General features: G+C 45.2%; 1 protein-coding gene and 1 long non-coding RNA gene across 2 annotated transcripts; one reads left to right on the top strand and one right to left on the bottom strand.

The window, feature by feature from the left end:
* Positions 1–8,937: 8,937 nt before the first annotated feature.
* On the top strand, positions 8,938–25,668 carry LOC119854877. The gene is made up of 3 exons (XR_005292671.2): positions 8,938–9,015; positions 21,582–21,792; positions 24,212–25,668. It is a non-coding gene; the product is annotated as an uncharacterized LOC119854877 (long non-coding RNA).
* A 482-nt stretch (positions 25,669–26,150) lies between these two features.
* On the bottom strand, positions 26,151–56,637 carry PPM1K (protein phosphatase, Mg2+/Mn2+ dependent 1K). The gene is made up of 7 exons (XM_038398882.2): positions 56,414–56,637; positions 46,067–46,585; positions 44,992–45,092; positions 35,405–35,570; positions 34,723–34,867; positions 33,443–33,577; positions 26,151–32,817 (listed from the first exon to the last, which is right to left on the bottom strand). The coding sequence occupies exons 2-7, from the start codon at positions 46,504–46,506 to the stop codon at positions 32,686–32,688; spliced, it is 1,119 nt and encodes a 372-aa protein (XP_038254810.1). The 5' UTR covers positions 46,507–46,585; positions 56,414–56,637; the 3' UTR covers positions 26,151–32,685.
* Positions 56,638–57,176: the final 539 nt, after the last annotated feature.

Here is a 57,176-nt window from a genome sequence, read left to right on the forward strand (position 1 = left end):
CATTATTTCCCCCCCCCCACCCCCCACTGTTCCTCAGATATTCTTGTTAACTGCTGGAAATAGCCTACCTTGCTTGTCACCATGAAAGGTTTTCGTCCTCCCCCCCCCCCCCCCCGCTGCTGGTGATGGCTTATCTTAAGTGATCACTCTCCTTACAGTGTGTATGATAAAACCCATTGTTTCATGTTCTCTGTGTGTGTATATCAATCTCCCCTCTGTATTTTCCACCAAATGCATCCGATGAAGTGAGCTGTAGCTCACAAAAGCTTATGCTCTAATAAATTTGTTAGTCTCTAAGGTGCCACAAGTACTCCTTTTCTAGATGTTGTATGCACTGTTACTGCATTCACTATTCCTGAATCTTTGTCTGGTTAAAGATACAAAGAGCTCCAGTTTGTCTTTACTTATGCCCTACATTTTGGAGGTTAGTAAAAAAAAACAACCCAAAAATTGGCAGAGGGAGGAGAGTGGCTTACTCGGGTGGTGGGACTGGTAATAAGCAGAACTGGAAGTATGTTGTTGTGAGCTGTGGAAGAAGCCAGGGGGCTTGGTTCACTTACACTGATATGAATCAGGAGTAACTCCACTGAAGTCCAGGGAGTGAGTGATCAAACTGGGAAGGGGAGACTAGCCAATCAGTTCTGACCTGTGCACTTATATTGGATACACTTGTAAGGACAAAAATAAGTGGTGCTGAGTTCCCTCAACTCCCACTGATTTCAGTGGGAATGGAGGCCACAGAGTGGCTTGCAGGATTGTGCCCATAATCAGACTCTTCATCACCCACTCAGAAGCCAGATTTCCTACTGTTCATTTGGGGTGCACATTTTCCTCACCCCTCAAAATCACTCCTGCAAATAGTTGCTTAGAGCAATCAGTAGTAAAGGGGAAACATGCAGTCACAGTGGTGTTTCTAAGCCCCATTTTATACATAGCATGAAAATAACAATACACATAAAAACTGCAGCAGGAAAAGTGACCCTGAAAGTCCCATCCCTCAGTTGTGTTGTTAAAGATATTGCTTACCAAAGACTGAGGCCTCCTGTCACATGTCATTTGTAACACCCCTCTCCATGCTGCCTATCTTATCTTTACTCCCAGCTGGCTGGCTTCCCTAGAAATAAAGCCACAGAAAGGTAGCTACACCCCACTGTCCAACTAACACCGTATTCACCGGGAGACTTCACTAACGGAAAATGTGAAAGGGACAGTGCAAATTTTATTTTTAATAATTTCTATTCCGGTTGTTTTCTAACATACCTGCACATTAGGACTATGACAGATGCATTTTTTTTCCTTTGCATCTTTAAGCTGTTTTAAAGACTCTTCTCTCCCTTGTGGGTCACACATCAGGGAGTGCCTGGGGGTGGGGGGCCTAACACCAGCAGCAGCAGATTTCCATCACATTTCTGGATGTTCATCTGTTAGAAGAGAAACAGCTGCAGCTTCTTCCTAGTCCTCCTTCCCTGCAGCCCTTAGCTGCTTGCAGCCTGCTTCCCAGACTCGGTGATTCTGAATCTGAGCTTTCCTGAAATTTGGAATTGCTCAGATTGGGATTCCAGTCCATTCTCCTCGTAGATATAAGATCAAGTCATGAGGTTCACATCCGGTTCCAAATATCCCCAATATTCAGGGGGTTGGATCCAGGGGTTTGGATCCAGAGGATTCTAGTTTAGGTCCCTATATAATAGGATGTATTATAACCTCAGGCAGGTTTCAGAGTAGCAGCCGTGTTAGTCTGTATTCGCAAAAAGAAAAGGAGTACTTGTGGCACCTTAGAGACTAACAAATTTATTAGAGCATAAGCTTTCGTGAGCTACAGCTCACAGAGCCACTGATTTACATATCTTTAAAGACAGATCTGAGTGTTACACGTAAAAAAGGGTTAGTTGATATAAGACGACAGGACATCGGGGGAGAGCTGGGGAACAATTTTGGAAACGAATATATGCCAGATTTCTGTGCATATTTATATTAGCTGCATTTTTTCAGTCACCACACCTTTTAATTAGCATAGCACTGTGCTCTTTAATAAAGAAGTGTAGAGCAGGTCTGAGAGCTGCTGATAAATTAATGCTGATACTGTGGTGCTGCTAAGGGTACTTACCCTACTGTTTCTTTCCATTTTGGAGCCAGGATTCTTCTTTAATTGAATTGTGTGTCCTCTTGTGGTCAAATATAAGTATTAAGTTAACACATCTGACCATGTCTTTGTGGAGAAAATACAGACAAGCACAAACACTTCATCATGCATTTTATTAATTAAAAAGGTTTAAATTCAGAATTCATGTTTTCAGCATTATTGGTGCAATTAACAGTCATGCTTTTTCCTGTATCTATATTTATTTATAGAGATGTTAAAGAAACATAGTTAATCTGCATAGACCACAACATTGACCTGACATTAGAAAGGTAAATAGCATGCAACAGTCCTGAATAATGGATGTACCTAGGCTCAATAGATAGTGATCCCTGAGTCTGATCAGATAAAGCTTCAGCACTCTTAAGTTGAAAGCCAGCTCAAAGTTTGACATTGATACTGCAGTGACTTGGGATCAGGGAAATGAAGAGACCTAACAGATGGAGACCTTGACAGACAGTGCATGGTTGCTAAGACTGAAATTAAAGAACTGTTTCCTTCACTCTCTATGTTCCCTCCAGAGAGAGAAAAACTACCCCTTCATTCTCTGAAACTGTACTCTGTGGTGAGCCAAGTTTTGAGTGGGTATTAGGAGAGATTACTAACACCAGAGCTTTGTTAGCACAGAGGTAGGTTCATTATGGAGCTGACTCCAGCACTGATATCTTTATATTTTTTAGCCAGACCCTAACCTATTAAAGCCTTTTTAAAATCTACGTGGCCAGCCCCATCACCTTATAGGCATGGACATATCTATGACAGAAAAATGGCTATTGTACAATAAAAATGGCTCCATTCCATTTAAATGGCAAAAGTCTTTAAAAGGGAAAGTGTTGTCCAGATCTCTGAGCTCTTAGTATCTCCTAATTATGGATATAGATGTTCTATATCACTCTGGGAATTCTCTCGGGTCTGTTTCTTTAGTCCTCTGCTGGCTTTTTCTCTGCATTTTAAATACTTGTGATTTTCTCTTTTTCCAAACTTCTTTTACTCAATTTGTTCACGAATAGTCATTTACCATGTCAGAACATTGCATTATTAATTATTTATATTATCTGAATTATTGTAGTCCCTAGGAACCCCAGTCATGGACCAGGACCCCATTGTGCTGGGTGCTGTACAAACACGGAATAAAAAGACAATCCCGGCCCCAAAGAGTTTACAACCTAAGTATGAGACAAGAGATAACAAGTGGAGACAGACAGATGGGGGAGTACAAGGAAATAATGAGACAATATCGGTCCATATGTTAGGCAGTGATCTCAGCACACCACCAGCCTAGCTATTATGAAGGTTTTTTGTAGGCATTATAGCAAAGGAGAGTAGTAAGGAGGGTTTTGTAGGAGGATAATAAGTTAGTTTTGCAGATGGTTATGGGGAGCTTCTCCCAGGCATGAGGGGTAGCATGGGAGAAAGCACAAAAGTGCTACTTATCATAGAATCATTGAACTGTAGGACTGGAAGGGATCTCGAGAGGTCATCTAGTCCAGACCCCTGCACTCAAGGCGGACTAAGTATTGTATAGATCATTCCTGACAGGTCTAACCTGTCTAACCTGCTCTTAAAAATCTCCAATGACAGAGATTCCACAACCTCCCTAGGCAATTTATTCCAATGCTTAACTACCCTGGCAGTTGTGAAGTTTTTCCTAATATCCAATCTAAACCTCCCTTGCTGTAATTGTAGCTCATTGCTTCTTGTCCTATCCTCAGAGGTTAAGGAGGACATTTTTTCTTCCTCCTCCTTATAAGAAACTTTGATGTACTTGAAAACTGTTGTCATGTCCCCACCTCAGTCTTCTCTTGTCCAGACTAAACAAACCCAATTCTTTCAATCTTCCCTCACAGGTCATGTTTTCTAGACCTTTAATCATTTGTGTTGCTCTCCTCTAGACTTTCTCCAATTTGTCCACATCTTTCCTGAAATGTGGACACAATGCTCCAATTCAGGCCTAATCAGTGCGGAGTAGAGTAGAAGAATTACTTCTTGTGTCTTGCTTATAACACTTCTGCTAATACATCCCAGAATGATGTTTGCTTTTTTTGCAACAGTGTTACACTGTTAACTCATATGTAGCTTGTGATCCACTATGACCTCCAAGTCCCTTTCTGCAATACTCCTTCCTAGGCAGTCATTTCCCATTTTGTATGTGTGGAACTGATTGTTCCTTCCTAAGTGGAGTATTTTGCATTTGTCCTTATTGAATTTCATCCTATTTACTTCAGACCGTTTCTCCAGTTTGTCCAAATCATTTTGAATTTTAATCCTCCAAAACACTTGCAACCTCTCTCAGCTTGGTATCGTCCACAAACTTTATAAGTGCACTCTCTATGCCATTATCTAAATCATTGATGAAAATATTGAACAGAACCAGTCCCAGGACCAATCCCTGTGGGACCCCACTTGTTTTGCCCTTCCAGCTGGACTGTGAACCACTGATAACTACTCTCTGGGAACGCTTTTCCAACCATTTATTTCCCTAGTTTGTTTATGAGGAGGTCATGTGAGACAGCATCAAAAGCCTTACTAAAGTAAAAATATACCACATCTACTGCTTCTCCCTATCAACACAGTTTGTTACCCTGTCAAAGAAAGCGATTAGGTTGGTTTGACACAATTCGTTATTAACAAATCCATGCTGACTGTTATTTATCACCTTATTATCTTCTAGGTGTTTGCAAATTGATTGCTTAATTACATGGTAGCCCAGAGACTGGGAAGTATAGTGTAGCATGAAAAGCGGGTCTGTGCTTCTGTAGAAATTGGCAGTTTGCCTGACAAGCAAGGGATTGGAACTAGGCTGTTTCCAATTCTCTGTTTCCAGCTGTGAGCTCTACAAAGCAAAACTCCAGGTTCTCATGACAACCAGCAGATGGGGCTATTTCTTTCTTTTCATAGGTTTCAGAGTAGCAGCCCTGTTAATCTGTATCTGCAAAAAGAACAGGAGTAAAACTTACACAAAGTAAAACTATTTCCCCTTGTTTATTTTTCCCCCTTACAGTTCCTCACATGTTCTTGTCAACTGCTGGAAATGGCCCATCTTGATTATCACTACAAAAGGTTTTTTTTTTCTCTCCTGCTGGTAATAGCTCACCTTAACCGATCACGCTCGTTATAGTGTGTATGCTAACACCCATTGTTTCATGTTCTCTGTGTGTATATATATATCTTCCTACTGTATTTTCCACTGCATGCATCCGATGAAGTGGGTTTTAGCCCACGATGAAGTGAGCTGTAGCTCATGAAAGCTTATGCTCAAATAAATTTGTTAGTCTCTAAGGTGCCACAAGTCCTCCTTTTCTTTTTTCAAATACATTTGTTAGTCTTTAAGGTGCCACAAGTCCTCCTGTTCTTTTCATAGTTTCTTTTCAGGGACACGCTGCCACACTATGTTTTATCTACCATGTGTGCACTGCGCTCTACCATGTGTGTACTGAGCTCCTGCATTTTTGATTTCTTTGCCAAATGAAATGAGACACAAACTGCTTCTGTAACATAGTTTTTTTTATTTGATTTTGTCAACCAGATTCTCAATTCCCCAGTTGCAGAAGACCTGCTCCTTTCCCCACTCTCCATCTAACCAAGACTACTGATTTTCAGAGGTGCTGATCACCTACAACTCCAATTGAAGCACTCTGGGGTCTTTGTGCCTTGACAGTGGCATCGACCAGCCCAAAAACTCACAGATTCAGTCACTAGAGGATGTCCCTCATTTAGGGGAATCCATGGGTGGTAGAGCACCATTATCGTTGCCCCGCCTAGTCCCCAGCACTGAAGGTATTGCCAGGGAAAAGTGACGTTACTGGACATCCTGTGTTTAGCTGATCCAGGTTGCCAGTTCATTACCAGCCAGCACATGATTGAGCAGCCTTCAGCTGCCCCTGGCCATGACAGTGTCTGATTTTACCATGATTGGGGTACACAAAGATGTCTTAAAGGCCCCGCCCCCAGATGTGCAGCAAACATTCCCTGGCAGAGCCAGGGTACCCAGCTCTATATCCTCATTTCTTTCCCCAGAATAATTTGTTTTCTCACTGGAAATGTCTTTCTTACTTTGCAACTTCTCCCTTACTTTTAAACTCTGTGAATTCACAGCAAATATTTCCCCTCAAGCCACCTAGCAGGTAGAAGGCTGATGCTCTGATACAGGAAGGCATCAAAATGTCTTAACCTCATTGACGGTTATACAAAGCACAAAGTATTGGACAACTCGTCTTGAAAAAGTAATACAAAATTTGAATGAAAATCTGACTGAATCAAAGGAAATAATGTTATTCAGCTGCATCTTATGTCTTTTTGTTTGTCCATTTACACTTGTGGTGCAGATCGCTGTAAGTGTATTCATGCTACTGCTTTTGTCTCTGACGCTCAACTCATTATTACAGTATAACAAAATATCATCATAATTTAAAAAAAGAAATCTGGACACTATTCTTAAAATATTGTTTCCTGTGCTTTAAGAGAGAATACTCTATATCCTCTTCTCATTCAGACCTTAGTTCTGCCAGGTCCTTAAGCAAGTTCCTGGTTTTAAGCATGTGAGCAATCCCATTGACGTCAGCTGGATTATTTGTATGCTTAAACATAGGCATGTGCATAAGAGCTAGATATTATTAAGTACCCCCACTGAATTAGGATCCCTGGGCATAATTCAACTCCCACTCAAGTCAATTGCAGACTTTCCATTGACCTGAGTGGGAGTTGGATTGGATCCTCAAATTCCTTCTAACATTACACTCTCTCTGAGAATGTCCACCAAAAGAGAGTTGATAACATTTATCTAATACAAATATTATGAGCTAATTATTATTTATCGCCTCTTCTGGATTTCCAAGGGTTTCTTGTCTCCTCCGTGTCTGTCCTCCAGAAAGTCAGCTCTTTGAGGCAATCACTATCTCTATTTTTGTGTATGCCTCGGAGCAAAGCACAGTGATGATGCTAAAGAAATGTATCTTTGTGCCTCAGTTCTTCATCTGTAATTCATCATTAATACTTCCTACCGCTCAGGGGTGTTGTGAGGTTAAATGCATTAAAGATGGCAAGGCGCTCAGATAGTACATTAACGGGCATCATATAAGTACCTTTGATAGATAATCCCTTCTCCAAGCTCTTAGACATTTGATGGCCCAAAGATACGGTACCTTCAGGACCTAATTCACGACTCTAATATACCAGATCTGTACAGGTGCATCTCCAGTTGTAATGCATTGTTGAATCTGGCCTTCTGTCTCTTCATGTGATGGCAGTGTGCTTTGCTCTTTGGGGAAGGCTAGGGAAGCAGGGAAGGCATTTGCTGAGACCTAACCGGAGTTTTCTTTCATAGAGGATTGTCTTGCTGGTACCTACATCATAGAAAAATGGTAGTCAGATAAAAGGGCAGGAATAAGACCTTCCTGAGGGCACAGCCCCATGCTCCCAACTGCCCAGCACCCAGATTTCTGGCCTGACCAGTTTACCCAGGCGTGAAGTATGAGAGTAGGAGTTCATATTCTGTACAGGACTTCTATTTATTTAGTTAGTATCTTTCCGGCCCAGTGAAGGCTGGTGATGCTGGAAAATGGGGAGTGAAACTGACACAGAAATGTATCCTCAGCTCATGTACTGCAGCCAGCTAATCTAAAACAGAATAAGCAATATCTGCTGTGTCCACCCTGAGGAGCCTGCTCAGCTCTAAGAAGAGTCTTACTGTGAAGAATCACTTTATTCCATGTGCTGTGTAGGGTTTATCCATCTGCATGCACCTCTGTACATCAACTACCATGGCAAGGAGCACAGTGTAAGACCTGGAACAGGATAGAATAGAACTGATCACCCACCTTTATAAAGTGCTTTGGGGCATCCAGCTGACAAACGCTATGTAAGACTTAGGTATTATTGTTAATGCAATATAGATTTTAATGGACCCTGGCAGGACTGATGGTTCCAAGTTTGAGTCTTGCCTATAAATAAATAAACTGAGAAGAGACTCTAGCAAAACAATTTGTAATGTTAGGAAGAGCTATCTGAAGTGACAATCTGTTCCCTGCTCCTGATGAGTTACAATACTGTTAACGTCGCAGGCAATAAGCCAGCTGCCCTCATGGGCATACATTTGTCAAGAGTGTAGAGGTCTAAAGCTGTTCCCCCTCGCTGTGCTCCCTCCAGTGTGCATCCCCAAATAAATAAGGACTCCACTTTACTCTTCCATGGTACCACAGCCATAACTTATCTCCTCCCCCCCCCACCCCCTCACCCTCCCACACCCGTGGGCCTAGAATGCCACTTTGGAAGTCACTGCCATATTGTGGCAGTGGAGAAAGGGAACTGGCTCAGAGTGAGTTCACCCCACCAGGGCACTGTTTTTGCCTCACCCCAATGAAGACAATTCCCTAGATTCTAGGCCATGAGAGAAAAGAAAACCATTTGACCATCTTACAAACAGAGCTTCAGGCTGCAGCCCCTGCTGAGGTAGGAGTGCATAAAAGGCTTGCATCTATAATAGTTCCTTCGCTCCTGGAGTACGGCCACCCAGACACTACAGTGCTTGTATTTAGATCCAAGCTCCAGGTCTGCAGCCTCCCGGCCCTCCTCCATCACTGTGGCCATCTGTGATTGGGTCTATCAGGCATCCTCTGCCCCTTGCTGGAGGTATTGGCACCCTGGCGCCACTTGCGCAAAGAAAATCCACTCAGACTGGCTTACTAACAAGACAGTCCTCCAGAGGCCTAGATGGGCCAGGAAAAATACTGACCAATCAAGAGTGAGCAGGCCAGTTAAGAAGGCTTGCCTACTGCTTCTCAGGACAATGCAGAGTGAGACTGGGATCGAGGAGGAGTTGCATTGTGATAACCCAGAACCCCAGGGCCAGGTCAGGGCCTTGCCCTCAAATGTTACAGGTAGGTGTTTGCCTTGGAGTTATGTGTGTTTTTTTAAGTTTCCGACTGCCAAAGACTGAGTTTGTTACTGAGCTGGATGTAGACCAGGGGTAGGCAAACTTTTTGGCCTGAGGGCCACGTCGGGGTGCAAAACTGTATGGAGGGCTGGGTAGGGAAGGCTGTGTCTCCCCAAACAGCCTGGCCCCTGCCCCCTATCAGCCCCTTCCTATCAGCCCACTTCCTGCCTGTCCCCCTCAGAACCCCCCCCATCCAGCCCTTCCTGCTCCTTATCCCCTGACTGCCCCGCATAGAACCTCTGCCCCGTACAACTGTTTACTGACTGCCCCCCCCAGACCCCCTGCCCCTTATCCAACCCCCAGCCCCCTTACCATGCCACTCAGAGCAGCCTGTCTGGCTGCCCGGCCAGAGCCAGACACGCTGCCCTGCATGAGCACGCAGCCCTGCCGCCCAGAACGCTGCCTGTGTGGTGGTGTGGCGGTGGGGGAGGGGGAACAGCAGGGATGGGGCTGGCGGCTAACCTCCCAGGCCAGGAGCTCAGGAGCTGGATGGTCCTGTGGGCCGGATGTGGCCCCCGGGCTGTAGTTTGCACACCTCTGGTATAGACTCATGCCAAGCTTATGGACACAACCTGTGGATTGAGGCAGGGAGCTCCTGCAGTACCACATTTGGCTCCTGCAGTACCACATTTGGCTCCTGCAGTACCACATTTGGCCCTGCAGGAGGTGCTAAAGAGTAGCCCCATCTGTCACACTATCTGATACCATGGGAGGGCGTAGCCCCTCTGAATGCCTGCCTGGCATGCACAGAACGAGTCACTAGGATAAACCACAGGGACTAATGCAACACCTGCTGCCAGTTATAAAGGCACCAGCTCCCATAGCAGATTCCCATGTGCTGTTGCAATACACAGCCTAACAATGGGCAATTGTTAAACACAGCTCCCTACTCAGGCTGCCTGTTCACTGACATTCCCCCAAAACATTCTGTGTTGATGCAGCTGACTCTAGCAGTGTTTCTAATGCTCCTCCCTTTTACTTCCTCTCTCCAGTTCAGAGACGCAACCAGATACAGCACTACTGCTTATTCCTGGCTCCCTGCCCACCTAATCACCAATTCTAAATCCCTGTCTGTGCTTTCCCGGCTGAACAAGCCTCCAAATCCTGCCTAATTCCACTCCTGCCTCTCTCGGTGGCTGCCTCTGAGCTGCCCTGACAGACCCTGTGGCCATTCAAAGACTGCTTGGAGATCTTCTAACCTCCACCTCCATCCCCAGGGCTTATGCCTCATGGTGCCCATTCCCACTGACCCTTCCCTATGCAGCTCTGAACATGAGAGTTTATCGATTTCATAAAGGCACATGCCTTTCCTTCAGCCTTTGCATGCTCTGTGGATGCCTGGTCATGGCCATCCCCTTTGAAAAACTGTAGCCCTACTTGAGACTGAGTTGAGCACAACAGCTGAAAGATGAACTTGGTTGAAACCCAGATGGAGGGAGAACAAAGATGACTGTGCGCCATTACACCATCTGGATTCTGGAGTCACTTGGGGAACAGAGGCCAGGGGCTGCTCTAACTTACACTGTGCCGCAAAGGCTCCCCAGGAGCTATCCAGCAGCACAGCATAGCTGGAATTTGGTATGCTCCAGCCACACCTCTTCCCTTCCCTAAACTGCCCAAGCCACTCTGGGAGGGGTGTGTGTGTGTGTGTGTGTGTGTGTGAGAGAGAAGGACCAGTCTAGAAGGAATACTGGGGTAAGACCGTATACTGGCTTTGCAGCTCTTGTATGCCCACAGGGCCGCAGTGCACACCAGAATGCGTCCCTGTATGTGTACACCTCCTGCAGGCACCCCTGGCTCTTCTTAGAGTGCTTGCTCATATCGATTCCAATTAGGTGTGTGCACACCATGTGCACGATCGTTGGAAGATTTTTACCCCAGCAACACTAGGTGGTTCTGCTGAGGCGCCCCCTGGAGTGGCGTCTTCATGGCACCGGATATATGCCCCAGCCGACCGAGCGCCCCCTCAGTTCCTTCTTACTGCCCGTGACGGTCGTTGGAACTGTGGAGCGCAGCATAGCTGATCTCCACTCTCCCTAGCTTTCTCTCTTAGTAGTTGTTTATAGCTAGTGTAGTTAGATTAGTGTACTTAGTAGGGTGGAGCAGGGTCTTCTCCCCTCTCCCCCGTCCCAGTACCAGGGCCCATGCCGGGGTCTCTGGGCTTCAAACCCTGCTCGGCTTGCCTGAAGCCGATGCCAACGGGAGACCCCCACGACTCTTGCCTAAGGTGTCTGGGGGAATCCCACCAAGCAGACAAGTGCCGCATTTGCAAAGCCTTTTCAAGCCGAGGACCAAAAAGGAGCGGGACTTTAGACTCAAGCAGCTCCTTATGGAGGCGGCACTGAGCCTGGTCCCTTCCTCTGTGCACTGGGACTCGGCGCCGCCCTCGGTGCAGAGAGCCCCTGTGGCACGAATTGGTCCGGCACCACGTTCAGACTCTGCTAAAGACTCGTGGTGTCAGGCCCTCCTGGCACCTCCACCACCGCGGCACCGGTCCCTGTCTCCGGGCCAGAAGAAGAAGCAGCCCAAGCAGGTGCCAACTGCTTCTTCTTTGTTGGTTCGACAGACACCGACACTTCCCCCACCGCAGCCAGAGCCGCGTCCATTGCTGGAGTGCACAGGACAAATAACGGCTCCTCCACCGTCAACTCTGGCGCCGCAAGGGCTGTCGAGTCCAGTGCATGTTAGCTCCCCGGTGCACACCGCGGTCGAGCTAAGGCTGCCCTCCAGGCCGGAGACCTTCTCTACAACTCCCCTGCAGCCAGTGGCACCTCCAGTGCAGGTAGCGCCGTCAAAGGAAAAACCATCCCCAATATGACTGCTGTCGTCAAGTGAAGCAGGGCAGCACCGTTCTCGGTCCCGATCTTGTTCCCGGCACCTTTCACAGCATCGCTCGCAGTCCCGGCACCACTCCTGTTCTCGGCAACAGTCATACTCGCGACGCTGCTCCGCCTCACGAAGATCCAAATCAAACCAAGGACTCTCGGCTCTGCTCCCAGTACTGATCAGAGTGGCACTCAACCAGGAGCCGATCCCGGTGCCAGTCTTGTTGAAGGTCACCGTTGAGATCCAGATCAGGCTCCTGGTACCGATACGACCGCAGGCACCAATCAACATCTCGGTACCGTTCTACATCTCGCCATTGGTCCCCAGCACCATGGCACCGTACAGCACCAGGGGACTCTGCGCCGACACGTTTGGCACCACCTTGGCCGTCTTGCTCCGGCTCCATGTCTTCCATTCCTGTCATCACGCTCACAAGGTGGCCACCACGCCCAGGACCAGAGTGAGGACAGTGGCTGGACGAAGGCCAGAACCTGGGCCGAGGACCTCCACAGTGGTCTTTTTGGACCCCCTGGGCATACCATCAGGCCCAAGGGGCTCCTTCGGGGGCTTCCCGTTCTGCTCCTTCGGAGCCCCGAGTACCAGAGGCCACTGTGTCTTGTGCCCCCGCCACCAGAGGGGACTGCCGAAGTGCCAACACAGGTCCACTCCCCTAGTGTGGTGGACCTTGGGCAACAAGTTCCTCCACATGAGAACCTCACGCAGGATCCCTTAGTTCCAGGGGTATCTTCCTCGTCCACACCTGATGAAGCAGTGGCTGGGACTACGGTTTCGGGCCCCCCTCCTATGGACCTCCATGCCCACCAGGAGCTGCTCGGCAAGGTGGCGCGCAATATGAACCTCCAGGTAGAGGAGGTGATAAAAGTAGTGGACCCCATGGCCGACATTCTGTCCGCGGAGGCACCTTTAAGGGTGGCCCTCCCAGTCATATGGACTATACAGGCCAATACCAACACAATCTGGCAGTCGCCAGCCTCTATTCCACCTAGGGCCAAGGGGGTGGAAAGGAAGTACTTTGTCCCCTCAAAGGAGTATGAGTATCTCTACACGCACCCCCAACCATGTTCCTTGTCGTGGCTTCGGTCAACAAGAAGGAACAGCATGGTCAGCAGGCCCCGGCGCCCAAATCAAAGGATGGTAGATGCCTAGACTTGTTTGGGCACAAGGTGTACTCGGCCAGAGGCTTGCAGCTCAGGGTGGCCAACCAGCAGGCACTCCCTGAGTAGATACGGTTATAATTTATGGCATTCTATGGAGAAGTTCAAAGAGTTGGTTCCACAGGAGTCCAGAGAGGAATTTGGGGCTCTAGTGGAGGAGGGCAAGAAGGTGGCCAGAACCTCCCTGCAAGCCTCTCTCTAGATGTAGTGGACTTGACGGCCAGGACCCTGGCCTCAGGCATAGTCGTGCGCCGCATCTCGTGGCTGCAGGTCTCTGGCTTACCACCAGAGTTTCAGCAGACCCTCCAGGACTTACCCTTTGATGGCCAGGGCCTATTCTCAGACAAAACAGACTCAAGGCTGCAGAGTCTGAAGGACTCGAACTATTATGTGCTCTCTGGGAATGCATACCCAAGTAACACAGAGAAGGCCCTTCAGACCGCAGCCTCAGAGGTCCTACTCTCCCCCTCAGCCAAGACAGGACTTCTTTAGAAGACGCAGCCGAGGTAGTAGAAGAAGACAAACTGGCCACCACGCCAGCCAAGGCCAGGGCCCTCCCAAGCCATCAGCTGGGCCTAAGCAGAACTTTTGAAGGTGTGCCCGGGGACGGAGCACCAGTCTCCATTCAGGATCCTTCCCCGCCTTTCCAAGATCATCTCTCTCATTTCCTCCATGCCTGGTCTCACATAACATCAGACCATTTGGGTCCTTCGCACAGTGGAAAGGAGTTACTCCCTTCAATTTGCTTTCTCTCCCCCCTTCCCCATCCCCCCCGTCCCTCTTCAGGGACCTTTCTCACTAGCACCTCCTTCTACAGGAGGCCCAATCACTCCTCGCTGTGGGAGCGATAGAGGAGGTTCCAAGAGAGTCAAGGGGCAAGGGTTTTTACTCCCGCTACTTCCTAATCCCCAAGGCCCAGGGCGGGCTTCGGCCCATCCTGGACCTATGTGGACTCAACAAATTCATGGTAAAGTTGAAGTTCCACATGGTATCTCTAGGGACCATTATTCCTTCCTTAAATCCTGGAGACCTGTACGCCACCCTTGACATGAAGGACGAGTACTTCCACATTGCGATCTACCCAGTGCACAGCCACTTCCTTCGCTTTGTGGTCAATCAACAGCACTTTCAATTCACCATCCTTACTTTTGGCCTATCTACAGCCCCCAGGGTGTTTACCAAGTGCATGGCTGTTGTGGCTGCCTCCCTTCGACAATGGATACAAGTGTTCCCATACCTCGACGACTGGCTTATTCGGGGCTGCTCCAGGGATAAGGTGTAGTCTCATGTCCAGCTCAACATGAACATGTTCAATCGACTGGGCCTCCTGCTCAGTGTCACGAAATCTACTCTGGTACCAACCCACAGGATAGAATTCATAGGAGCAGCCTTAGACTCAGGCCTAGCTCGAGCACTTCTGCCGGAAGCACTCTTCCAATCCCTGGTGAACATCGTCCACAGCCTGCAAAACTTCCCAACCTCGACCGTGAAAACATGCCTCTGCCTCCTGCACATATGTGACCATGCATGCCAGGCTGTGGCCACGTCCACTCCAAGCCTGGCTATCAACCGTATACCGCCCAGGTCAGGACAGCCTGAGCACGGTGGTTACTGTCCTGCCAGGGATATTTGCCTTTCTAGACTGGGGCTGGACCCCAAATCAGTGTGCGAAGGGTTGCCATTTCACGCTCCACAGCCCTCCGTGTCTCTAGTCATGGATGTGTCATCCCTGGGATGGGGAGCCCACCTCGGGGTCCTCCGTACACAGGGGCTATGGTCGGCAGGAGAGTTATCCCTGCACATCAACGTACGGGAACACAGAGCTGTGCACCTGGCGTCAGGCATTCCGAGAACACATTCAAGGCTGTCGTGTTGCAGTCCTCACAGACAACACAACGGCCATGTTTTACATCAACAAGAAAGGGGGAGCCCGCTTGTCTGTCCCTGTCCCCCCCTCCCCCGTCAGGAGGCCACTCGTTTGTGGGAATTATGTATAGCCCACTCGATCCATCTGGTGGCGTCGTTTCTCCCAGGAGTCCAGAACACCTTAGTGGACCACCTCAGCAGTTCATTTCAGACTCACGAGTGGTCGGTTCACCCGGCCGTCATCCACTCTGTCTTTTTGAAGTGGGGCTTTCCCCTGATAGACCTATTCGCCTCTCGCAAGAATCGGAAATGCCAAGTGTTCTCCTCTCTACAAGGACGCTCTCAGGCTTCCCTGTCAGAAGCCTTCCTCATACAGTGGAAGGATCACCTGTGCTACACCTTCCTTCCATTCCCACTAGTCCACAGGGTCCTGCTCAAGCTGCGCAGGGACAGAGCCCGTCTGATTTTTGGTCTCCCCGGCATGGCCCAGGCAGCACTGGTATACCACTCTCCTAGAGCTGTCGGTGGACACTCCAGTTCCACTCCCACTGTGGCCAGAGCTGATCATTCAGGACCACGGACGACTCTGTCATCCCAACCTGCAATCTCTCCACATCACAGTGTGGATGCTGCATGGCTAACTCAATCTGAGCTGTGCTGCTCTCTCTCTTGGTACAGCAGGTCCTTTTTGGTAGCAGGAAGTCCTCTACCAGGTCCATGTACTTTAGCCAAGTGGAAGCATTTTTCCTGCTGGTGCACTCAGAGTCATACAGCCCCGCTACAGGTGTCAGTGCCTATCATCTTGGACTACTTCCTGTCCTTAAAACAGCAGGGTTTGGCAATATCATCCATCAGAATGCACCTGGCAGCTACTTTGGCTTTCCACCAGGGCAAAAATGGGCGTTCGGTCTTCTCCAATCCCATGATCAGCAGATTTCTCAAGGGGTTGGAGCACCTGTTCTCATGAATTCAACAATCGGTCCCTATGTGGGATCTTAACCTGGTCCTCCCCAAACTCATGGCTGCCCTGTTCGAGCTGATAGCCACCTGCTCTCTCCTGTACTTTTCCTGGAAGACAGCCTGCCTCATAGCTATCACTTCAGCCAGGCATGTGTCTGAGCTCAGGGCACTCACATCAGAACCTCCGTATACGGTGTTCCATAAGGACAAGGTACAGCTGCAACCCCCAGCCTTCCTCCCTAAGGTGGTGTCTGCCTTCCATCTCAAGCAGGACATTTTCCTCCCCGTCTTCTACCCGAAGCCACACGCCTCTAGACAGGGACAACAGCTGCACTCCCTAGACATTCGCAGGGCCCTCGCCTTCTACATGGAGTGAACGAAACCTTTCAGGAAAATATCGCAGCTGTTTGTTGCTGTGGCAGACCAGATGAAGGGCCTTCCGGTCTCCTCCCAGCGCATCTCGTCCTGGATCACATCATGCATCCGTGCGTGCTATGACTTGGCTGGTGTCTCAATTACGCACCTTATCACCCACTCCATGCGGGCTCAGGCTTCATCTTCTGTTTTCCTGGCACGTGTACCCATACAGGAGATACGTAGGGCAGTAACTTGGTCATCGGTGCATACCTTCACCGCCCACTATGCGATAGTTCAGGGGTGATGCTGCATTTGGTTCAGCGGTCCTTCACTCGCAACATCTCATTCCAACCCCACCACCTAGGTAAGGCTTGGAGTCGCCTAATTGGAATCGATATGAGCAAGCACTCAAAGGAAAGATGGTTACTCACCTTTGTAACTGTTGTTGTTCGAGATGTGTTGCTCATATCCATTCCAAACCTACCCTCCTTCCCCCTCTGTCGGAGTAGCTGGCAAGAAGGAACTGAGGGGGCACTGGGTCGGCTGGGGCATATATCTGGCACCATGAAGGTGCCACTCCAGGGGGCGCCTCAGCCAACCCACCGAGTGTTGCTGGGGTAAAAATCTTCTGAAAATCATGCATGCGGTGCGTGCGCATGCACGCGCGCACACACACACACACACACACACACACACACACACACACACACACACACACACACACACACACACACCCTAATTGGAATGGATATGAGCAACACATCTCGAAGAACAACAGTTAAAGGTGAGTAACCATCTTTTACCTATAGCCATTCTGAAAATCCAGCTCAAAATATATTTCAAAAGCCTTGTTTTTTTAAAATGTAAAATCACCCTGGGGTTTTTAAAACTCACTTTAGAGTCAAGGGTCAAACAGCTTAGCTGCAGACTAGTAAATACATCAGTGGCAAACTCCTCCTCAAAATAAAAACACACACTTCCTTGTGGATGTGCTGCTTTATGCACAGGTTCCAGAGAAGACTCAGAGTAGCTGCCACAAACACCTTGGAGAAGGCAAGGGGGTAGGGCTCGCAGCAAGTCTTTTTTGATTGGAAAGGAGCAGCCTCACCCCAAGTGGTGTTGACATTCAGATAATAATAGAGTCCCTGTGCCAAATCAGCTGTTGGCCTGTGTTAGTCTGGCACCCTTCTGGCTGTGCTGTGGAGGTGTCCGATAAAGAGGCAATTATGAAAAACAAACCGCTTAGGCTGATTTCCCCATAACATTTTTGGATGGGGAAAAAATAAGAACAGTGAGCTCCAAAATTCAACACAGCTCCTATGTCAACATCTGAGCCCACACAAGCAAACGAGCTGCTTCGCTAGAGGTCTGGGACCAGGCTTGGAATGTAACAATGCATTATTGCAAGTGCACCAGTTTTACCTCTGGTTTCAGAGTAGCAGCCGTGTTAGTCTGTATTCGCAAAAAGAAAAGGAGTACTTGTGGCACCTTAGAGACTAACAAATTTATTAGAGCATAAGCTTTCGTGAACTACAGCTCACTTCATCGGATGCATTTTACTTCTGTTTTTTCCATAGCCTGCTCCATCCCAGAAGGAGACTCCTGCAGTTTTTCTCCCAGATCAATGGCTAGATTTTTAGAAAGAGCTCAGCTTCCATTTAGCAAGCAGAATAAGTGGCCAACTCTTCAGCAAATTTCACCCTTGCATGTTGGGTGCACATTGGGTACTAATCACGCTTGAAAATTTTGAACCCTACATATGACAAGCTACATGTTAGCAGACTGCAAGTAAGTCTATACGAGCTGCAGTACAGACAGACCCTTAGTCTTTATCTCAGGAGCAGACAAATAATTAATCTCTTTGGGGCTTTTTAATTTCATTTTTCCATTTAGTATTATGATGATGATTGATTATTTGTATTCATTCAGTCCATTATTCAAGCTAAACAGATTTTCTGAATTTCCCGAGAGCGTCTTGGTAGCTGCTTTATGAGAGTGCCAGAAAACATTGTCCCTTACAAAGGTGGTCAATGTTTGGCTTTGAGTGTTCACAAGGGTGAAAATTGCAGGGTTTTTATAGGATTAAAATATTTTGCATTATATGCAAATTATTACTAACAAAGGGATGATGCATTATCCAATGTCCTTGCAGACTGCCAAGTCATTCTGGGTGCTAGTGAGTCACTGGAGCAAAAATCAGCTAGTCCCCACTTAGACCCTACACTGTGTAGGAAACATGTCTGTACTGCCACCACAGGGTGTGACTGCAGCTCGTATAGACATACCTGAGCTAGTCTGTTAGCTTGGGTCCCAGAGCAGTAAAGCTGCAGCCGTACAGACAGCAGCATGGCTCTATAAGCCCACCCAGAACCCTGGGTAATTACTTGGGTGACTAGCCTGCACTGAAGCCCTTTTTTGTGGCTTCACTACTCTGGTACCCGAGCTAACTTAAAGCTAGCTGGTGTGTATCTACATAGCTGTAGTCACCCCTTGTAGTTGCAGTATAGACAAACCCTTGGGATTTACCTCAGGAGCAGACAAATGACTGAACTGTGTGGGGTTGGTTTTTTTTTTTTTTTTTTTTTGTTTAAATTTCATTTTTCTGTTTAGCCTTGATGTTGATGATTTGTATTACTGTAGCACCTAGAAACCCCAACCGAGATCTGGGACCCATTGTGCCAGGCACTGTACAAACAGAGTATGAGACAGTTCCTGACCTAGAGAGCTTCCAATTTAAAGAGACAAGACAAAGAGTGGGAAGAAGGAAGTATTATTTACAGATGTGAATCCAAAGCACTGAGGCCCAGATCTTCAAAGGTATTTAGGCTTCTAACTTCCATTGAGATTGTTTGAGGAGCTGGGCCAGAGAGATGCAGTGATTTGCCCAGGGTCACACAGAATCTGTGGCGGAGGGAGGACCTGAAGCCAAATCTCCTGAGTCACTGTCCAGTGCCTTAGTTTTTACACAGTGTCCCAGATTTTCCTTTGACTCTCAGACTTGAGTTTGGGTTGCTGGGCTAAAGATAGCTGTTCAGGCTCGATCAGGGCTCTGATTACCTCCTACCATGACAGATTTCAGAGCCCAGGCTCTAGCCTGAGCCTGAACTTGTATAGTGCTATTTGTAGCCCAGCAGCCTGAGCCCCACAAACCAAGTCAATTGTTCTGGGCTCTGAGACTTGGTGCCCCAAGTTTTCTTTGTAATATAGACATACCCTAGGCCACAGAAATGTCCTTCACCCCAACTTGTCTTTCACCAACACCTAATTCGGGGAATTAAAAATACCAAGTGAACAGGAAAGTAGCAAAGATTTGGCTAACTGGTGTTTTTGGATACAATTGGAAAACGTCTGGTTTTTATATATACTCCTCTTCCTCTCCGCATCACTGGGCCCAATCCCGCTCTCCATGAAGTCAAGAGAGACGGGGGTTGGCCTTTATTTTGCACACTTGGTGACATTGGCAGGCAGCCCCATCAGACAACATGGGGATTTATCTGGTTTTCAACCAGTAAATTTTAGGACTCTAGAGTTGTTGTTGTTAACTGCTCATGTTGAAAACTACATGGAATGTTAAAGCAAAATGTCTGCTTTGAGCCAGGCTAATGCTCTTGGCATGAGAACTAATTTACAAACTGAGGAGCTTTGGAGTAATGCTCCTTATCTGATAAGCCGTTTGCCTTTTAATTTAGCAGAAAGAAACTCTGGCCCCTGTTGAAAAGATTAGAAGACTTGATGCTTAACTACATTGTGTAACAAAGGCAGGAGGGAGAACATCCTCCCTTTTGCAAAGCTTCAGAGAAGTAGGCAAACAACCCCAAACAAAACCCCCATCGTCCAGAGAATCCCTCTCCCCAGAGGTGGAGGCAAGTGGAAACACACAAAGTGCTGCTGGCCCACTAGACCAAGTTTTCGAGACCAAGAGCCAGTCTGGTCCTGCATTCCAGGTGGCAGCACTGCAGAAAGTGGTAGGAGCACTGTGGAATCATGAAGGCTGCTGGTCAGATGAAGGGCCATGCTCAGGTAGAAGCCATGTCCAGCTTCCTCAGCCAGCAATAGTTACTCTGAAGCAGGGCCTCTGAAAGAAGGTGGGAGAAAAGGGATTCCTGAGAGCACCTTTCCCTTCTGTGGTAAAGAGAGAATGAAACAGATGGGAGAAATAGCTTGACAAAATTAAATCGTATAAAGAGGGAGGGGCAGGGAAGGACCTAGAAATCTGCATCCACTCCAAGTAAAACTGAGGGAATGAGAGAGCTCCCCCAATCAGAAAGGCAAATAGCGGCTGCTTTGCAAGAAATAAAGGCCTCACAAGCCATTCTGACTGCAGAAACATGATTGCTACATTAAAAGCCAAATGACTTACCCAGTGCAAGCCCCATGGCATTATAGTGCAGATGCATGGAGTGTAAGTCTGGCAGAATTTTGGCCCAAAGCATATAGTAGTCGGAAGGAGGAGGACTAATAACCCTAAGTTTTAAAGCAAACCCTGTTCAAGGTGTGCAGTCTGGGCTGACCACAGCCTGGTGGGACAGTGCTGGTGGTGAGGCTCACAGGCTTGGGAGCAAAGCAGCCCAGAGAAGAGTAAGGACGTGACTCAGCACTGGCTGGTCTGACAGAACATAACACAAAAGCCATGTAATCATTGCCATGCATAGGAGACACAATAATATGGGAAAGTGAGAGGAGGAGAAAAGCAGGGCTAGTGAAGGACCCCAGCAGCTCGACTCCTACCAGGAGAACTTTCACTTAACAAGACAGACTAAGGACTTTTCAACCTGTCACACATATTTACAGGAAAAGCATTCTACTGGAAGAGGAGATTCCACTTTAACCAGTATCCCCAGCAGTGACACTCTGATAATATTGTTGTCTACGTGATCATAGAATGAGAGACTGCTCTGTTCTCTGGGGAAGGCTGCCGAAAGGTTGAGTAGCCCAGACAGGGAGAGATACTGACATGTGTTGGCATAAATGTGAGAAGAGGGGCTTGTTCCATGTGGGACATCTGTCATGGGGATGTCCTTTTACACAATCCTTTTGGAAGAGGATACAGTTCCATATAAGGAACACAACTTCACTGCAGTCAACACTAGAGCCAAGTGGCGTGCTTTTATTTTTTTTATTTTGTTTTTATTTTTTTAATTTTTGCTTGACTTCTGTCCTAAGATTCTTTTCATGAACTTTTACCCCAATTCACGCAATCGTCCAAGCCAGGCAGGGAAACACTTGGCTGGTGTTGGAACACTGCCACTCTCCTTCCCTTCAGAAAGTACAAAGAAACCAGAAGGTCAGAGGGACGCTTATTAAAGGACAAATACTCTCATTACAGAGGAGCCTGGCAGCATTTCCTGGCTACTGTGAAAGTGCAGAAGGCAAAACCAGCAAAGGCGAGTCTGATAAGTTATTCTGCTTGACATCTGGGCTAAAGACTTCACCATATAAGTAACCTAATTGATAAGAGATGAGGCAATGTAATCCTACCAGCATATGGTGCAATGAAGAAGGGCAAGATGGCTCTTGAGCCATGTAGCTGATTGAAGGTAAGATACAAATAATAAGTCTAACTTGAATTTTTGCTTAAGACAAAAGGGCAGATCCTGAGCAGCTGTAAAGTGTCATTGCTTAAAGTCTAGGGATCTATGACAATTTACACCATCTGAGGATCTGCCCTGGAGTTTTTTCTTTCATAGAATCATAGAATATCAGGGTTGGAAGGGACCCCAGAAGGTCATCTAGTCCAACCCCCTGCTCAAAGCAGGACCAAGTCCCAGTTAAATCATCCTAGCCAGGGCTTTGTCAAGCCTGACCTTAAAAACCTCTAAGGAAGGAGATTCTACCACCTCCCTAAGTAACGCATTCCAGTGTTTCACCACCCTCTTAGTGAAAAAGTTTTTCCTAATATCCAATCTAAACCTCCCCCATTGCAACTTGAGACCATTACTCCTCGTTCTGTCATCTGCTACCATTGAGAACAGTCTAGAGCCATCCTCTTTGAAACCCCCTTTCAGGTAGTTGAAAGCAGCTATCAAATCCCCCCTCATTCTTCTCTTCTGCAGACTAAACAATCCCAGCTCCCTCAGCCTCTCCTCATAAGTCATGTGCTCTAGACCCCTAATCATTTTTGTTGCCCTTCGCTGTACTCTTTCCAATTTATCCACATCCTTCTTGTAGTGTGGGGCCCAAAACTGGACACAGTACTCCAGATGAGGCCTCACCAGTGTCGAATAGAGGGGAACGATCACGTCCCTCGATCTGCTCGCTATGCCCCTACTTATACATCCCAAAATGCCATTGGCCTTCTTGGCAACAAGGGCACACTGCTGACTCATATCCAGCTTCTCGTCCACTGTCACCCCTAGGTCCTTTTCCGCAGAACTGCTGCCGAGCCATTCGGTCCCTAGTCTGTAGCGGTGCATTGGATTCTTCCATCCTAAGTGCAGGACCCTGCACTTATCCTTATTGAACCTCATTAGATTTCTTTTGGCCCAATCTTCCAATTTGACTAGGTCCTTCTGTATCCTATCCCTCCCCTCCAGCGTATCTACCACTCCTCCCAGTTTAGTATCATCCGCAAATTTGCTGAGAGTGCAATCCACACCATCCTCCAGATCATTTATGAAGATATTGAACAAAACGGGCCCCAGGACCGACCCCTGGGGCACTCCACTTGACACCGGCTGCCAACTAGACATGGAGCCATTGATCACTACCCGTTGAGCCCGACAATCTAGCCAGCTTTCTACCCACCTTATAGTGCATTCATCCAGCCCATACTTCCTTAACTTGCTGACAAGAATGCTGTGGGAGACCGTGTCAAAAGCTTTGCTAAAGTCAAGAAACAATACATCCACTGCTTTCCCTTCATCCACAGAACCAGTAATCTCATCATAAAAGGCGATTAGATTAGTCAGGCATGACCTTCCCTTGGTGAATCCATGCTGACTGTTCCTGATCACTTTCCTCTCCTCTAAGTGCTTCAGGATTGATTCTTTGAGGACCTGCTCCATGATTTTTCCAGGGACTGAGGTGAGGCTGACCGGCCTGTAGTTCCCAGGATCCTCCTTCTTCCCTTTTTTAAAGATGGGCACTACATTAGCCTTTTTCCAGTCATCCGGGACTTCCCCCGTTCGCCACGAGTTTTCAAAGATAATGGCCAAGGGCTCTGCAATCACAGCCGCCAATTCCCTCAGCACTCTCGGATGCAATTCGTCCGGCCCCATGGACTTGTGCACGTCCAGCTTTTCTAAATAGTCCCTAACCACCTCTATCTCTACAGAGGGCTGGCCATCTCTTCCCCATTTTGTGATGCCCAGCACAGCAGTCTGGGAGCTGACCTTGTTAGTGAAAACAGAGGCAAAAAAGCATTGAGTACATTAGCTTTTTCCACATCCTCTGTCACTAGCTTGCCTCCCTCATTCAGTAAGGGGCCCACACTTTCCTTGGCTTTCTTCTTGTTGCCAACATACCTGAAGAAACCCTTCTTGTTACTCTTGACATCTCTTGCTAGCTGCAGCTCCAGGTGCGATTTGGCCCTCCTGATATCTTTCCTACATGCCCGAGCAATATTTTTATACTCTTCCCTGGTCATATGTCCAACCTTCCACTTCTTGTAAGCTTCTTTTTTATGTTTAAGATCCGCTAAGATTTCACCATTAAGCCAAGCTGGTCGCCTGCCATATTTACTATTCTTTCGACTCATCGGGATGGTTCGTTTTTCCTGCGGGGTGGGGGGGAAATAAGAGAGGAATTGGGGCTGGGGGGGTTAAGTACAGGTGTACATGTCTATAGAAACGGAAATCAGTTAAGAAGGGTAATGGTAGCAGATTTAACTGTGCACAGGAATTGTATTCCTGACCTGTTACTTTGCCTTAGGGAGAGTTGGTTGGAAGTCGTGAATCCAACCAGTCATTTGAAACCAAAATATTTCCCTTTCTACTTTGCTTTTTTCCATATCTTCAGAAGCGGAAGTCAGCTCTCGCGCTGAATGCCCAGGGTTCTTCTGGCTCAGGAAGAGAATTACTTCCAACTGTACGTACTCTTTCAGGAAGAGAGAAAGAAGCTTTTAAGTTTTTTCTAATTTTTTTTAATCTTGTGTATTGAAACAAAACAAAATACAAACAAGAGAAAATAGTAAAAGAAAAAAGCGATCGAGGAATCCAAATAGAACATCCAAGAACTAACTTAAGGTCCCAATCCTGCAGTGGACTGCTGCATCCACTGACTTCTGTGAGGGGCTCTGTGTGGGCCCAGAAGTTTGTCTAGTCACTGTCAATTGTATGATCAGAGCGTAAGTCAACCAAAGCCATTTATCAAACCTGGGGCAGGGCGGTAGGAATTCCTGCGTGCAAACGTAGCTCTGTCACTGAATCTGTGTGTGTCCTTGGGAAAGTCCTGTATCGTGGGTGTTTTCTTCAATCCAGTGCATACAATGGGGATAACAACTCATACTTATGTGACGGGGGGGCTGGTCCCAAGGGAGTTAGGCACTCCATAAGCAGTTAAGGCAGGAGCAGCAGGGGAGTTTTGTAAGGGAATTTAGACAGGAATTGCATGAGGCAGCTACATCTAGCAAACCTACGTTAACGCCAATAACTCCCTTCATGAAACAAAGCATGCAAGAATAAAAATAATGCAGGCAGAAGTCCAGCAGCAGCATGGAGGCTATTCAGTGTATTGCACTGAATGCAGCATGTACAATTACCTGCCTCATGGGCATATGTGTGCACTTGGTGCAAACACCTCTGGGCCCCTAGAGACACAGTACAGGCTCTGGAAGCCAGAGTGGCTGAACTGGAGGAGCTAAGGGGAGACAGAGACTGATACAGACAAGACCTTCACGGACACAGTAGTGTGGTCCCACATCCAGTTCTGACAGCCTCTGTGCTGTTAAGGAGGATGAAAGTCTCAGGGAAGGAGAACATCAGGCTGGAGCAAAGGAAAATAATCTTATAGTTGGGACCCTCCTTCCAGATGTCACAGTGAGGATACACCTCATGGGGAGGGACCCAAGTTACTAGGAAGAGCCAGGTAATAGTAATGGGGGATTTGATTATTAGAAATATAGAACTTCATGGTAAATTGCCTGCCAGATGCAAAGGTTGCAGATCTCCCAAGACTGTGTGCTAGATGGACCATTGGTCTGACCCAGTGTGGCCAATCTTATGAGCAGCTGAGCCTAATAAAGGCTTATGAGGGCTTAATCAGGAAGCCCCATACCAGAGGAAGCTCCTGAGGACAGAGACTCCTCAGGGGCACTAGTTAGGAAGCTACTCCCATTGGTGTTTACCTGGAGAGCAGAGGCTCATGGAGACAGAGGCGAAGACAGACTGACAATGTCCTGGGCAAACCTTAATGCAATAAAGTTTCATCTTAATTCCATAAATTAAACCTTACTGAGTTAGGGTTAATACCTTTGCAGATACACTGTATTAAAAATGCAATTATTTATGTGTGATTGTGGCATTTTATGTACTTTGGAAGATGCTAACATAATTCCTCCGGTTATCGACCCTTTTGAAGCCACCTCAAGAGGTGCGCTTATACTAATTCAAACTGGATTCTCCAGGGACCACCCAACAGCGAAAGGATTTGTGGGTAAATAGCCTGAGTTTAAACTGGCTCTGGGCCACCTTTCTGATCCAGCAAACAGACAGGACTTCTGGTCCAATCCTTACCTTCCAATCCTTACCTTCCACTCAAGAGCGCAACCTCAAATATAACAATGAGATGGCAAGCCAGACTGTTTCACACTGTACATACTATCAGGTATGACAAAAGTAAAACCCATGCTTTCTTGTCACCAACACAGCTGATGGAGAGAAGTCCAGGAAAGAGGAGGGAGAATAGTAAAAATGTGAATAATACCTCCATGATCACAAAATGTTGGGAGAAGAAAAAATAGAGAGCTCTTGACGCAAAAACTTTATTAAAAGATCCTTCAAGCATTCATATTTAGCCTGTTCACATTGTACAGCTGCTTCGTTAAAAATATGTTAAAAACCAGAACATTCATTTCAAATTAAGTAGTATATGGATTTGGATTAGACCAACTATGTACATTGAACCATGGTGAATCTAAGTAGTCCCAAGGCAAACTAGGTAACAAGTTAACACAATTGCACTTTTGCATTTATAGAGTTATGACATGAAAAGTTGCCAAGCACTCAAAACACAAGGTAAAGAGGAAACCTTGTAGCTGCCTCTGTGCTGACCCATAGCAGCAAGGAACACACCTGTACAGTGGATATACAGTACATTCAGCTAGTTGGATAAATGACCTACATATTTATCTAATGAATGGTGACAAACAGTTTGTCAAAGATGAAGAACTAAGCTTATTCCGTTTTATTGATGTAAATTGTTTGCTAGTTCTGTATTAACTGGAAAAGTCAAAAGCCTTTAATTTTAGCATTTCCATCTACCAAAAGACAGAGGGTGGAATCCTGATCCTACTGAAGTGAGTGGGAGTTTTCCCATTGACTTCAGTAGGGCTAGGATTTCACCCAGACTTCATTTTCCCCAAACACATAATAAGCAGCAACCTCAGTGCTTTGTTTTCCCCATCACCATTACTTTGACCACAACTTTTACTCCATGATTAGTCACAGAATCATACATTTTAAGTCAGACGGGATAGTTACAATCAACTAGTCTGACTTGTATTTCACAGACCATGGAACTTCACCCAATTTCTTCATCAAGGTCTTAACTTCTGTATGAGCCAGAGCATTATCTTTTAGAAAGATCTCCAGACATGATTTAAACACTGGAAGTGAGGGAGAATTCACCACATCTCTATCTACGAACCAGCATTTCATTCTCCACTTAGTTGGAGGAGAAAGAACTGTAGCTGGGATTACTCTTGTGACTTCAGTACTCAGCTTCTCCAAAGATCTTGCCAAAGTCCTCCAGCAAAGAGAGAGGAGTGAGGCAAATGGAATCCTCCTAATCTTCGTAGTAAAAATAAATTGCTATGTGTATAATTTTTAAAATACTGAAACAGTCTTTCTGCATCCTAAGGGCTACATTGTTATACTCTTAGGCACAATGAGTAGCACCTTACTCCACTGAAGTTGCTTTCAGCCCTATTGAAGATGCATATGTGCATCAAAATTGGGCCCAGAAAACCAGTGAAGAGCAAAACAATCCTTTGCTTTGCAGTTCACCTGTAAGATACAGTTTAGTTTGCAATACAAAAGCAACATCCTGTCCATTGATATAATAGATGCATATGGGGTAAAAAACCAGAGATTCCATTTAATTCAGTTCACAAAACGTTCAGGTATATAGAATTAGTGCAGCACTAAAAGCCTCTTACAATAGGCAACTGCTGTCATAAAAGGCCACTGTAACTAGAGCAGCACCCATTTTCAGATCAATTTTGTTGCTACATTTTAAAAGATCCTTTCTGTTAGGCCACAGATTTTTGCTGGTCCCTTGGGGCTTAAGACCGGTTTCTCTTGTACATGTTAGGAGCTGCCAGAGACAGCAGGAGGCTGACAGACTAGAATTTATTGTTTTAAAATGATTCTTTGACGTAGAGAAACACTTGAGTCTGACTTGCATACCAGGCAGAGAGCTGGCTAAAAGCTAGCAGGAGACTGTTAATTTGATCCCTGTACACTATCAGAATGCACCTCTTCCTTCTCTCTGACAGGCTCTAAGCCACCAAATTCACCTTCAATGCCCAAACAATGATATTCAATTAATAAACATTTGCTGCGTTCAACTCATTAACTAGTTCTCAAAGTCCAAATTCTGAACGGTACATAAATAGCCACAACCCTGAAAGGCAAAGGAGTGGTTTTATTTTACTCTTTCCTCACTCAGTGTCTAACGCCAAAACGCAAACTCAAGACCCCAGCAACACCTGTAGTGCCTGACTCATTGGAGAAAAACAGGCCCTGTCACAAATGCCTTTAATTCCACTGACTGGACTGTGGCGGGGGAAAAGTGTGATTGTGGCTCTGAAGAGGGGCAAGTAACTATGATTGTGTAAGGAAGAAGAGCCCTGAGAAGCAGGATGTCTTCTACAAACAATGCAACATAATGTATTTTTCTAGCATGTGATCAATGAGGTACTGAGTACACTACCCACATTAGAACCACATGAAAGGCTACAATCCTATATGGAAATGCCACAGCTCTGGTCTTTACTATGGAGCTAGGCATTGCCATACCAGATCAGATCAATGGGACAGTCAGCCAGTATCTTGACTCCTATAGTAGCTGTACACTTCACGGGAAGAAGCAAAAAACTCCACAGTGGATAGTTATGGAGTAAGAAAAGCTTTTCCTAACTCCCCCTCCCCCCCGCCGCTCACTCACAGGAGGTGGTATATGCCCTAAATCCAGTAACCCCCATGGGCTCAATGATATCTAGTGACAAGGTGTTCCACAGATTGTACGTGGTGTTAAAAAGTATTTCCTTCTATCAGTTTTAAATGTGGTGCCTCTGAATGTCCCTTTGAGACATGGTGAGAAAGGTTAATGGGAGCCCCTCTACACCACACATTTTGTAGAGCTTTATCATGTCCCTTTCTTGGCTATCTCCTTCCTAACATGATAGGAAATTATTAATGAATTCTTTCTCTATGAGGACAGCCAGCCAATAGACTCAAAAATCTCCAATTTGCTATAAAACTAGGACAGTGATGCAGCAAAACCCTAAGGAACCTAAACTCACATTCCAGTTCAAATATTGTTATGGATCATACTTAATCCCCATCTTCAAGCCACTCTTTGAGTTACTCGGCCTATTAACTGGCACAAAGACGCTCTATGTACAGTATTATTCATTACCCACCAGCCACTCGATAGGGGGTGCAGCTCAGAAAGTAGCAAACACTACTCCAATTTGAGCACATTGAAAAAACTAACAAAAACCAGAACTAAATAAATTGGAACATGTGCTACTAAAAGCCTACGTCTCTGAGGTGCCTTCAGACTGGATACGTGGCTAATGGACTACATGAAAGGGAGGGATTAAGCACTGGAGTGAGGCAAAATGTTGATGGACCTTCTGCAAAACTGTTCCCATACAATTCTGCTAATGCACATCTATCATTTGTTGCCTACCGCCAGCTGCTCCACTCCCAGGCCTCACCTGAAAACAAACTGCTACTTGTACCAAGGCAAGGATGGTTTTGTCTTGTGGTCAAACATTCGTTAGGGATTAGGTGGAAATCATTGGATTTGTATCGTTACCAAGGCTACAGTTGTCACAGGAGAAAGACTCGTAGTACTGCACACTGCAGCACTTTGTTCTCTTCTCACCACTTTATTATTAGTGGCACGCATTCACAAAGCAGCCCTCAGAACATACACTATGAGTTGAAGCTATTGTAGTACCCATAGAAAGATGGGGCCTATCTGTGTTTTATGGATCTATGGTACGCATCAAACTACTTTAGCAGGAGTCCTGTGGTTAGTTTCTCTGTACATGCAATAGCCACTTTGAAAGTCTTGCTCTCAGGCCTACACGTTTAAAGTGATGAAATAAACCGCTGAGTCCCAGAAGTGCACAAAGAGACGCAGAGTGGAAAAATGGCCCCACTGAAGGCAATGACAAAACTCCCACTCACTTCAGCGGAGCCAGTTCATCCAAAATGCTCAAGGGAAGAAGTGTTTTGTGAACACCAAATACAGACCCAAACAAGTTTATTGGGGAACCAATTTGGTCCAGACTGAGAACCTGTTCTGACTCCCACTAATGACAACTCAGGGGAAGCAGGGCTAGGCCCAGGACTTCGGACACAAACCCTTAACCCAAAGCAAAAATATTACTCCAAATCCTCAGAAATGGGAGCTGGGGAAGGGAAGGATTATAATTGTAAAACACTAATATACACCCATTCCAGTGAGCTATGCAATAGCATTGGATATATATTTACAAATATTGTTTCACAAATTCTTTACTTATAAAAGCAATATAAATATTATTTACACCATATAATACACTGAGTAATGAGACAAGCAGGACACTTTCTGTATGCAGAGCACTTCAGTACAATATTAAGCACGGTTGCCTAAAGGATGCTCATGCATCTTTAAATATATGCAAAGAGAAACATCTGGAATGGCTGTACAAGGTGTGAGCCTGGGCACAGGAAGGGTTAAAGTAACAGAGGTTCAAGATTCACATTGTAATAAGTGTTTGACCAGGCAGCTCAGCAGAATTTTCCCTCCTGTGATTTATTTCATTTTAAAATCTTTCTTGCCAGAAGCAGGTCCAATGTGAAAAATATGATGGCAAAACTAATGAGAACTCGACTCCAATTTCTCTCTTTCTGATTTTACCTACACTGGTGTCTAACGAGTGTAACTCTGTTGATGTCAGGAGAGTTGTGCAGCTAATTTACAATGGAATAAGTGAGAACAGAATTGGGTGCTCTCAGACAGATCTTTAGCTGGCCTGAACAGGGGATGTTCACAGAAGTCAACAGAATCTGGCCCTTTGTGCCTAATTTGACACCGACTCCCATATTCCCCTTTCCACATTAAAAAAAATGGAAGAGGAAAAAAGAAAGAGATGCTGTCAACTTGAAAAAAATAAATCATATTTCTGTCTGAAAATCTGGCAGCTACTGTTGTTACAAGCAATGCCCAAAGCTACAAAAAGTTAGTTAAAAACAAAAAAAGTATATTTCTTCGTGTGGTGGGGTATCTATCCCACACCGGCATGAAAGGGGTTAACTCCAGGAGGGAGCAGTGGAGGGGAGTCCTCCGAGGACTGCAACCAATCTGAGGGGTTGCAGGGAGCAACCAATCCGGGCTCAGCAGGGCTCATGTAAAAGAAGCTGCGGGGCCCAGATTTGGGCAATCATGGCCTGGAGCTCCAGGGGTAAGGACTGGGTTCCTAATAGCTAAAAGAGGCATTAGCACTATTGACAGGGCAACTGCTGACAGGGACCGGAGTGAGGGAGCTCCTAGCTGGCTGTTGGGACTGAGAAGCAGGGGCCCTGAAGTAAAGGTGAAGAAGGTGCTGGGGCTGCGGGGAAGTGGCTCAGGGAAATGTACTGAACAGTCAGAGGGGACGCAGCATGTGGCTGCCAACTACAGAGTCCCTGGGTTGGGACCTGGAGTAGTAGACGGGCCTGGGTCCCCCACATTTGCCACTGATGGAAATGGGGGGACAAATGGCCTGTGAGGTACTGGCTCCCAGAAGGGGGAAACACAGGCAGTGACATAGCTGGAGGGCCAATTCATGAAGAGGACATGGTAGTTCCTGGAGAGACCGCCAGCAGAAGCGGGACAGAGTGACGGGGTGCAAACCGCAGACAGGGGATGTCAACCTCGAGCTAATCCCCAGGGTGACCAGGAGGAGGCATCAGTTCAGTGGTGAGTGTTGTGCCCCATGACACTCCCCTTTTTCCAGTTTACTTTGTGCACTTGATGGCATCCTGTGCACGGTCAACTAGCACTTGGCTTTTCTGGAAAGCACAAAAGCCCTTACGCATTTTTTAAATGAATTAAAACATTCCTGTTGCACTGTTTCCAGGGACCTCTACTAGAAAATGGAATAGTTAGAAATTAAATAATTAAACAATGGAATTCAAGTTCACAGTGCCTCTTAATTTGAAAAATATGCAGCTTTTTACACCCCTGTAGACCAGCTTCATGTTCCTCTCAGTGAAATTGTGCCAGGGGTCTGCACAGAGGACTGCAATGTGGCCTCCAAATAACACATTGGTCAGACATGTAGCACAGCAGAGACCTCACAGACTCCAGGCCATTGTAGAGAATCCCCTTTGCCCCCAGTGGCAGGGTATCTGCCTTGGATGCCACGCATCTTTGGCTCCTGGCCTGCACACATACTTTGACTTGCAGAGTGTGGAGGTCAAGGTATTCTGCTTAGCAGCATTAATTTACACAGGAATTTTGAGCTAAATTTACACTATTGTGTCACAGGGACTTGCTGCATAGAATAGCCTCTTCCTGAATCCTCTCTAGCCATGCCACTATTTTTCACATGCTTCTCCTGAAGCACTGAGGGACTTCTTGGTGGCTGTGACACAGTGGAAGACAAAACAGGCACCTTTCGTCTCCTCGTGATTACGTTTGCTCCCCTCCCCTGGGTGTTGTGCACAGAGGGCAGCACAGGGCTCAGTCTATCCAACGTATCAATCTTTCACAGAGGACTAGATAAATCAGTCAGAACAAAACATGTATTGAATACTGCCCTGCACCTAGTCCATCTGCACAGGACTACCCATCATCTTCCGGGATTCAAAACAAAGTCAGTAAAATGAACACCTGCCTAAAATCTGAAATCAATTAAAATGGGACATGTACGTGATGAGGGTTTGTTACCCAGAAAGCAGTAAGCTTACTATTTTCTACAATATTGGGAGAAAAATAAATGGGCAAGATGTGTTCTCCTGTAGCATGCGGCATACAGGTTATTGCACAGAAAATCTGATTCCAGCAGGTCCTCACGCCCACCTTCCGCTTGAGGCAAAGCTGCGGCTGAATGAGAAGTTGACCTCAGAGTTTTTGTATTTTCCCCATGCGCCAAATGGTACTATGACAGCAGTGCTGTTGTCTTCAGTACCATACTGTATAGCCTGAGAAGAGAAATAAATCATTAGAAGAGATAAATACTATTATGATAAAGTACTATTTATCTGTGAGATTGAAATGTTTTACAAAGGAAGGCAAGTATCCAGCCCCACAAATCCAAGAGACTCTCTGTCTCCAGCACCCATCTCCTCCCAGCTCCTGGCGGATTCATTGAAGCAATTCTGCCAGGGGCTCTCATCCTCCAGGTGCGGTGATGCCCAGAACCCCAAGTGTCACTCCCAACCTATGTATCCTCTAATTTTTGACAGGCCGTGTGTGCAAAAAATATCTTCTGTGCAAATTGTTGTGCTTCTGTGCAAGTTTTTGTGCACGTGGTGTTTTGCCGTGTGTGCGGGGTTTAGGATCTGTGCACGCGCGCACACGCACACAGTTCAGAGGGAACAGGGCCCTCAACTTTAGCCTCTGTCTGGAAAAAACAAAACCAATCCCATTTCTTGAATACTGAATCCCACTTCAGGTGGTGCCAATTTGCTGCCATAATATCATCTATGCAATGCAATAGATCTGTCAGTCTGAGCATATTCGGCATTACACAGTCTATTCCCTGCTAAACTGCATTATCTCTGCATCATCAACAGAGCACTAGTTCAGCACAAAGCCAAACATTACCTGCTCAGTCACAACATGGGCTGCTTCAGGGGGATCATGGCACTGGTTAATAAAGTCACATATCTCTTGACTGTTCACCATGAAGTTAATGCCATCTGTAGTAAGGACCAGGAAGCTATCACTTGCATGATGCAACTGTAATCAGACAGCACAATATAAATAGTCTTATAAATAAATCATTGCAGGGCAGAACAGTTCTACTTTTTTTTTCTTTGTTACAACAGACTTTTCCTGTTTTTGTTGCTGTGTGTTCCTCCATTTTCTACATGGGTGATACCAATAGCACCAAAGCTCTTAACTATTTCACCACATTGCTTTAAAGCACTGGCATACAAAAGAGTCAAGATGGCCATATTCCAAACATCACGAGTAAATCACTTGAGGGTGCTTCCAGTTTTGGTAAGAACCCTGTCCTGGGCTCAATAAATTGAGGCCCAAAGCCTGGCAGATCAGTGTATTACCCAGTTACCAATGAACAATCTCAAGTTATTACAGATTTTAAAGCAAGAAAGGACCATTATGATCATCTAGTCTGGCCTCCTGCCTAATAGGGAGGTGTGCTCTTTCCTCCCCCTGGCAACTGCCCTAAGAACACTATCTGTATTGGTCTGCCTCAAATATGACCCCCTCAGCTTCTGACTCTCTTCCCACCTGGAGGTGAGGGAGGAGATACTGAGAAGATTAAGTTTAGGTAAGGGTACAAGGGTGGGAAGTGGTGGTTGGGGAAGAGGGGGCAGAAACTGAGAAAGCCGTGTTTAATTGATTTTGAGTCGCTAACTCATTTTTCCTCATTTGCTTAACAACTGTGGAGCCCCAATAAAATGTCACTTACACATCTCCTGTATTTCCCCCTCACATTTGCTGTTCTTAAAAATTATTTAAATTCTGGACCAAGCTGTGCAAATCAACACGTCAGTCCCACTGCTGAGGTGACATTTTTCCTTTCAGCAAATAACTAGTTTCAACAAAACACAACAAACACTCATTACAGTTAACAGATGGCTGTCATGTTTTATTCCCTCTCCCCCCACTCCCCCGACACACACTAAACCATGCTATTTAAGATCGACATTTATCTATGTCAACATTTATTACTGGGGCCATATGCTGTTCAGTGTCAATCTGGAATGACCCCACTGACAACAGCATAAATGAGATCAGAACTTGGCCCACAGTCAGACTCAAGGTCCCAAAGGTATTCTGACTGCTAGACACGCACACTGTGCACACCACAGGATCCAAATGCTCAGGTTCAATGTCCCCTATTAATCCCCTCTTACCTGAACCCTTTTAGTTTCTGGATCTGCTGTCACTCCACTGTTTTTAAGATCCAAATCGCCTATACTCCGCGTCATTGCAAGTCTACCATTCACATGGGGCTGCCCCAGACTGTTCCAGGCTATAAAGCCACCACATTTCTTTATCCTGTCCAAAACACAAAACAGAAGAAGGAAAATATGAAATAAAGGGTCAGACCAACAATAAAAGGTGTAAAATTCCTGCCAGTGCCTTTATCTTGGATTATACCATGCAGAGGGATGCGGAGGGTATGGAGGCCCAACCCAGAGACATTCACAGAATCAGATTTCTATTCTAAAGGACTTCCAGGAGGGGATATGGTTTAGGAGGCTGAGTACTGGATGGGGAACATGAGCACATGGAGTTCTAATCTTGGCTCTACCTCTCTGTCCTTGGACAAGTCTAACCTTCCAGCATCAGTTCTGCACCCATCTCTAGATAGAGAGGAATATTGTGAGGATGAGTTTCAAGATGTAAAGCGCTATGGGCCAGATCACCAGACCCAGTAAATCTACTTAGTGCCACTAACCTCAAAGGAGCTCCACTGATTTACACCAGCTGGCCCTATTTATTTAGTTTGTTTCCCTTTTACTCAGAACAAAATTAACCAAGAGTTTCAACAAGACTGTCCCAAGTGATGTTTTTAGCATAACTGAGCTGTACCTTTCCTTCTCGTCCTTCCTTTCTGGAGTATGATCAATGGTGAGTTTTATGGCCTTTCCCTTTCGACACAACAGTGCACGACTGTCCCCAACACTGGCCACAACCAGTTCAATACCATCTCGCAGCAGGGCCACTGTTGCAGTGGTCCCAGCGTTCAGCAGGGTCGCTACAAACATCACATAAAGAGAGAGGATTTAAGACTGTCCAGCAGTGTTGCTGCATTTATAACAGAACAATGGTTTTAACTGTCAAAAACATGTGTGCTCTAAATTACTCAGTAACTAGATTTAAGTTTCAACTAAAGCTATGAAAAAAATGGACGTGGTGGGGGGAACATGCATGGGGGGGGGAGATAAATGTGTTCTGTGCAACAACATGGCTCCATGCAAAGAGTGCAAATGTGATTAAACAGGTGTCGGGGTGCGGGGGGGAAATGGCTGCTCTTTGGATCTGTGGCAAATATATTTTCTATTCCAGTACCTCAACTTTAGCTATGGGACGTTATCACCTAGCTACAATGTAAATGGGTAACAGTCAGGATAAATCCCACGGCAGAGCTTTCCTCCTGTAGATGCATGTGGGTAATTCAGCAATGCCAATAAGAGTTGGGTGTATGCTTTGAAAGAAGAGACATTTTATATCTCCTTCCTAGCCCCAGCTCCTTGTCAGAGTCCTTATGATCCGACCATTTCCCTCCTCCTGCCAATAGGCCAACGTTGCATCCAGTATTTTTCTAGCTGTGTAGGACAAGACTCTCTTCTGAGCTCTTCAGTGCCACTCTATTTGTTGAAAGGGCCTCTGCCAAGAGAGCAGATGTGCTCCAGACCTTATTCTGCCCTGCCTGGCACTCTGAGTAGTAATCCATACAAGCAGCTGGGAACGCTAGTAAATCACAATCCACCAATTGCCTTGGTGGTGGCATTTTACACTGATATAAATTAACTACATAAAGTTCAGTGGAGTGCAAGACAGGTCCTCCTCTGCCTTCCCCCCTTCCTCTATCCCTTGTGGGGTTGAACAGCATGCTCGGAGCTGGGTTTTTTGTTTTTATTAGAATGGATTAACTAATGAATAGTGTTAGTGATCAATGGCTCCATGTCTAGTTGGCAGCCGGTGTCAAGTGGAGTGCCCCAGGGGTCGGTCCTGGGGCCCGTTTTGTTCAATATCTTCATAAATGATCTGGAGGATGGTGTGGATTGCACTCTCAGCAAATTTGCGGATGATACTAAACTGGGAGGAGTGGTAGATACGCTGGAGGGGAGGGATAGGATACAGAAGGACCTAGACAAATTGGAGGATTGGCCAAAAGAAATCTAATGAGGTTCAATAAGGATAAGTGCAGGGTCCTGCACTTAGGATGGAAGAATCCAATGCACCGCTACAGACTAGGGACCGAATGGCTCGGCAGCAGTTCTGCGGAAAAGGACCTAGGGGGTGACAGTGGACGAGAAGCTGGATATGAGTCAGCAGTGTGCCCTTGTTGCCAAGAAGGCCAATGGCATTTTGGGATGTATAAGTAGGGGCATAGCGAGCAGATCGAGGGACGTGATCGTTCCCCTCTATTCGACACTGGTGAGGCCTCATCTGGAGTACTGTGTCCAGTTTTGGGCCCCACACTACAGGAAGGATGTGGATAAATTGGAAAGAGTACAACGAAGGGCAACGAAAATGATTAGGGGTCTAGAGCACATGACTTATGAGGAGAGGCTGAGGGAGCTGGGATTGTTTAGTCTGCAGAAGAGAAGAATGAGGGGGGATTTGATAGCTGCTTTCAACTACCTGAAAGGGGGTTTCAAAGAGGATGGCTCTAGACTGTTCTCAATGGTAGCAGATGACAGAACGAGGAGTAATGGTCTCAAGTTGCAATGGGGGAGGTTTAGATTGGATATTAGGAAAAACTTTTTCACTAAGAGGGTGGTGAAACACTGGAATGCGTTACCTAGGGAGGTGGTAGAATCTCCTTCCTTAGAGGTTTTTAAGGTCAGGCTTGACAAAGCCCTGGCTGGGATGATTTAACTGGGACTTGGTCCTGCTTTGAGAAGGGGGTTGGACTAGATGACCTTCTGGGGTCCCTTCCAACCCTGATATTCTATGATTCTATGATTCTAATGCAATTATATTTAGGGATTCTGGTTTCTAATACTCATTTGCTTTAAAATCCTTGGGGAAAAGTCATTTTGGTAGATTAATACAAATTGTGACTGCACCAATTTGAGCACAGACTAGTTGTTTCATTAGCAATGAAGTAAATCCCCAAAGCTAAAAGTTTTTTTTTTTTTAAAAGAACAGCTCCCCCTTTATTGCTAGTGCACACACTGTATGCAACTATGACAAAGGGAGAGCTGCTTAACATGCTTCTGCAATGAGCTACTGCAGAGGGAAGCATGGACAGGAAGAGGTACAGCCAAGAATTTACAGCAGACGTGAATTCAGTTGAAAACCCTGCTTGGGACATGGCCACATTCTGGGTTCTTCTTTTCAATAGTTAGTTTTTAAAACCAGATTTTTAAAATTACAGCTGGTATATTTTTGGTTTAAGCAAAAAATCAGAATCCCCATTTATATTCCTCTACTTCCGAATGAGAAAGTAGTAATAATTAAAGATCTTCCTGCAACCACTCCTTTTCCTTGAAGAATATGGACTTCAGTCTTGGCCCACCTATTCACACTCTAAGCGTGCATCTGAGGATTGACTGTGGGGCGTCACAAGGAGCTGGCATAGATCTGGCTAATCCAGTTTTGTGAGACTCAGGGATTCCACCCTGCCAGGGCAATCCCCAGTGGCCCCATTAGGGCCCAAGATCTGAACAAGGGGCCTATACCGGTTTCTTTAATTAACGCATTATGGGTCTGGTTCTGAGGGATGCTAAGCACCTACTAACTCTCACTGTGGCCAGTGAGAGCTGCAGATTTCAGCACATCCCATAGTCAGCCCGTCATATTTACAGAGCACGATTTTCAGACACATTGACCACTGGCAGCTCCAGTCAACATCCATTGGAACTGTGGGCGCTCAGCACCTCTGAAATAGTTATGCTTGAAACATGCTTGGGAGGAATTTTTCATGTGGGCAAGGTGTTTAAAGATGCAGTGAGCCATGTTGTAGAGCAAAAACAGTGTGATTTGACAAATGAAAAAATAAAACAGTCTAAATTAGACCTTCAGTACTATTAAAACAGGTATTATCACTGCACTGAAGTCTTCTGGTTCAATAAGTCTCTATCAACTATGTCTCAAACAAAGTATCAATCATTATATGTCTCAACCAACTCCACTGTAATTTGTTTCAGATCTTCAATTATTTTGGGACTCAGATACAGTAGGCAAAACCAGATTTTTCCAGGCACTAAGTTGGCTGTAGCTTTTAGTATTTTAGTGAAATGTTTGCATTTTATTTCCAATTTTAGAAGACCACACAAGAATTAGTGTGCTGCAGGCCCACTTTGAAACGTGATTAAAAATATGCCACTAAATTGAGCAGTGAAATCAGATTTTAGCAAAGCCAGTAAAATACCTGTTTTAACCAGACAGTTAAACCAAAGTGAAATGAAAAGCCTAAGTAAAACTACCTTTAATTTATGCTAAATATATTTTGTTTAGAAATTAAACTAATAAGGAGTTGCCCCTGGCCTCTGATATCATTCCTGGCTTTTGGAACTGTAATGCCAAGTATCAAATGTATTCTAGAAGGCATAAGAGAATTATTGCATAGTTATCAAATTCTCTTGCGACGCTTTAAATATTTTGGGATGTGCCTCAACTCTTTAAGGCACAGCAAACATACACATCCCAAATACTCTTGAGTATTTAAAAAAAAAAAAAATCAGATCAACCTTCAGTACCAATTCTAGGGAGATTACTGAAGAGCCGGACATATGTATGGTAAAGCTGTAATACATTCCATAGCGATAGGCACCTTACAAATACCTATAGACCAAATAAAAGCTTAACATCATAGTTTGGAAATATAAGTGCCACTCATGCTCCCTTCACTGGGCCTAATTCTGCTCTCAGCAAGACCACTCATGAAGGTAATACTCAATGTGAGTAAGGGAGGAAGAATCAGGCCCTTATTAAATTAAGGGAGGCTTCAGACTCATTTGGGTCACTAACACAGTTCCAAAATCTAGGAATTATGAATGTATCAAATTTCTAGTGCTTTACTATTGCTTTTAACTTATTTCTTAGCACTTTAAATATATGCTGTATCAGTACATACATTGGTTTTAATGTTTAAAAAAAGTAAAAAAAAAAAAAAAAGTTTTCACTTTTTCCTAATAACATCACTATAAAACTAAGATCTTTCAATAGATTCTTAACACTCACTGGACAATTTTTACTGCATGTCATCTCAACTAATGTGACAAAGAGGATGTGGGAACCTTCCAGTAGTCCAGGCTAGGAACCGCCGGACTCCTTCACCTGAGACAAAATTAAGCAGATCTCTCTTTCCACTGAAGCCCAGCATATAGTGTCCAGGGCCTCCAGTTCTAGAGCTGCTGACCAGGTACAGTCTCTGCCACAAATAACACGTACACAGAGGCAAATAGGAAATTCACCCAGGGATTTTGTTCAGACAAAACAAGCCTGCAACACTGGGGATGACAGAATAAGAGCTGCAAAGCAAGGGGAAATGTTCACTTTGGGTTTGCCTGCTCTTCTTTTCACGAGTGGCGTGACAGAATTGGTAAGTCTTATGACAATGCATAAAGTCCAATCTGACCATGGCTCAATCTTGTCTAAAGACAACATATTTGAGACCATGTATCACTTTTCTCAAGGATTTTCCCCCTTATACTTTCACTACAGCTGTGTGTCACCTCCGTTGTAGCTTCAGCCTAAACAAAAGCCACACAGAATTTCAGTAACAGTATTGAGGTGACCAAGCAAATCAATGGAAAATGCCCAGCCATCTCTCATTTGGCAAAGATAGACATTCTAAAGAGCATTTCAAGTACAGTATATGGATCAACCTGTTTGCAATCTTGATTTCTAAACAAAAAGGTTCCAAGAAACCGACTGCTAAAAATAAACAGCTTTATAGCCATTGGAGATAGATTCATGACCCATTTGAACACTGAATGTGGATAAAAACTTAAGGAAATATTTAGAGTAAGCATCTTCTAACTTGATTAGATAATAACCAAGAACCATTACCAAGACTGAACCTTTTTAGGTTGATGGCTATATTAGATATATATTTCAGCAGCTCTTTCTTTTCCTCAGTGTTGCAGGTTAACATATTAAAAGAATAGTCATGTTTTTGAATGGTAACTTTAAAAAAAAATTCAGTATTTTATTCTCTTTATAGAAAAAGACCTTCACTATTTGCTCAGCATAAGATTTCAAGAATGCCCCAAACATACACAAATACATCAACTAGCAACCAACCTTGTTCTATCAAATGGCTATTCCAGACATGAATGGCCAGCGTGATTAGGGTCTGATACAATGAGCACTGAAGTCAATGGAAAAATTCCTATTGTCTTCAATGTGTATTGGATTAGGCTTTCAATAAACTGAAGCATTAGGGGCACCTTACATGGCTGTCCTAGGCCAGGTCAGGAGAGTTGGTGGCAATGTTTTCATCAAGAAACCTGGGACGTACAGCACTAGTTCTCTATAAGGTTGAGAATGTGCAAAAATGATCCATCAGGAAGGGTCTTCCCTCACATGCTAAATCAGGGTCTCTCAGCTGGGGGCTGGGAGAGCTTCCCTTCAGGGCCAGCAGAGTAGTCCAGGTGGGAGGATGTAAGGCAGAGAGAGGAGCTGTGGGGATAGGGAAAGCTTCAGGACCCTGGATTTATCCTCAAAGCAACAAGGTCAAAAGGGGGGTGGGGGGAAGAAAAAGAAAAACCCCATCATTAGGAAGGTAACTGGTACTGCTTCAGTTCTTCAAAAAGTTTGTATTTATTCAGCTCTGGTCCACTGATATGGGGAGAAAAAATGCAGCTTTTTAACATTTTAAGAAATACACTGTCGAGATATCTAAATCAGAAATGTAACAAACTTTGAAGTTGTACATGCTTGTAGGGAACATGGTCCTTGATCCAAATTAGTGGGAGAAGGCGCATTAATTGCACCTTGCTCTGAACTGAAATTTAAAAAGGACAAAAACTTTGCAAGATTCAAAAAGGGATTGGATGTGTATATGGACAGTAAGAACCTCCAGTTATAACAGTTAATATTAGTATACATTTTTGGAAGAGATATTAAACCTTCAGGGTTTAAATCAAACTCTGTTAGGGATTAGAGGGAGATCTAAGGTGGAGGGCAGATTATCCTACATGTGCCGACTGAGGTTTCTGGTACTCTGAAAAATCTGGTACTGCCCCAGTCAGAGACAGCATATTGTACTAAATGGACCACAGTCCAGTATGACAAATCCTGTGTTTTCTAAAGAGCCCATAAAACCCATCTGTCTAGGTGCTGCACAGAAGACACAGCACTGTAGTGTTGAATGTATAGCTTTTTTTTACACTGGAAACTTGATGTAAGAGTTACTTTATAAATTTTTAAAGTATTTTAGCACTGGAAGGAGTGATTTAAAAATAAGGACCACAGTTCCTAGAAGAATGCACAAATTGTAAGACCTGTTCAATTTCTACCATAATTAAGTTGATTGTCTTTTTAAACAGCAATTTAAAAAACTCCATCTTCCCTATATCTGCTGTTTTAGTGACTGAGATTTGGCCAGTGAGGCCCTGATCCTGCAAACATTCATACATACATTTTTAAGTATGTGTAATTCCATTGACCAGTTTGCAGGTGTTAGCAGTAGCAAGGCCTCAGTCATCGTAAAAATCCACTGTACTTTAAAAAAATAATTAGAAGTACAGACCATCAGCCCAAGGAATCAGCAGATGGTGTCACCTATCAGAAACATTTAATTGAACCCTTGTTTTCCAATACCCAGGATGGGGCAGGATTTAAATACGAAGACCTGGCTTGAATGCCATCACCTATGTCTTGAGCAGCCAGTATTCCAGGTCTATCGTTTCCAAGAGACTTTGGTGACGCTCTTGCCTCTATCATATCTAGAATAGCCAAAAATAATCTGTAGCTTTGCTAATCAACTGTCCCGACAGTGCAGAGTTAAGTTTCTGATGAGGATACATGCAAAACAGTTCAACTGTATTTAACGTTGCAAACACACAGTCTCAAAAATATTTACAGTTTCCAACACCACACATGCAAAGAGTTAATTATATTAATAAACTGGTATCTGTCTACGTCTTTACATCCCATTACTCCACTCCTTTATGGCCTGATTTCAGGGACTGCTCAGCACCTGGCGCAGAGTGCTGAGGGCCTTCAGCTCCTACTAGCTTCTACAACAACTTGAGGGCAGTCAATATCTCAAAGGAGGTACTCAGCACCCTGCAGAATGAGGCCCTTTCACATCTGGATACCATTTCCTGATGACTGTCTTTACAGAGGGGTTCCATGTCCACTGAGAGTAGGACAAGAAGCAATAGATTTAATCTGCAGCAAAGGAGATTTAGGTTAGATATTAGGAAAAACCTTCTAACTATAAGGGCAGTTAAAGCTCTGGAATCAGTTTCCAAGAGAGGTTGTGGAATCCCTGTCATTGAAGGTTTTTAAGAACAGGTTGGACAAACAACCTGTCAGACGGTCTAGATTAATTTGGTTCTGCCTCGCACAGGGGGCTGGACTTGATAACCTGCTAAACCTCCAGCCCTGCATTTTAATGATTCTATGAAATTACTCATGAAAACTAACATACCTCTGGCTCAATTTTCATATTTTCTTGAGCTGTATTAGTGAAAAAGTTTTATCCAGTGTCTCAGAACTGCATTTGTTTAGCTGTTCTCAAAGTTTACCAGCATTAGCATAAGGTTCCTAATAAGTTAATGGGGGCATTTTCAGAGAAGTGCATAGTGGTCTAGCCATGTTGCTCCCATTAAAGATGGTGAAAACTGCAAGGTAAAATCCCAGACAGCATTTTGAAAGCTCACCCTTACTGCACAGCTTCTCAATTAGAGAGTCTCTTTAGCTAATTCAATAAGACCCAAGTACTAAATGATGTAACTGTCTTCAGCATAACAAAATCATATTTTAAGTACCAATATTTTCTCTCATTACACTCTTTCTCCTCATGGAGCTGCTGTGAACACAAACTTCCACTGAAATGGGTCACTCTAAACAAGCTCTTTTATGAACAGAGTTTGACAAATAAAACAAGGGGCCTTTAAGATAAGCCATTCCTACGGAAGCACTTTAGATCATTCAGGTGGGTGTGAGGCAGACTCATTCTTACTGCTGCATTTCAGACCCCCCTCAGTAAAAACTAACTTCACAATTCAAATATGCAACTTAATTCTTCATCTCACTCCCCAAAGTCAGTTTCTAATAATCAGAGGTTACTAAAAAGGTAATGCCAATTATTTTGTATTGCTTCTTCAGTCAGGTTAAAAATCACTTTTAAATAAGAATATACCACCTTAGCTTATTAACATTGTTTCTTTTAAATGGGTCTCTATTTATCCATTTATGCTGTTTACTTTTATACTTCAGTCTGAACAAAAACTGGGTCAGTCAGTATCACTTTCTAATTTTAGACAACACAGCCATGTTTGGCTTGCAAACAGCAAAGGGGAATATTTAAATCCAAACCAAAAGCGTGTGCTGGCATTTTTTTAATGCCAGAAAACATTTCTGTCAATGCTATCAGCCGTACAACATGGCTGTAAAATGGGCTTAGCCAGCCACAGGAGTAACACCCCACTATCAGAGCCCTCTGGTGATACCCACTTCTCAGGGCCAATTTCCCTGTGCTCCTGCAAGCTCCAGATGTTCTAACAGCCCCTTGGGCCGGTGGCAATCAGCATAAACATATGCTAGTGGAATAACTCACCACACAGCCAGCCCAGGATTAGGGGAATACCAAAATTGCTTAATGCCACCCTTATACACAAGTCGCCCTGAGGCAAGCAGCAGGCTCCTTGACCATAGCGGAGGATCTGGGGCTACTTTTCCCTACTATGTTCCTTTCTCTTTGTCAAGCATAGCTACATTATTTAACTTATTTATTTATATAGCAGTAGTATCTATCATATTAATCTCTCTGAGCCTAGTTTGTTACTTAAACTGCAGCAGCAGAGCCAAGAGGGAACATTTAGACACTGTTTCTTCTAAAACCTACAGAATTAACAGCATTTTTTTAAAAACTTGGTGACTGAGTGAATCTCTCTTCATAGAGTGTTTAAATATATACCAAATTTGAACCATTGTCGCATATATTACATTTGGTAAATCCTCTACTTGACAGTATCCCTTTAGAATAAAAGCTCAGTGGAATGTGTGGCAAAAGTTCAGCCTCATATCAGCTCCCCAGATAAATTTCAGAGAGGATTTTCATATTATTTCATTTTGAAGTGCTCAAGCATGACTGATGCCGGTTGTTTCATTTGCAAGTAATGCTCAAAGCAAATCCTTGTGTTAAATAAAATTGCTTTCAGTATCAAACATATTTAATTAATACAAAACACTTGTATTCTAAGAGCAGCTATTTCCAAAACCATTTCCCCCACCGCTGCAAAGTCGAATACAGTTGTTCTACCTACCATCAACAGATAAGTGAGCATGCCTCGCAAATGCTTTGTCTATTTCTAGAAAAGCTTTGGTCAACACGGTTTCCAAATTCTTCTCCTGAGAAAGGAATTCTCTGAAAACAAAATATAGACAGGTTCAACTTCTTCCACAAAGATACCACTCCATCGACAGCAGTTTCCACAGGCTTGTCTTCCCACTACAAAAGTTGAATCACGCTATATCATCCTTTTGGGGGAACAGGAAGCCATTAGCATTCTCCCCCGTCCTTCTGATGTAAGGGAATTTGACCCCCAGGATTGGTGATTTTTAATTGTTGCATAATTCTGGTTTATATAGAAAGCATGCAGCCTTCGTTTAAGCCACCTTAATTATGCAAATGGAGTGGTGCAAGTGATATGCGTTGCACCTGTATTGCAGGCATTGCAACCTGTAACTCCCACATGCTCTAGGCAGGCTCAAATCCTGGAGGATGCTGAGCACCTTCGATTCTGCAGTGAATTCAATGGGTTTGAATAGACTGGGGCTGGTGGGTAAAATCCCTCCCCCCTCCAGTGCAGAGGATCCATGTAAGGACTACGACCATTTAAGCCACGTGCTGTCCCATTGCACAGGGGAAGTTTCATCTTAGGCGAACAGAGGAGGGAAGCACTACCTACCCTCTGTTAATTGCTAGGAGTGCCCACAGAACCTGACTTTTCTATACTTTGGAAGGGTAAAAAACAAATTGCTCATCACAGCAGCATCCAGTCTCTGACACTGTTCCGGCACCAGGGAATCCTTCCCGACTCAAGAAACAAGAGGCAAACAGTGAGACAGAAGTGCCAGCAAGTTTTATATTTCAGTTATCAAAATTACCCTGTGTGATGGTGGACAACTCACTTAGTCTCTCTGTGCTGCAGTCCCCTAAGGAGTTACCTTCTCCTGCTCTGTGTCTTGTCCATTTGAACTGTAAGCTCTTCAGGGCAGGGACTGTGTCTTACTATGTGTTCGTACAGAGCCTTGGACAAGGGGGCCCCAACCTACTAGGCACTAGTAGTAATGAAAATAATAAAACAAATGCCAGGCATCAAACCCTAGCTTACGTACTGAATGTACTCTTCCATGTACTTAGCACAGAAATCAGCTGCAGCAGCTCCGCCATGCCCATCATACACTGCAAAATACAGGACATCATCTGTCAGCTGAGCATAATCAAACCGGTCCTCATTTTCCTTCCGCTTTCCAATCTGGCTTGCGCAGCCCACCTTGGCCAGACTGATTTTGGGAATCGGCTTCCCATACTTTATGCTGGGTGGGAGGAGTATGGGCTCATCAATGCGATTGTCCCAGATCCCAAAGCTGTCCCATGTGGCTGGACGCCCACTGCCGTCTGGATCAAAGCGGGAAGCCCTGCGTTCTGTGGTGGAGCTCTGGCACACGGCAGTCAAGCATTTGTCGTCTTGCAAGAGGCGGGATGTCAGCAGCGCTCTCCTTCTCACTTGATAACCTCCATTTCTAACCAAATTAATTAAAGCAGCTGTTGACATAACTTGATTCCACAGAGCTTGGCAGTGAATGAAAGATCAATATGCAGCTTCCGGAATGTCTTCAAGGACAATGAGAGAACTGGTCAGGAAACAAGAAATACAGAAAGGGGAAATTCAAGTTGTACCATCCAAGAAACATTTTCACCATCAGAGATCATTACTTGTAGGTTGTATTGCCTAAAAGCAGCTGGAAAGATACATCTGCAGGATTCACTGAGAAAAAAGTTTTACTCAGACTAGCTCATAGATGGGGTTTAAATATATAGTATTGAAATAGACCAAAACAAGACATTGGATGATACATTTCCGCTGATCATTTGGCTGCTGACCACCAACTGTAATAAAATGAACATTAGTGGCAATGACTTTATTGCTTGGTTGCTCAGAGAAAATCACAATAATTCACAAGGCAATGTAATGAGAGTGAGTGTATTATAAATTACCTTAATCATGCAACTGCTGAAAAGCTTGCATTGTTGCTCTATAGGGAAGTAAAGAATATCAAACTAAAATGACACAAAGTAAAAAAATACAAAATTCCACTTTATCTAGTTGTCAGCACATAAAAGTACATGATGCCCAGTTCTGGCAAATATCTGATCAATTTTTTCCAGAACAGATCAGTAAACTGAATCATAATTCTCCTTCTTCTTCTGGGAGCTACAGTTGTTTTGTATTAATTCATTTAAGAATCCTCTTTAAAGTGTTTCCATTAACTCTCTAAAAAGAAAAGGAGTACTTGTGGCACCTTAGAGACTAACAAATTTATTTGAGCATAAGCTTTCGTGAGCTACAGCTCACTTCATCGGATGCATCCGATGAAACTTATGCTCAAATAAACTTATTCGTCTCTAAGGTGCCACAAGTACTCCTTTTCTTTTTGCGAATACAGACTAACACAGCTGCTACTCTGAAACATGAACTCTCTTACACTCTTTTCACAGATAACTTTGCCCAAGTGCACTCTTTATAATTTGTCCCCTCTGGAGTTTTGTGCTACTTGATGTTTATATTAGATTCCTTGAATAACACAAAGTTCCCACCTGTTTTCATATATCTCTTGGTGCCCAGACAACTTGCCAAATCAAACAGGATAGTCATTATCTCAGAATAAAAAAAAAAAAAATACCCCCAATGGATGATTCTGAGAGATAATAAAATGAAAAACTGGACAGTTAAAGTATCTCAGTTACCCATAACATTTTATTTAACGTATGTGTCAGGGGTCAGCAACCTATGACACATGTGCCAAAAACTGCACATGAGCCGATTTTTAATGGCACGCTGCTGCCTGCCAGGTCCCAGCCGCCGGCCCCGCTCAGCCTGCTGCTGAACCCAGGCCGGCAGTGGGCTGAGCAGGGCTGGGGCCAGGCAGGCAGCAGTGTGCCATTAAAAATCCTGCCCGACCCGGCCTGCTCTTCTCCGCAGGGGGCAGGGTGAAGAAGCTTGGTCCTGCCGGCTGCTGCTGCAGGTCAGGCAAGTTCCCCCTCCCCTGCCTCTTCCCCCAGCGTGCTGGGTTCCTGCCCCTCTTCCTCTCCCTCCCTGCCACCATCAGCTGATGGCCCTTGCCGGGGGGGGGGGGGGGGGGAGAAGCAGAGCCACAGCTCTGAGCTGCTCAGTCCTCTGCCAGTCTGGGGTCCCAGCCGCCAGCCCCATTCAGCCCGCTGCCGGTCTGGGATTCTGGCTGCCAGTCCCTTCCCAGCCGGTGTCCCGGCCACAGGCCCCATTCAGCCTGCTACGGACCTAGGTGAACAGAACCCCAGGCTGGCAGCGGGCCGGTGGCGTAAGATCAGCATTTTAATTTAATTTAATTTAAAATGAAGCTTCTTAAACATTTTGAAAACCTTGTTTACTTTACATACGACAATAGTTTAGTTATATAATATATAGACTTAGAGAGAGAGACTTTCTAAAAAACGTTAAAATGTATTACTGGCACGCAAAACCTTAAATTAAAGTGAATAAATGAAAACTCGGCACACCACTTCTGAAAGGTTGCCGACCCCTGGTCTATGTTAACATGGAGGGATTAAAAACAGACAGGCTCAAGGTAGATGCCATTGAATAATACTGCAAGCTGCCTTGACATAATCAAGGAACAAAGAACAACAGTTACATTGGAGATACTGTATAATTGGCCTGTTGCCAACAGTGTGCTGTAATGTCACTAATTATAGGTATATTCTGATCATGCTTTTATCTGCAGCATTTGAAATACTTCTGTATAAGGAGATGTGCAAGGTTATTCTTTTTTTTTTTTTTAAAAAAAGCCTAGACAAAACTCCATGCTTGCCAAACCTACAATCATAGGAAATTCTATAAGCAGTCATTTTGCTGCAAATAGCTGTACAGTGTGCTTTCTGGTGGTGCTCGTTAAATTTGTTCAGAGCTCAGAGAAATGAAGGCTGGACAGGAAACCTCCCTTGCTGTCCTTAGCTTATCTTGAATACAATTCTTGGTTGGTGAAAGGAATGTTCACTCTTACCATTTGTATAAGTAAGTGATGAAAGTCACACATGCTGTGAAGTAATTTGTAATAAGCCAATTTAGAGTTGCATCATGGATGATTTTCATCTAAAGTGTAAAAATGGCTAAAATGGTCATTTCAACAGGTAACTAGATTAGAGATTGTAAAGAAGACAGATGTCCAAATAGCTGAAGTTTATTATTCCTTTCCATATCACTCTATATCCAAATATATATCCATATCACCCATCCCATCCTTTCAGTAATATCCTGGGTCACAGAGATGGACTATTATTTTCCAATTGTCACCTTCACTTACCTTTTCAGTAGGTTAACATCCTTTTGTACAGCATGACAAAACTGAAAAACAGGAGTTGCTTTGGGATTCACTTCCAAGTGTGGATTTGATGCAAGAGGAACACAAGCATTGGCTATGCTTAGATCTCATAATACTGCAGCATGAATAAGAGCACTATTCTAACGCTCAAGTAACCATTTAAGATTCATTTTCCGTCAAATTAATCTCTCAAAAGCTAATCCTTCTCCAGACTTGTATACAAAACTGACAACTGGGGGGATAAACAAAAGATACTGGAACTCAATCTTTATTCTGCCACAGCATATGACTGCAGTGTCACTGTTTACAAGACATATTTGTTTGTATTTAAAAATACAGCAAGGTTGTTTGGCAATACATCGCTGCTGGGGAAAAGAAGGTGGTGGGACAATAAGGTATTCTTCATGTATCTAAAGTGAAAGCTCACCTCAGATTGCTATAGATCAGAGCCACTCTTTTTAAGTGGAACTCTACATTAATCAGGTAAATTGTACACATTTGCATTTATGAAAGTAGCTACCAAAGGTAATCTTATGAACATACTATCAAATGAAAATTCCACAATAGGTCAAGCTGTCACATGATGACTTTTATTCTTGGAATAGTGGAATTTTCCAGGCTGCTACCCAAAAAAATGTGCAGGAGAGAGTGTGTGTATGTATGTGTGTATGTGTATATAGTCTGCAAAGGATTAAGACACTGCAAAAACGTATCTGTACAAACAAGATAAGTGATCTTGCTTTGAGTGTTTGCTAACAGGCACAAAAGTGATCAAAAACTAACTAGCAACCAAAAGGAAATTTTTGTATATTTAATAGTTATAAGGGGGGAAATAACATCTTGTGTGGGAAAAAATCTGCATTTTCCTAGACCAAGAAAAAAAGCATAAACTATTACCTTCTTATCCTCTTGCTTACACAATAAATAACAGGCACAGATTAATTTAAAGAGGCGTTACATTTTTACAAAGAAAGAAATGACTAACTTAAATATACGTTTCTAGCCTATTTCACACATACAAATCTCTAATTATTTTAGACAGAGTGGTTTTGAGCATTTCAATGAAGCTATTGATTACACCCGAACAACTATTTTTAAGCACTCCATACGGCCTTGATCTTCCAAGTGAGAATGCACGTGCTTAACGTTAACCAGACGAATAGTCCAATTAAAGGTTTCAGAGTAGCAGCCGTGTTAGTCTGTATTCGCAAAAAGAAAAGGAGTACTTGTGGCACCTTAGAGACTAACAAATTTATTAGAGCATAAGCTTTCGTGAGCTACAGCTCACTTCATCGGATGCATTTGGTGGAAAAAACAGAGGAGAGATTTATATACACACACACAGAGAACATGAAACAATGGGTTTATCATACACACTGTAAGGAGAGTGATCACTTAAGATAGGCCATCACCAACAGCAGGGGGGGAAGGAGGAAAACCTTTCATGGTGACAAGCAGGTAGGCTAATTCCAGCAGTTAACAAGAATATCAGAGGAACAGTGGGGGGTGGGGTGGGAGGGAGAAATACCATGGGGAAATAGTTTTACTTTGTGTAATGACTCATCCATTCCCAGTCTCTATTCAAGCCTAAGTTAATTGTATCCAGTTTGCAAATTAATTCCAATTCAGCAGTCTCTCGTTGGAGTCTGTTTTTGAAGCTTTTTTGTTGAAGTATAGCCACTCTTAGGTCTGTGATCGAGTGACCAGAGAGATTGAAGTGTTCTCCAACTGGTTTTTGAATGTTATAATTCTTGACGTCTGATTTGTGTCCATTCATTCTTTTACGTAGAGACTGTCCAGTTTGGCCAATGTACATGGCAGAGGGGCATTGCTGGCACATGATGGCATATATCACATTGGTAGATGCGCAGGTGAAGGAGCCTCTGATAGTGTGGCTGATGTGATTAGGCCCTATGATGGTATCCCCTGAATAGATATGTGGACAGAGTTGGCAACGGGCTTTGTTGCAAGGATAGGTTCCTGGGTTAGTGGTTCTGTTGTGTGGTGTGTGGTTGCTGGTGAGTATTTGCTTCAGATTGGGGGGCTGTCTGTAAGCAAGGACTGGTCTGTCTCCCAAGATCTGAGAGAGCGATGGCTCGTCCTTCAGGATAGGTTGTAGATCCTTGATGATGCGTTGGAGGGGTTTTAGTTGGGGGCTGAAGGTGATGGCTAGTGGCGTTCTGTTGTTTTCTTTGTTGGGCCTGTCCTGTAGTAGGTGACTTCTGGGTACTCTTCTGGCTCTGTCAATCTCCTTCACCTGCGCATCTACCAATGTGATATATGCCATCATGTGCCAGCAATGCCCCTCTGCCATGTACATTGGCCAAACTGGACAGTCTCTACGTAAAAGAATGAATGGACACAAATCAGACGTCAAGAATTATAACATTCAAAAACCAGTTGGAGAACACTTCAATCTCTCTGGTCACTCGATCACAGACCTAAGAGTGGCTATACTTCAACAAAAAAGCTTCAAAAACAGACTCCAACGAGAGACTGCTGAATTGGAATTAATTTGCAAACTGGATACAATTAACTTAGGCTTGAATAGAGACTGGGAATGGATGAGTCATTACACAAAGTAAAACTATTTCCCCATGGTATTTCTCCCTCCCACCCCACCCCCCACTGTTCCTCTGATATTCTTAAAAGAAAAGGAGTACTTGTGGCACCTTAGAGACTAACAAATTTATTAGAGCATAAGCTTTCGTGAGCTACAGCTCACTTCATCGGAATGCATCCGATGAAGTGAGCTGTAGCTCACGAAAGCTTATGCTCTAATAAATTTGTTAGTCTCTAAGGTGCCACAAGTACTCCTTTTCTTTTTGAGAATACAGACTAACACGGCTGCTACTCTGAAACCTCTGATATTCTTGTTAACTGCTGGAATTAGCCTACCTGCTTGTCACCATGAAAGGTTTTCCTCCTTCCCCCCCTGCTGTTGGTGATGGCCTATCTTAAGTGATCACTCTCCTTACAGTGTGTATGATAAACCCATTGTTTCATGTTCTCTGTGTGTGTGTATATAAATCTCTCCTCTGTTTTTTCCACCAAATGCATCCGATGAAGTGAGCTGTAGCTCACGAAAGCTTATGCTCTAATAAATTTGTTAGTCTCTAAGGTGCCACAAGTACTCCTTTTCTTTTAGTCCAATTAAAATCAATGGAACTACTCACATACACAAAGTTAAGCAGATGCACAGGTGTTTGCAGGGTCAGAGCCTTAGTTTTGAGAGGTATCTTCCCCATGGAACAATCAAACTGAGAACTAGGTCATGCCCTAAGGACCCTTCACATGCAGCTCTCTCTTATTCTATGGAGAAAGGGGAAGGGTAGCTGTCAGTGCAGCAGTCTTCCCCCTCTATGTCCCCACAGGTGCCGTGGAGCACTCTCTGCATTGCTAAATGGAGAGAAGATGGGGAATGCGCAGGAGTGGGAGCAGACACAACTGTGCCCCACACCACGCTGTGAACTTCCAGAGGTAATTAGTAGAGCCAGTGGGGTCCCTTACCTTTTCCACTGAGCCCCCAGAGCAGTGAGGGAACCAACCTTCCCCTCTTTAAGGAGAGCCCTGGGGGCAGCTGACATGTTCCTGACAGGAGAGAGCCATTGGAGACTCAATGTGAGTGAGGAGCGGTGGCTAGGAGGCCAGAGCTGGAGTGGAAGCATGCAGATGGCTCCAACTCCTCTGGATCATGGTCTGTTCATAGAGAGGACTGCCCATATGTCCCCAGTGAAACAAGGTAGGGGAAACTCTGCCAGGTTCTCTTCCTCCCCCTTAATCTCTCCCTCAGGTTTTACAGTGGGACGGGGTTATTTGGACCTGATTTATTCTGGCAGGGAAGGATGGCGTAGCCCAACGCTTGGGGTAGAGAGAGGAGCTCTTGCATCTCTGGTAAGGTCTAGGACAAAGGTTCCTCACAGAGCTTCTTGCTTGAGCTCCCAACATAGACTCATAGATTCCAAGGCCAATCTGCCCTCCTGAACAACACAGGCCATAGAACTTCCCCAAAATAATTCCTAGAACAAACTGTTTAGAAAAACCTCTGATCTTGATTTAAACATTGCCATGATGATGAATCCACCATGACCTCCACTAAATTTGGGAGAAGGAGGTTCTCAATGCAACACCTCTTTGGGGAACTGCAGCATGCTCCCCCTTGCGCAGCCCTGCCTTTCTTGTCTTTTGGGTATGTGGGGCTCTCCTCATCCCATAAAAGAGCAGGGTGTCAGCTGGGCCCATGGAAAGAGGAAGGGAGAAATCTAAGATCTTGTCTACACTACAGGGGAAATCTGATTTAAGCTACGCAATTTGAGTTGCGTGAACAGCATAACACAAATCAACATAGCTCAGATCTACTTTCCAAAGGGTCCATCCTACGCGATGTCTACGGAACACGCCCTCCTGTTGACTCCCCTTACTCTTCTCGGAGAGTACAGGAGTCGACAGGAGAGCAATCTGCAGTCAATTTAGCAGGTCTTCACTAGACCCGCTAAATCGACCACCAACGCATCGATTGCCGGTAAGTGTAGACAAGCCCTAAGGGACAGCAAAGAGATGGGAAGAGAAGCAAGACGGAAGGAGGGAGAGGGAATGGATGGGAAGGAACAAAAGAGATAATGCAAAACAAGAATGCTGCTATGGTCTGTAACATTAATAAGAGCCAGTCTGTGTGGTGACAATAGAAGTTAGGCTGAATAAAGAGAGAACAAAACAGAATGGATTAGGATAGAAAATAGAAGGGAGAGAATTAAAAGGAAACAAAAATGGGCAAGAAAACAATAGAGAAGAGGTCCACTATAGCATATAGGTTAGTAAGTGTTCTCTTCAGCTGTATTTCTGGGGAATTAATCTAGAGGATAAAAGGTTATTGGCAGACTGTTGCCACTGCTGAGACTGGAATCAAGTAGCTGCTTTTACTGTAGGCATTTAAAGAGGTTAACAGGGCACGTAACAAGCAGGTATTTTTAGAAGTTGCTTGCTACAGTGCCAGGCAGACTGTGTTCCAGAATTTCAAGTGCCGATTTATGTTATCGGAACCCAAATTCCTAACTTTGATTCTCAGATGCTTGTGGTTCTAAATCTGATGTTTCTCAGGGCAGCTTAAATGAAACACCTTCTTTAAAGAATGCCTTTTATTAACTCAAATCTATATTTTTCTATCCTTCGGACTGAACAGTTGTGGGGTTTTTTTTTTTAATTTAAATGCTACAGTGGAAATTCATGTCCTGAGTCTAAGCCCTTTTACAGTTCTGAGAAATGGATCCTGGATTACCAACTGAGCTGCTCCTGAAAAAAGAGAGGCTCTGTAGCATGAGTCAACAGTGAGGCTATGCCATGCTCCAAGAGAACAGTGATTACCCAGGGAGGCAGCATAAATTATTTTATAAAGTTGGAGAGCTATGAGAATTACAGCAATAAAAATAACTGTTCTTCCTACAATGCAGCATGCTTATTTGCAAGGAAGGAGACAAATGAGAGAAAAGCTGGTTTCATTTCCCTTTCCCTGACTAATACAAAACCAGAAAAGCCAAAAACTAACTTTTTTTAAAAAAAGTTCAAATTTCTCCCCTTTTTTGGTGCCCTTCCCAAATTCTTTCTGCACAATGTGGATATTTGGCTCTTTTCTACAGTAGTAGTGCCAGTAATCACCTTTTGCCAAGTGTCTAATCTAGGGGCAGATAGCCAGGGCCACAGCCAGGTTCTGCTGGCACAGAACCTATGTAGGTTAGGAACCAGCATTTATAATCTACTTTCACTAAATAGCACATCCTCCTTAAATCACAATTACCTCTTTGCTGGGGGCTAAACCGCATATTACTCTTAGATTTCAGTATCAACGCCAAGGGCCGGTGAGTTGATTTTATGTTAGGGCTGGTCCGTTATCAAGACCGTTTTCCAAATCTTCAATGGCACTGACTGGAGGATGGGATTGCCAGGGGGGGCACACCCAGACAGTTGTGAGTGATAGTGCAAACCATACCTAAACAGGGCGGGTGGGAATCCGATCCTGGGGGCTGGACAGTGCATTGACTTTTTTTTTTTTTTTTTTAAGAGCCGGGGGCTGTGAGTAGAGGCGGCTACTTAGGTTACCCGCTGCACACTGGAAGACGGCAAAAGCGCAAGCCTCAAGGACAAGACTCTAAAGCAAAGGGCTGGCAGCCTCAAGGCCTGTGCTCGCTGCACGGAGCGGACCCGACCGCCCGCCGGCCCAGCTGCCTTGCTGTAAGGAGGCGGGAACGCGCCCCCGTCCTGCTATTTCTCCCCCTCCCCAGCGACAGGGGTCAGCACAGGCGCGGCGAGACAGCAGGGACCCCCCCGCCCCCCGCTCCGAATTTAGAACTCCCCGGGCCGAGTTCTAGAACCCGCCGGGTTCTACCCGGCCGCCGCCGCCGCCGCTTGTGCTGCAGGGGAAGCGCCATTTGTCTCCGCAGCCGGCGAGGTAACCAAGGGACGCGGCCTTCCCCCCCCCCGCCCGGATCGGCTCCCCGGACGCATGGCCCCCTCCCCCCTCCGCGGCAAGGTGCCTCCAGCCCCGCGATGCCCCGCCCGGCGCAGGCACAGCTGGGAGAGCGTCGCCCGAGAGAGCGAGGCAGGGCCGCCCAGTCCGCACGGAGGCGTCTGGCCGAAGCAGGGCGCGCGCGATGCCGACTCCGTGCCGCCGCCGCGAGCTGCTGTTGAGTATTTCCCCGCACAGCGGCGAATGGCGCGGAGGGGGGAGTCCCCGATTTGCTCTTAAGCAAACCCAAGAAAAGCAGCTACAGAGCCACAGCGACCGGCCTGCCTCAGCAGGGTCTGAGCCTACTGCGCTCACTGAACGGCGGTGCAGATGCGTGCAGTTGGTGCCCGCAACCCACGCGGTGTGACCAGGCCGGGATCCGGTCACCGCCCGCATTTCGAGGTGTAAATCTCCTGCAGTCACCGGGCAATGGCAGTGGGAGGCGTTTTCCCTTTCTCCGAAGCAAACGGAAACGTAGCTTGAACACGCAGAGCGAGACCACCCCCAAGCACGGCAGATTTGGCTGTCTAGGTGGGGCAGGGCGAAGGAGAGACACGGGGAGGTTCGGGGCCAGGATTGAGGGATAATTTCAGCACTTCTCTTACCTGGCTGAGGCCGCGTTAAAGGGAAAGCGTGCAAAGGCTGCCTCGCCCTCTCTTTTCAGCGCTCCGAACGAGGCGGAGGTTTTCCCAGCGAGCCACCCGGACCGACCGATCCTCCCTCCGCAGCCGTCTCGGAGAAATTCTCGAAATGTTTTGCTGTAATTGCCTAGGTAAAGGAGGAAATCTGACTCCCCGTCACGCTGGCAGCTCCCTTACCCAATAGATCCACAGATGGGGCCGGGCATGCACCCGCCCTTCTCTCTGCCAGAGCCAATGGCACCTGCGAAAGCGAACGAGCCTCCTTCTGCCCCCTTCCCTCTCCCTGGCCCGGGGCCCGATTCTGCTCTCAACGCAGTGAGATTCCTTCCTGTTCCTGCCACATTTCAATAGAGTTACTCCTGATTTACACCAGCGTGAAGGAAGGGGGTGGGGGAAATCAGGCATGGTGCCTAACCTGCCTGGCAATGAAGTGAGTGACAGCAATCCTATCCCTGGGGAGAGCAGATTTCCTCCCCATCCCCTGTTGGCCCCAATGGGAGTGGGAAGGGTTAGGTGTAAGGCTGTGAAGTGAGCCTGGATCTGTACGAGACTGGAGAAGAGACTAGTGGAAGATTAAATTCTCCTTTGCTTCATGGCTAAAAGTCAGCAGTCTGGCTAGGCAAACTGCATCCAGCATACTCTGAGCTGCAGAGACCCCAAGAAGAGTGCAAAGAGCAGTTCAGGATGTTTTGGACTATTTTGCATCTTGGATATTTATTGTTGTGGA

Source organism: Dermochelys coriacea, chromosome 4 (assembly GCF_009764565.3).
Source record: "Dermochelys coriacea isolate rDerCor1 chromosome 4, rDerCor1.pri.v4, whole genome shotgun sequence".
NCBI classification, from domain to species: Eukaryota; Metazoa; Chordata; order Testudines; family Dermochelyidae; genus Dermochelys; species Dermochelys coriacea.

What these genes read in the sequence shown, in the direction of transcription:
- PPM1K (XM_038398882.2), bottom strand. Translation starts at nt 46,506, where the DNA reads ATGTCAACAGCTGCTTTAATTAATTTGGTTAGAAATGGAGGTTATCAA. An exon ending in TACATGGAAGAGTACATTCA is followed by an intron (nt 45,093 to 46,066) that starts GTACGTAAGCTA and finishes TTTTGTTTTCAG; the next exon opens with AGAATTCCTTTCTCAGGAGA. An exon ending in CAGAAACTAAAAGGGTTCAG is followed by an intron (nt 33,578 to 34,722) that starts GTAAGAGGGGAT and finishes GTCTGATTACAG; the next exon opens with TTGCATCATGCAAGTGATAG.